The following is a 52,329-nucleotide window of genomic DNA, read 5'->3' on the forward strand; positions in this document are numbered from 1 at the left end:
ATGCATTGGCAGAGGGAGTCAGTGGGGCTGTAGTCATTTGTAGATAAGGCTAGGCAAATCTGGGTATCATCAGCATAGCTGTGATAGGCAATTTGGTTCTTTCTCATTATTTGACTTAGTGGAAGCATATACAGGCTAAACAAGAGCGGTGCAAGAATTGACCCTTGTGGGACTCCGCATGTCATGGACGTCCACTTAGACTTATGCTCTCCTAGACTCACATAACAGCCTCTCCCTTCTAAGTATGACCTGAACAATTTGAGTACCATCCCAGAAAGCCCGACCCTGTTTTCCAGTCTCTCTAGTAGTATGTTATGATCGACAGTGTCAAACGCAGCACTAAGATCTAGCAATACCAGCACCGATACTATGCCAGAGTCACAATTTAAGCGAATATAATTTATTATCTTAATGAGTGCTGTCTCTGTGCTGTGATGTGGTCAGAAACCAGATTGAGAATTGTCCAGGTATCGATTTGAGTTTAAGTATTTGTTCAGCTGATTAAAAACTACCTTTTCTATAATTTTGCCTATAAAAGGAAGATCAGATATTGGTCTAAAATTGCTCAAAATTGTGTTATCAAGATTGGTCTTTTTCAGGAGGGGCTTTACAACTGCAGTTTTTAGGGAGTTTGGAAATGTCCCAGAAAGAAGTGAGGCATTCACCACTTCTAAGAGATCTGCTTTTAAGCAGTCAAGCACACTTTTGAAAAAAGATGTGGGAAGTGTGTCAAGACAACAGGTTGATGATTTTAGTTGCTGCACTATGGCTTCCAGAATTTTGCTATCAATTGTTTCAAAAATAGACATAGTATCTTTTTGATATTTTGGCCGAATCTGTCTGACCTCTGCATTACTTGAGGATGTGCTAATCGCCTTCCTGATATTGATGATCTTCTCAGAAAAGAAAGAAGCAAACTCATTGCATTTGCTCTCTGATAGCAAATCACTGGGAATCTGACTTGGGGGGTTTGTCAGTCTCTCAACAGTGGCAAAAAGAGTACGAGTGTTATTTAAGTTACTGTTTATAAGGTTTGAGAAGAAATTCTGTCTAGCTGTGGCTAGTTTCACATTAAAAGCATGAAGGATGTCTTTATAGATGCTATAGTGAATTTCAAGTTTCGTGTTCCTCCACATCCGCTCTGCTTTTCTGCATTGTCTTTTCATAGTCTGAACTGCTGTTGATCTTCTCCAAACTGATTTCTGTCTGTTTGTTTTCTTACTGACTATTATTGGTGCAAGGAGAATATCAACAGAGTCTGCAGAAATGCTTGGTGTTAAAGATATAGCCTCCATAAATAGTACACTTGTGTTCTCGTTTATGCATCTCCTTCTGACAGAGACAGATCTAGATTCAGTTGTAGCAGAGATCAATATATCACAGAAAATACAGAAGTGATCAGATAGTGCTACGTCCTTAATAACAGTGGATGAAATGTTTAGACCCCTACTGATGATTAGATCTAGAGTGTATCCACCTTTGTGTGTGGGTCCATGCACATGCTGAATCAGGTCAAAAGTGTTTAGAACCGTTATCATTTCTTTTGTAGTTTTGTTTTCTGCATTATCTATGTGAATATTAAAATCCCCTGCAATTGCAAAACAGTCAAACTCTGAAGGAAACCTGACCAAATGACACTTGCTTGCATTGATAGACATCTTTAAATAGAGCAGCTACACCCCCACCTCTCCTAACAGTCCTGCAAACACTCATGTAAGTGAAGTTAGAAGGGGCTGCTTCATTTAGGATTGCTGCACTCCAGCTGTCTTCTAGCTGTGTTTCATTTAGAAACATAAAATCCAGATTGTTTGTGGTTATAAAGTCATTGATTAGAAATGTTTTATTTTTTAGTGAGCGAATGTTTAAAAGTGCTAACTTGATGGCAGTGCTTTTTGTCTTTACATCAATCTTAGTTTGATGCATAATAGGCCGCAGATTAGATGAGTTTGCCCTTCGGCTTGAGAAGGCCTTAGACTTTCTATCACGTGATAAAACTGAAATAGAGAAAGCTACAGGCACACTGTAGAGTAGAGTTAGTCTGGTTAGTAAGTCTCAGAACTAGCTGACTGAGTGGACTCTTTTCAGGGTTCAGTTCTTGGGTTTGTAGCGCTTTAAAATGTAGTGATTCTGTCGGCCTAATTCTGCCCTACATGCGTTATTGGGTGTTCTTCTTTGTAATTTTAGAATTATTTTGCAGAATTCTGTGTGTAGGGCTTCTGTTGGATGTCTGTCCCATCTAGTGTAGCTCTGATCACTGAGTGGACCCCAAACCTCACTTCCATACAGCGCTATGGGCTGAATCACACTATCAAAGATTTTACACCAAATTGGAATCGGTATTTCAATATTTTGGAATTTTTTCTTGATTGCATATAGAGCTCTTCGAGCTTTATCTTTGAGAGCATTCACTGCCGAACTGAAACTCCCTGATGCAGTGAGGCTCAGACCGAGGTAAGTGTACTGCATCGTGTGTTCTAGATCGGTGCTGCCTAGACTGAACTGGTGTCTGTGTTCCTGACACCTGGGCTTCTTCTGGAAGACCATAATGTTGGTCTTGTTGAGGTTTACTGCCAGGGCCCAGTTCTGGCAGTAGTTGTCCAGCAGGTCCAGCTGCTGCTGTAGTCCCTGTGGGGTGGAGGACAGCAGCACCAGATCATCTGCGCACAGCAATAGCTTGATGTTCTTGTCTTGTAGAGAGAGTCCAGGGGCTGTAGACTGTTCCAACTGCACCGCTAACTCATTGATGTAAATGTTGAACAGAGTTAGACTCAGGCTACAGCCCTGCCGCACTCCTCTTTTCTGGGTGAAGAATTCTGTATGTTTGTTGCCAATTCGGATTGCACATTTGTTGTTCGAATACATTGATTTTATATCTGAGCACTAGAATATGACAGATACAATAATCCAGAAAATCTTGACATTCAAGGTAAACACCCAGAACACCCTGTAAATTAGAAATGCAATGTATTTTCTGTAGAATTAAGATCATATAAAGATTTAAATGTACCTTTGTCCTGGAGAAAAATCTCCATCTCTGAACGTTTTCTTATCCTCCATGATTCAGGCAGTCTTCATGGAGCTGCACATGTTTAGGTCTGAAGAAACAGAAACAAAACAAAATGACATTCAAAAGATTCAAATTTATGAATCTGCCCTTTTCTGTTTTCATACTCATAGGTGCTCAAGGTCAGTGTTGTTACACAAAGCTGCATTTTTGTTGCAGTTAGATTACTAACCAAACTTACAGTAAAATGGAAAGCATGTAAGTTCTAAAACTAATTTTTCCCACATCAATTTACACCCCATACAACATAATGGTAATTCAGAAAACGTCTTTAACAATAAACTATATGACTATTAAGTTCTTACTGGAGCTGGCCTTCTGGTCAAACTGAGCAACTGATAGAGAAGGGCTTTGGTTAGTGAGGTTACCAAGAACTTAATAGTCACTCTAGTTGACCTCCATGATCATATGTGGAGATAGGAGAAATCTACAGAAGGACAAACATCACTGCAACACTCCACTGATCTGGGCTTTATGTCAGTGTGGCCAAACTCAATCCTCTCCTCAGTGAAGACACATGAAAACATGCTTGGAATTTACAAAAAGCACCTAAAGGACCCTCAGACTATGAGAAACAAGATTCTAAATAAAATCGTACATAAGCAACTAAAATAATTAGGTCAGACATTTTGATACTTTTTTTTTCTCCGATTAAATAATCTTAAACTCACAGTAGCCTAAGTGGCGCAGGTGGCCAATTCTGTTTGGAGGAAGAAAAAAAAGGTTGCATCTATTAACATTTATAACAGTAGTGTAGCCAGAAAAGCGACTCTGGGTGTGCATATGAAAATCTGGGTGTGCCACATTTATTGTCAGATTACTGTGCAAAATTATGGGATAGTATTTTTGTCACACTGCTTCCGTCAAACCATACCCCTAGTATTAATTTGCAGGTCGTGTCAAAATGTAATTAATTGTTAAATGTAATAATTTTCTTCCAAATATGATAATTTTGAACTTTAGCTATTTCATTTAGTTTATTTTTAATTACAATTTATTCGCTTTAAATAAATTATAATATATAATTAAAGGATTAAAATGAATTGTAGTTGCTCAATATAGATCTTTTTCTCTCATGTTTTTGTAATGTCTGGGAAGCCAGAATGCGCATGCATCAACAGAATCATTTATTAAATGAACCCTGTTTTTTTTTACTTGCCATTTATAGCAAGCCATATTACAGATGATATTTGAAAAATCTTCGCGATCGACGGGTTTGTGACTCCAGATATAGCGACCAACTTTTTTTGCGCAAGCATTGATTATGCGTGACACAGTCTCAATTTGTGGGAGGAATGTATTGGGCTTCAAACAATGTGCGCGCACGCGCTACGCGGGACGGGTTGTCACCCTACCTGGCACACCCGTCTAGAGTGTGTCCACCTTTGTGTGTGGGTCCATGTACATGCTGAATCGACAGGTAAAAAAAAAAAAAACTCAAGTCCAAATATTCATTCATCACCAATTAACTGTTTGACAAACACTTCCTGCTTCGATGTCCAGATCTGAATTAAAAAAAATCTCAAACATGCTATGAAGTCCCGATCTGAATCAACCGAGTCGCGAACAGGCTCCGAAATGCCGATCTGAATCAACCGAGTCGCGAACATGCTCCGAAGTGCCGATCTGAACCAACCGAGTCGCGAACAGGCTCCGAAGTGCCGATCTGAACCAACCGAGTCGCGAACATGCTCCGAAGTGCCGATCTGAATCAACCGAGTCGCGAACATGCTCCGAAGTGCCGATCTGAATCAACCGAGTCGCGAACAGGCTCCGAAATGCCGATCTGAATCAACGGAGTCGCGAACATGCTCCGAAGTGCCGATCTGAATCAACCGAGTCGCGAACATGCTCCGAAGTGCCGATCTGAATCAACCGAGTCGCGAACATGCTCCGAAGTGCCGATCTGAATCAACCGAGTCGCGAACAGGCTCCGAAATGCCGATCTGAATCAACGGAGTCGCGAACAAAAAAAAAAAACAAAAAAATGTTCTAAGTAAACAACAATAGCCCAAGTTTAGTAAACATTTTTTATTGAGACTATAAAAAAATAATTCTGCATCTATTTTTAGGTGTGCCAGCTGCCACTGTGGGTGGCAGGCACACCCGTGGCTACGCCACTGATATAATATTACCTTTTACCACGTTTAAAATTGAGCAAAGATTAAACCAGGGATATCTGCATCTTAGCTGACTCACCTGAAGACTCACCTTGAACGGAATGTGACATTACAGCTTCTCAAAAGGGTCATATGCCATCCACAAGAAATTCCTTCATAAGATATTAATTATCAAGCTACAATTAAACAAAAACATTCGGCTACTAAACGTATATTTTCTGATCTACTTCTGCCCAGGTGTAAAATGGCGTATGTAAAACTACTTTCATTTTCATGCAACGAAGTACTGTATGCTTGCCCTGCATAACTGGAATAACCTGATCTTGTACCTGCGTTTCAATGGCACAGTCTTTGACCAGCGCATTTACAAAATTATTCCATATTAGCAAAAAAAAATAATAATAAAAAAAAAATAATAATAATAAATTATTAAATATAATAAAAAGACAATAAAAATACTTATTTGATTGAGCAATTATAGTGATGTGTTTTATAAGTTGTAACTGTTTTAACTGTAACTTAATTCATGTCTGTTGGCCCAGTGACTGTTTGTAGGTCAGTGGTTAAAATAATCGATTTCCCTTCTTTTTTTAAACAAAATTATTACCCATAATCAGCAGATACATTTGTTTGCATGTCTTGTTTAATCTGGCCACCGAGGGATGCAGCTCTTGACCGGAAACATTCCGATTTCAGATGCCTCCGCACCGCCATTAACACTCAATGTCAAGATTAAAAAGTAGCCCAATGCTCGACTGTCTCGACCACTACAAGATGGAGAGACATATCCCCACCGTCAGAAACGCTTGTAGATATAGGCCTACACAGGGTACGATTTGTGATAAAACCAGAGGGGAGGATGCTTTTGAAATTATTTATGAAATGCTTTTACAGTTTTTCTCAGTCACTTTGGTGCATTTTTCAAAACAGAAATGCAATTTTCAAAACTACTTGTACAACCTCCACATCATCTAGTCATTAATACACATCATAAAACCAGTTTCTCATTCTTTTGAACAAGTTGCGATTGCTATTGTACATTCATGCAATTGATTACGCACATTTATCTGCGGTTTCCTACATTATCAGTTGCTAATGTCATGTTGCTCAAAATGTATTATACAGTTTTCTGTGCAATAGTCTTACCCCCCAAAACATCTAGTCTTTAGTTCATAGTATAAGTCATTAAATGCAAAATGGTTAATCTAGTTGTCATAAACTGCCAAGCACACTTTTTATTTGTATTTTTACACACTATTATTAGATGTTTTGTCAATTTGGCATGAATTGTGCAAGTGAATCTTTACTAATGAAGAGAATGTAGATGATAAACCAATGATAAACCATTTCTCTGAAATAGCTCAAAAGTTCATCTCATGAATCTTCAGTAGGAAAGCTTGTATAGACAAAGGACAACACAAGAGTTACAAATTCTGAAAATGGAATTATTTTCATCTTTGTTCCCATATTTCCTTTTCTATATCACAATGGCATTGTAAAAGTATTTTTTATTTTTTTATTTTTTTGGTCAGACCACTAGTAAAAGTGTAACTGGGAATTCTATCCAGTCTCTTTCAATCAACATCCCACAAACAGTAATGTGTAAATGTGTAGTTTTGAAATGGATATATGGCATACATAAGCATATGGCATACTGTTCAATACAGTAGTTTACATCAGAACATCCCTCCACTGTTAAACTGACAACATGACTAAGCAATTTGACTGTTTTATCCGTAAACTATGACACAAGGACTTGTCATTCTGATGGCACTGACATGTTCATTGACACAGATATTTATTTTTGAGAGATGAACTAAGGATTTTGAGCAAGAGACTGGCTTTTGCAGGTCATCCATTGTGTTTTGATATTTGTACGATTTGTTTTGTGAAATGCACTTACTGTTTTGCAAATCTCAAGAATGATTAGAGAAATGTACCAAAGCGACTGAGAAAAACTGTAATACGACGGAAATTTTATTTAGTGTAATCTCAGTTTAATAAAAAACATTTTAGGCCTAAGTTAGGCCTATTAATTGTAATGATTTAATGTCCACTGTTATTCAAACAACAAATTACATACAGAAAGCGAGTGAAAAACACAACAAGCCCTTTGAAACTCTGAATATCAGTTAAACCATTGCATCGCAAAATGATTCACTGTTTGGAAGTGCTCCAATCGGATCACGTATCACAAATTATTCGATTCAGATCAGGACGTGGTGTATGGCTGAAAAGCATAATCAGATTGGAAGGGTTTATTTATTTATTTTTTTTTTTTACATTTCAGTTAAAGTTATGTCGTTACAGTTTTAGCTTTTTTATTAGCTTTTTTTAATGTATATAATAATTATTTGTTAATGAATATGAAAAATTCAGTAGGATAAGGTGACAGAGCGAGCGACAGGCTTTGGTGAAGGAGTACCAAGAGAATTGACAGTACGTAACATAAGAACTTCAATCTGACAATGGCTAACATTGCATTGCAGTGCCTGTCTGTGTCTTTGCTTGGTGGACTCTAGATCGTAGACCCGAGTTGGTCTGCAGAGCAAAAAATGCACAATCCACTCCTCTGATCAAATATTTGCACTTTAAAAACACTTTAAAACAAGTGTTTTCCAGTATGGAGATTAATATGTTCTCAATATACAATAGTTGTAGTTTAAGTCACACAAATATTGTTCATATAGACCATGAATATTTGTGACTATCTAGTTGCATACATTTAATGAAATTAATCTATAAATAGTCTCTTCTTTACATGTGATTATCTCATCACAATCTCCATGGGTTGTGTGTTTAGGGGCTCAACAGAACGACTTCAGGCCTCAAAACTATACACAGAATCTTCTGGCTCTGGAGACAAACGACTACAGCGGCACTTCAGTATCGGATCAGATTACAAACAATGAGAAATGACCTGAAGTAAACAGATAAATGACATGAAATAAACAGCAGCTTGTTGTTCATTATCAACAACTACAGCTACTTTAGATTCAAATGTGTATCAACAGAATCAATGGAAGCAACACATTTGTAGGGGAAGTCGTGGCCTAATGGTTAGAGGGTTGGACTCCCAATTGAAGGGTTGTGGGTTCTAGTCTCGGGCCGGCAGGAATTGTGGGTGGAGGGAGTGCATGTACAGTTCTCTCTCCACCTTCAATACCACGACTTAGGTGTCCTTAAGCAAGGCATCGAACCCCCAACTGCTCCCCGGGTGCTGCGGCATAAATGGCTGCCCACTGCTCCGGGTGTGTGCTCACTGTGTGTGTGTGTGTGTGTGTGTGTGTGTGTGTGTTCACTGCTCTGTGTGTGTGCATTTCGGATGGGTTAAATGCAGAGCACAAATTCTGAGTATGGGTCACCATACTTGGCTGAATGTCACTTCACTTTCACTTTCATTTTGTCTATTGTGAAAAAAATCTCTGTCTATTTAACAACTATGATTATAAAAAAATAAAAAATTATTTAAAATGTTACACTGGTAATTTTTCTAATTCTTATAAAGTGAATCATATGAACAATCATTCTTTGCTCGTAACATATGAGTGTGTAACTTTGTGTCCATTTTCCCTCAGTTCAACACTGTCAAAGCTCCTGGATGGTTTCCCTCAGGTCTGTTGCTTGTACAGTTCAAGGATAAATAAACTACAAATCCATATTGAGGTCAATAAGATAAATCATCCAATTCAAAGTGCAGAATGTGTTAACACCTTTAATTAATTGCTTAAAGATTTCAATTCCATATAAAATACATTTTTTATGTTGAGTTTAAATATTTTCTAATATGAACTGACCAGACACATATTTTCACAAACAAATGGTAATATTGTAATGTAAAACTATTTATAAGAATAAATAGGTTTCAGGTTTCATTGTTTGACTGAATTAACAAAGGGATGATTCTGGAAAGTTACACAAACACGTGTGTGATGATCACTAAGGGTTTGTGTCTGTTGATTCTGTTGAATGTGATCAGTCTGTAGTGTCTCTTTATTCACCATCAGCTGATCCAGAGAAGATCAGACTAACATCTAAAACCTGAAAGTAAAACACAGACAGTCAAATGTGGGTGGCATTTCTGCATTATCCACTTTAGAACAATTAAAACAAACTTTGCTTTATTATTATGATAATATAATCCTGTGATAAATTGTGTCAAAAAGCCTATGGTGTCGAATCCAAAATGAATGCCATGTATGATGACTTTGTTCCTTTGACCCTTAAAACAATTGTGATACATATTTTAATGGACAGATGTGGGAAAATAATAATGTTATGGCTTTTTAAAAAAAGAGAAATTGAAAATATCACAACATTCAAAATATCATTAATACACTCAAACATTTATCATATTAAACATAATAATACTATTTTTATAGTACCAGGAACTATAAAACTTTAAAAGAAAAATTCAATTTCAATTAAAATATATGGCCATTTTTAGTCATCATTACTCACAGAAGCATCTGAAGTCCATAATTTGGGTCATCTTTCATATCAGAGAGCAGCTTCACATCTGAGACTCTTAGTTTATTTCCAGTCAGATACAGTTCTGTCAGGTGTGAGGGGTTTGATCTCAGAGCTGAAGCCAGAGCAGCACAACCATCATATGTCACACCACAATCCCTCAACCTGTAGAGAACAATGACACTCTTCAGTCTCTCAGTTCAGGATCTACAGCTCAGATAAACAGAGACTTCACCATCAGAAACACACAGCTTATCCATTACACAATTAACAGGTCCAGTCTAACATTCAGACCCGCTTCTACTTGTTGCATTCTGTTCAGTGCTTAATTTGTAAATGAATAATTGCTGGATGAAATGCGATTAACTTTAGATTGGCTCGTGAAAGCCTAGCCTGAAAGTCTGAAGGCTTAAAGTTTTGCACTGACTTCTACATTTATCTCATATTTCTTCCCAATTATAAAATAAGTATTATGTCCATTTGTTATCTATTTGGTAAGTAGTCATCTAATAAGTGAAAATGTACAGTCAGTCAAATTTGCATTGGGGTCATTATCTGTTTTTTTTTATTGTTTTTTTTTTATTTGTTTAACACTCTATACACCTTTTTTCTTACTTTCAGCTAAAGTAAGCCTATGGGTCAGACTTCCGGATCATTATCCACTATAGGGAAATAATGAAAGGAATAACAACGTGCAGTAGACATTAACACTGTTTTCTCTACAAACCAGTGTGCTCATAATAAAGATAATACATTCGAATAATATCTTAAGACACACCAATTTTCAATATCAAGCAGCAAAACGAGCTGTTTTGTACAGCTAAAAATAGCTGGATGCGGATGAGACCGGAAGCCATACTCATAAAATTTACAAATGGCTGCGCCCACTCTTACGGGAAGAGTTTCCCTTCAACCTGGAAATGAGGAACCCTGTTTAAAAGCAAACTCACAAAACATGCGTTTGTAAAACAGCTCATCATCAGTTTCGCAAAAAATATGGAGACTCACCTGTCTCGTTATACACATTGTCTCTTTTTACACCTGGTACTTTTCCTGACATGCTAAAATTCTACAAATGGATCCTATGAGAGCTACCATAAACATTTTGTGAATATTTCTTTGCATAGTGTGTGCAATTCTCAGATGATTTACCCCAGTATTTTCAGTTTACAATGAAGATCCTTCAGCAGATCAGAGAGCAGATTCATCGTTGATGATCTTAGTTTATTTCCAGACAGATCAAGTTCTGTCAGGTGTGAGGGGTTTGATCTCAAAGCTGAAGCCAGAGCAGCACAACCTTTATATGTCACACCACAGTCCCTCAACCTGTAGAGAACAAAGACACTCTTCAATCTCTCTGTTCAGGATCTACAGCTCAGATGAACAGCAACTTTACAATTAGAAAGAGGGACTCAATCCATGACATCATTAACAGTTCCGGTCCAGTTCCATTGAAACAATACTACAGCGAGAATAAAAGTTATGCCTTCTTTCTTTGTGTGAACATTTGGGTGGCATTATGCAAATCTTCCCACACAGTGATGTAGACATGTGGGGGCGTGTTTAAACGAGCCGTTTTAGGAGGGTGTGTACAAGTCTTAACTTTTATAAAGAATATTACTTTGGGTTTGAGAATTTAGTCTTTGCAACTTTAGGGATCGTATCTATTCACAAACAGCTTGTAACACTCCAAAGAGAAAGTAAAACTTGAAATTGCAAAGCCCTTTAAAGGGTTAGTTCAGCCAAAAATGTAAATTTTGTCATTAATTACTCAACCTCATTTGAAACCCATAAGATCTTTGTTCCTCTTCAGAACACAAATTAAGATTGGTCTCTTCAGTTTTTATGAAATTGACACTCCCATGAACAGCAATGCAACTATAATATTCCCAGGTCCAGAAACATAGTAAGGATATCGGTAAAACAGTCCATGTGACATCACTAGCTTAACTTCAATTTTGCGAAGCTAAGAGGATACTTTTGTACGCAAAAAAAAAATTCTTCCATTTTAGAGAGTTTCACAATGCATACGAATACTTTGGTTATCAAAGTGTGGGGGGTGCACAATTACTGCGAGGGGGGAGGGGGATGGGGGTTGTCATCAGCATAAAAAGAAAATACATAAAAAAAATTATGTCACACTGGCATATTGCACCTGTCAAACATAGTCTATTTTGCCGTCAATACTGTTGACGGTGTCCTTTATCAGTAGGCTTTTTATTTATGCTCAACATGAAGTATAGATATTGTTGTCGTGAAGACAAGATCCTGGTCTGTCGGCGGTCTCCCTCTATGTCACCTACAAAAGGAGCAGTGTGCCAGCGCCACGTCAGCCACGATTCTGGTGTGTAAAGACACAGAAAATGCGAAGATGCCGTCATGCAACTGACACGCAGCAGAAATGCCACGATCATACCACGCAGCCAGTGTGTTGCCGGCTTAGAATAAGCTGCAGGACGGGATTTGCGCTGAACGCGGAGACTTCCACCACTTAATATGTTCGTTTGGAAACACGAAATGTATATGTTCCGCACACAAAATATTGCATTCGGTCTTTTTGGTACACACGTGCACTGTACCAAAAGCCCTGTAACGAAACGGTCCGGTACAAATACACGTACCGTTACTCCCCTAATATTGATATTGTGAAATCTTATGGCCATAATAACCATGATATGAAAATTCTGATATTGTGCTCAACCGGGAGGCTCTCGCGGCATCCAACAGGAGATCAAGACTCATGGCATCGTAAGGGTAAGCCTCGCTGACCGTACCATGGAAAAGGTAAGGGATGGGAAGACTGTAGGATGGAAATGCAAGATTGCTGGCACAGGCTTGCAGCATCTGACGGGAATTCCATAATTGAAGTATCAGACGAGTAAGCCTCGCCGGTAGACCGAAGGCAAGGTTTGCGTGACTGGGAGGCTCTCGCAGCATTCGGCGGGAGTTTAATCTTCACAGCATCAGATGGGTAAGTCTCGCCAGTAGACGGACGGAAGAGTTTTCCATGGGGTTGTGCGACCGGGAGGGTCTCACAGCATCTGATGGGAGTTTAATACTCACGGCATCAGATGGATAAGTCTCACCAGTAGATGGACGGAAAAGTCTTCCATGGGTTATGTGACTGGGAGGCTCTTGCAGCAGGGACGGTTAAGAATCACTGGTAGTTGAAAGAAAACATTCACTCAACCAGGAAAGCTCTCATAGTATCTTACAGGAGTTCAATACTCACGTCAGTGGATAGGTAAGCATTGCCGGTAGTTGGACAGAAAAGGCATGGTTTGCTCGACTGGGTGGGCCTCGCAGCATCTGACAGGAGTTCTATAGTCACGTCATCTTATGGGTAAGCATCACTAGTAGTTAAAGGAACATATACACTCAACTGGGAAGGCTCTGGGAAGACTCTGGAAAATCTGAGTAATTTCTTTGTGTATTCTATGCCGTTTGCATCATGGTTACAAAATTACAGCAACATCCTTTTATGTCACAACTTCTATGATGTTTAACAACTTTCCGCAACAAATGACCTGGCTTTTAGCGACTTTACCTAAAAATCGAGCATCGCGTTAGTTCAGTCAGGCCATGTTAGTCACGCTTGCATCAGCTGACATGTACCAATCCAGTCTTGACACCTATCACCTGCAGTCTATTTAAATTCCCATTATTCAGTGTCTCTTCCATCGCATTGCTGCTTGCAATTAACTCCCTCCTCCAACCCCAACTCCACCAACTGAACCTGTAATCCGATCTAACTTATTCTTTCTTTACAGTGTCTTCATTGGAAGCAGTCTCTACGACATTTTGTTTACAACTCATGTAATTTTGAATTGTAATTATATATGCTTATAATGGTTCTGTTCTGTACCCCAGGGGGGTTTGTCTTACTGCTCTCCCCGCTCTGTCCAAGCATGGCTGCATGGACAGGCACTTGGAGTGTTGCTCAGAACATAACCATACCGCCAACATTAACTGTATGCAATTATAATTGTCATAAATATACTTGACGGAAGTGGTCCTGATCGAAATTAATTTGCAACATGGCCTGTGCCTCTCACGGCAGCCTCATATTAGCATCTTCTACAAGAGCTGGAGGCCCGGCTGCATACAATACTGCCACCGGAAAAGCCACAGTAAAAGGTTTAGCCAAAGCAGGAAATGAGTGAGGCTCGTCTGTGGTGAGATTTGGGGCGTGGCCCAGGCTCATTGGAGTCCTACCACTGCGACCCAGTGCCTAAGGAGAACTGGGTCTTGTGTGTGGTCAAAAGATAAGAGGATGCCAGGGAAAAAATTGGAAGTGATGCTGGTAGAGGCGAGATTAAGCCTCTGCGTCATGGAGAGCATGTGGATGGTTGAGCAGAGAGTCTGGAGCTCAGCGGCGGTGTCTGGCGGAGTTTTGTTGAAAATATATTTATCTCGCCCTGGACTGTTGGTCTGATTTTCACTCAATTTGACTTAGATCACCTTCAGACCATACTGGCAAAAAAATGATGTTTTATTAACAAGGTTCGGGAGGAGAACGCAACTTAGCCTACTTAACACAGGTGGAGCGCACTTAAGTTAATCAACACCATGGTATAAATACTGCTGACTTTTCTCTATCCATTGACGGTTTATCTGCATTCGGTTCGCACCTTTTGCCATTTTATCTCAGACTCAGCTTCTCCCATCTTAACAACGAGACCTATACTGGGGATTTTTCAGTTCTCTGGCCAATCTGCTAGCCTCAGATATGTGGATACAACTCTACAGATAATCATACATCCTTGTCAAAACTACAACAATAAACTATTTGTTAATAATTCTCAGAGAGATGATCTTACTTCAGTTTTTCCAGTTTACAGTCAGGATCATTCAGTAGATCAGAAAGCATATTCCCTCCTAATGCTCCTAGTTTATTTCCAGACAGATCCAGTTCTCTCAGGTGTTCAGGGTTTGATCTCAGAGCTGAAGCCAGAGCAATAAAACCTTCTTCTGTGACACCACAATCCCTCAAACTGTAGAGGATAAAGAACATACATAATGAACAGATACCAGCTGAAATTAAATACAAAATGTGAGAACTATAATTCAAAAAGATATTATAACATACACATCAGTAGTGTAGCCAGAAAAGAGACTCTGGGTGTGCATATGAAAATCTGGGTGTGCCACATTTATTGTCAGATTACTGTGCAAAATTATGGGATAGTATTTTTGTCACACTGCTTCCGTCAAACCATACTCCTAGTGTTAATTTGCAGGTCGTGTCAAATGTAGTTAATTGTTAAATGTCATAATTTTCTTCCAAATACGATAATTTTGAACTTTAGCTATTTCATTTTGTTTATTTTTCATTACAATTTATTCACTTTAAATAAATTATAATATATAATTATAGGATTAAAATGAATTGTAGTTGCTCAATATAGATCTTTTTTTTCATGTTTTTGTAATGTCTGGGAAGCCAGAATGCGCATGCATCAACAGAAACATTTATTAGCTGAACCCTGTTTTTTTTACGTGCCATTTATAGCAAGCCATATTACAGATGATATTACAGATGCTTTGTCAGATCTAAGTTGAAGCGCGTGCCGAACCGTGTGTGGTGAACCGAACGGTTTGGTTTTTTTTTATTTCAGCGAACCGTGCCATCCCTATTACCTCAACAATAATCAATCAATTACAGGCCTAAAACAATCATGCCCGAGCAGACGGATATTAGTACATCTCATCACACCGGCACCCGCGTCTAAATCAGTTGTATGGTCTGGTTTTCAGTCTAAAACAGTTGTGTCAAGTATAAATGTCTCGTCTGTTTCGCACCGGAGGCTCGCACCTTTTTTTCTCAGATTTTGAAAAATCGCGATCGACGGGTTGGTGACTCCAGATATAGCGACCAACTTTTTTTGAGCAAGCATTGATTATGCGTGACACAGTCTCAATTTGTGGGAGGCATGTATTGGGCTTCAAACGCTGTGCGCGCAAGCACTACACGGGACGGGTGGTCACCCTACCTGGCACACCCGTCTAGAGTACCTTTGTGTGTGGGTCCATGTACATGCTGAATCGACAGGTAAAAAAAAAAGTCTCAAACATGCTACGAATCCTGATCTGAATCAACCGAGTCGCGAACAGGCTCCGAAGTGCAGATCTGAATCAACCGAGTCGCGAACATGCTCCGAAGTGCCGATCTGAATCAACCGAGTCGCGAACATGCTCCGAAGTGCCGATCTGAATCAACCGAGTCGCGAACATGCTCCGAAGTGCCGATCTGAATCAACCGAGTCGCGAACAGGCTCCGAAGTGCCGATCTGAATCAACCGAGTCGCGAACAGGCTCCGAAGTGCCGATCTGAATCAACCGAGTCGCGAACATGCTCCGAAGTGCCGATCTGAATCAACCGAGTCGCAAACAGGCTCCGAAGTGCCGATCTGAATCAACCGAGTCGCGAACAGGCTCCGAAGTGCCGATCTGAATCAACCGAGTCGCGAACATTATCCGAAGTGCCGATCTGAATCAACCGAGTCGCGAACAGGCTCCGAAGTGCCGATCTGAATCAACGGAGTCGCGAACAGGCTCCGAAGTGCCGATCTGAATCAACCGAGTCGCGAACAGGCTCCGAAGTGCCGATCTGAATCAACGGAGTCGCGAACAGGCTCAGAAGTCCCGATCTGAATCAACCGAGTCGCGAACAGGCTCCGAAGTGCCGATCTGAATCAACCGAGTCGCGAACAGGCTCCGAAGTGCCGATCTGAATCAACCGAGTCGCGAACAATATTTATATATATATATATATATATTCTAAGTAAACAACAATAGCCCAAGTTTAGTAAACATTTTTTATTGAGACTATAAAAAATAATTCTGCATCTATTTTTAGGTGTGCCAGCTGCCACTGTGGGTGGCACAGGCACACCCTGGCACACCCGTGGCTAAGCCACTGATACACATAAAGGGCAGTAGTGCAGACAAGTGTTCAACATCAGCAAATAGTGAAGAACATTGGGAGAAAACTAAATGCTAAAATGATAAATGTGATCCTATTTTATCAGTCTAGTGAATGTTTTCAGTCTGACTTACTGAACTGATCTGGATTCTTTGACCACAGGCAGAAGCTTCTGAAGAACTTCATCTGCTGTATTTTGTTCTCCAATAAACTGTTTCAGATTAAACTCATCCATCTTCTGCTCTGATGTCAGCAACACATAAACCAGAGCTGACCACTGTGAAGATGAGAGTTTAGTTTCTTTTATTTTTCCAGATTTCAGATAATCTTGGATCTCCTGCATCAGTGAATCATCTCCCAGTTCATTCAGACAGTGAAACAGATTGATGGATCTCTCTGGAGAGCGATTCCTCTTGATCTTCTGCTTGATGTACTTAACTGTTTTCTCTTTGTTGTAAGAGCAGCTTCCTGTCTGTGTCAGTAGTTCTCTTAAGAGAGACTGATTGGACTCCAATGAGAGACCCAGAAGAAAACGCAAAAAAAGGTCCAGATGTCCATTTTTACTCTTCAAGGCCTTTTCCACAGCTCTCTGATGCAGCTTAGATAGTGAAACATTTAAAGCATTCTTCAAATGCTTCAAAGGACAAGAAGACAGAGTAATAAACACATTTCTGTTATTTTTCATAAGGGACAGATGTGCATATAGAGCCGCTAGATGTTCCTGGATGCTCAAATGGACAAAACAGAAGACTTTCCCCTGGTTCAAGCCAAACTCCTCTCTGAAGATCTGAGTGCACAATCCTGAGTACACTGCTGCTTCTTTCTCTTCAATGCCACACTCTCTCAGGTCTTCCTCATAGAAGATCAGGTTGCCTTTCACAAGCTGCTGAAAAGCCAGTTTCCCCAGTTTGAGGATCATATCTTCATCTTTGACTGTATTCTCATAGTCCTTTTCTTGCTTGATGTTGGTCTGAAGGATCAGGAAGTGTGTGTACATTTGAGTGAGAGTCTTGGGAATCTCTCCACTCTCTGCTTCACTCAACATCTTCTCCAGAACAGCGGCTGAGATCCAGCAGAACACTGGGATGTGGCACATGATGTAGAGGCTCCTTGAAGACTTCAGGTGTGAGATGATTGTATTGGCCAGACTCTGATCACTGATTCTCTTCCTGAAGTATTCCTCCTTCTGTGGATCATTGAAGCCTCGTACCTCTGTCACTCGATGGACACACTCAGAGGGGATGAGATCAGCTGCTGCTGGTCTGGAGGTGATCCAGATGAGTGCAGAGGGAAACAGATTCCCCACAATGAGGTTCATCAGCAGCACATCCACTGAAGCTGATTCAGATATATTACACAGTTTCACTTTACTCTTAAAGTCCAGAGACAGACGACACTCATCCAGACCGTCAAAGATGAACAACACTTTATATTGATCACTAGATATTTCCATATCTTTGGTTTCAGGGTAAAATACATGAAGAAGATCTGAAAGACTGAGTGTTTTGTCCTTCATCAAGTTGATTTCTCTGAAAGGAAGTGGAAATATGAGCTGGACGTCCTGATTCTCTTTCCCTTCAGCCCAGTCCAGGATCAACTTCTGCACAGAGACTGTTTTTCCAATGCCAGCGACTCCCTTTGTCAGCACAGTTCTGATGGGTTTTTCTTGTCCAGGTAAAGGTCTAAAGATGTCATTGCATTTGATTGGTGTGTCCTCTGTTGCTGCTCTCCTGGATTGTTTCTCAATCTGTCTCACCTCGTGCTCATTACTTGTCTTTCTTCTTTCACTCTCTGTGATGTAGAGCTCTGTGTAGATCTCATTCAGGAGTGTTGGGTTTCTCTGCGTCGCTGTTCCTTCATACAGACACCGAAACTTTTTCAGCAGATTTGATTTGATCAGTTGAGAGTAATGACTGCAATTAAAATAACAGATTACATATGTTCAGATTACAGAACATTATTATAAATTATATAAAAGTAAATTAAACTTAATTAAACAAATAAATGGACAACACCATATAAGTGACATTGCGGTATGTCTGAATATCAGCATGGCTGTGATTTGTTTGCACAAGCTGTGCTGATATTCAGACCAACTGAATAATTTAGTTATTATATTGCTTTAACAACATGCTTGGATACAGCACTCTGTGAACAGCCAGCTTTTTTTTTAGCAATTAATGTTTGTGGCTTACCCTCCTTGTGAAGGGTGTCAATGATTGTCAGATCAGCAGTCTTTTCATGAACCAAACTGAGAGGCTCAGGAAACCTTTGCATGTGATTAGCAGCAGTTGATTAGCGGATTGGCATGTCACCATATTCTACATTGTTGAGATTTGGTGGGTTTTTATTAAATGTGAGCCAAAATCATCACAATTAAGAGAATCAAAGACTTTAACTACTTCAGTTTGTGTGCAGTGAATTTATTTAATACAAGAGTTTCAAAATTTGAGTTTAATTTATTGAGATGCACCTGTAAATACACAGGACACCGGGGGATGACGAAGCACACCTGGAACTAATGAGCAATCAAACACATGGGAAAACTGGGTCAGGGCAGGCATATGGAGAGGGAAAAATACACAGATGGATCTTCTACGTACGTTGCTAACTCATTTGGCTGGATTTGATTGTTGATGAATTGGCATGATTTTTGATCATTTGGTTCTTCAAAGCTGTCATAGTAACAGGTCTGTGAGCTTAAACCTGCTCGGGAGCAGGCTTATTTCATATAAACATGATTAGATCACATCTTTTAAACCATAACTGATACTCAAAATATGTCCGCTGCCACCGCTACTTTATTACAAGAGTATCCTACTGAACAAGGGACAATATTTAATATAATAATCATCTGAAAATTTATTTAAAGATAATATAATAATGTCATTGTCCATAATAGCCTACTAGACACAGCCAATTTTACTCACTGAAATATTGATTTGTCATAAAATGATTACTTCATAATTGTATTTGATTCTTACACACGTCCTATACAGATAATGTAGACTAGTGCATTAATTTGAGTGATGATGGCTATTATGGGAGTGGCTTGATGGAGCGCAGGAGATGCAGATAACTTGATCTTGACCAATAAGTAACTTTCATTAATGCTGCCACGTAACAAATCTGTCCAAATATAAAATTAAATGAATAGCTAATTACTTAATTGAAATAAAAATATAAAGACTGTACAAGTATTCTAAATCGTGAATCTAAATAATTGGGAATCATGTAAAAAAAAAATATAAAAACAGTGCGCATTTCATTTATCTATTATAACATTTATGTAGTTTTGTTGACTTGGCTGTTTCCTTATAGTCCAGAAATGTGTCAAGTTTTCCATCAGGTGTCTTTTTTAATTATATGATGTCATTAAGTTGCTATCTTGCCACCAGCCAATCACTGCATTGCTGATCATGGTTTCAAGTTTCGTGAATGTGCAATTATCTCAGATAACTCAATCCAGCCATACTAATCATCAACAGCAGGTTCGTTCAAAGAACCCAATTAGCCAGATCCTGATAGGCGAGATGATATCATCTTGGATGTGACAATAGTCTTTCTTACAGGGCAGTCTTATTTTCTATTTATACATAGTTATTTATAAAAGCATAGATGCAAACACATATCCAGAATTTGGTCGGTCAAGATAGAATATTATACCGCAGATCAGTTGATGTGTCACTTCCTTTAAATCTTCCTGGACTGCCCAAATATCTGTTACCCTTCATGGACACACAGCTGGACTCTGAGGAGTTGGATTTATCTCCGTGGATTGTTCTTTAATAGAATAGAAACAAAAGAATAGAGACAATAATTCACTTTTGGTATTACAAGTAGATAAACTTCACAATCCATCCATCCATTTTTTAACATAGATTTTTATTTTGTTGTTGTTGTAAGTAATGTAGCTAAATCTAGTTTGTCCGTATGCCAGTCATTCATTGAAAAAATAGATGGCATTTTATTTCTTTATTATTTATTTACTTTATGTTAGTAAGTGATGTTAAAAATGTCTCTGTGCATAATGAACTGGTGGGTTTATGGTGGTGTGTTGTGCCACTCTGTGCAGGAAAATCCAGGGCCATTATTTAGCTCCAGTCCACCCAAATCAAGACTGAAGGACCGACTTGCTATTTCAGTGCTTTATAATAGAAGCAGAGTTTTAAATGCTTCCATCATTTTCTCATTTCTGAATTTTGATAAGTGGTTATTTGCCAAATTAAGCCCTGCATGCATATTTTTGTGTATCAATGTTCTCCCTGTCTGTCTAAAGAAAAAAGCCAAACCTCAGATCAGTTGATTTGTGTCTTTCCTTAAATTCTAATGGCCCATCCATAGACCCATCACTCTTCATGGATACACAGGTTAACTCCAATGAGTCTGATCTCTGCCTGTGAAATTATTTTCAATATAGAAACAACAGAAAAGAAAAGAGATGACAGAACAGACAATTCATTTAGTTGAGTTGTACCTGTAGATGGATCTCAAACAGATAATCAACCATATATGTATATTTTACCAATGATTTCTACACTTTTCTCAAGTTTTCCAATATGTGACATAATTGTGTCTTATTAGTGCTATAAATTGTTTGCATCTTATTAATTTGTCAGTATTGTTCTGGTCTAGACTATCAGTGTGACTGGGTCAGTAGTCAAACATCAGGAATGAAACTCCAAAATCTACAAGTCATGTAACAAATTCTTAAACCGGGTCAGCAAATTCAAAAGAACAGTTCTTGATTTGTTCACTAAGAAATCAGAGCTTTAGCACAACTGGATAAAAGGAAACAGATGAGCTTTTCTATTTTGGAGTAAAATGGAAGTTATTGGTAAAGCAGGAGATATATTTGAAGGATTATATGAAGAGGAGGATGAGGACAAGGTAAGACTCGGATAAGATCAGAGCGGGATAGAACATTTTTCCTGCCTGAATGTTTTTGGACAGCATTAACTAACACCATGCCAACCTCCATCCCAACAACATCACCCTTCTCATCACATGTCTGGACATATATGCTGACCAGAATATCTCTTGTACAGTATCACCTTAGCACTTCATGTGGCCAGAACAAGGGTCACCAAACTTTATCCTGGAGGTCTGGTGTCCTGCAGAGTTTAGCTCCAACTTGCCTCAACACATCTGCCTGGAAGTTTCTAATGCTGCGTTTCCACCGCAGGAACTTTACCCAGGAACTAGTGACTTTGGCCTGGTACTCGTTGTGTTTCCACCGCAGGAACCAGGAACTAAATAAAGTTCCGGGTAACAAAAAATGCCCCTCAGAAAGTTCCTGCAGGCGGGGTGGTACTTTTTAAAAGTTCCGGAACTCTCGGGGGCGGGACTTGAGCGCTAAACATCCTGATTGGTTGAGTTCACGTTGAAGCACGTACTTCCTGGATGTCGAGCGTACTGCACAGACTCAAACCAAGCTTGATGATGTAGATGTCACGTGAGCAAACTGTCTGACAATTGTAAGTCTTCTAATTGCTGTGCCAAGAGAAATCTGAATCACCCACCGAATCTTGCAGACGTTGTTGAATAATTTTGTCCTGTTGGTTTTATGTACTCTCTATGGGCTTCTCTCTTGACTTCATGCCTCCACGTCCCCCCGATTGCCTCATAGACAGTAAAAGATTGCCTGCGAGCTTCTGCTCCTGTCCATACGGTAAATTCTCTACTGTGTGACAGAGACTTATGACGCAATCGTTAGCCTATTTTTACAAAAACTGCTTCTACGGAACCATAACATAAGATACAAGGTAATGGAGCCTTTTATACATTTTCGTGTTTCTTTAGAAATAATGAATGGACAAATGGAGTCTTTAAACGCCTCAAAGGGAAAGTTATTCACCGTCAAAGTGACGCCAAAATGAATGGGAGTCAATGGAATGCTAACAGCAGGTGGGGGTCCGCTAGCCAATGGCAGAGCCCAAGGGTGCTTCAAAGAATATGAAACCCTGCAACCCTGGTTTCCACCGCAGTAGACCTTCTGATATGTGCTGCTTGCTCTGATGTCTCTTTAGTGGTTAAACATAAAATATAATTAGTTTTGGGTAAATCTAACAAGTTATCTTTGGTCTGTATTCAATTTATCAATATGTTAAAATGAAAATAAAAAAGGCAAATTTATATAATATTTCGTTTCATTGTAATGGCTGTATATATTACATTTAAATTAAATTAAATTTATGCATTTAGCAGACGCTTTTATCCAAAGCGACTTACAGTGCATTCAAGCTATCAATTTTGACTGATCATGTGTTCCCGGGGAATCGAACCCCCAATCTTGTTAGTGCAATGCTCTACCAAATGAGCTACAGGAACACTATATACACATTTCCCTCAACTAAGTACATTTCTGCAGCTGTTATTATGTTTAAATGAAAACGAAAGGAGGCAGTTGTTACTTGCATAATCTTCAAGGTACTTTAGGCTGTGGTGGATTCGCAGAAAGAAACAGGTCTGGGGGGAAAAAAGTTCCTGGTACAAATATTCTGGGTAGTTTCGGTGGAAACGCAGCATAATATATCTAGTAATACCTTGATTATCTGATTCAGGCATGTTTAATTAGGGCTGGAGCTAAATTCTGCAGGACATCAGCCCTCCAGGATGAGGTCTGGTGACCCCTGGATCACAAATGTTCTGAAAAACTTTAAATGGTATGATGCCACCCACCCATCTATATATTTATTGACATAGATCTGGGCTCTTGTAGTTTAGACACTCAAGGTCCTAATTACTCAAGGTCCAGCATCAGAATATGATAAAGACAAGCAATCACATGAACACATTAACTTTGACATACCTGCATCCTGTAGAAATATCTCCTTTAATGAATGTTTCATGGTCCTCCATGATTCATTCTGTTTTCATGGAGCTGTGCAAGTATAATGATATAGAAACATTTATTCAGACGCTAATTTAATTCATTCAGAAGATAATTACATTTTTTTAATTACAATACCATTTTCTCAATGTTTCTTGTTTAATAAAATACTAAATGTTTCCTATTTCTTTACCATTTATGTAAATGTTTTTTAAAATGCTTAAAAAGAAATGTAAAATGGGGTTGAGTGTTTTTAGTAGATATTTTCTCAAATCATGTTCGTATTTTTTTACTTAATATGTAGAGAGAGAGAAAAAACTCAAATGTAACTTAAGCATAGACCTATATGTACAATAAAAACACAGAGTTTATGTGATAAAATCAAGAAATCCATGCTACTTTAAATAATGTTTATTATTTTATCTTTAATTAAATAAGTTTCTCATGTTAACGAGGAAGTAACTTGAATGCAGCTCACCTGATGCTCACTCACCTTCAATATTACTGTAGTTTACCCCAGGCTCCCAACACGTTTGTTGTTCCCGTCGTGTGTTTCTCACTACCTAAATTCCCATATGGCAACTAGATACTACCAATGTTACCATTAAACACTTTGATGTACGTTTCTTCTGATTTAAAGAAACGTGTATGTCCTGGTTTAAAGTGGCATGCGGTAAAACTCTGAAAATGATTTAACCTCTTACAACAAAAGTTGCTAATCCTGTTTGAAGTGAAAAATTCAACACACCCAGTTCAGTCCAAAAACAGGTTGATTACTAGATCAGTAGACATTTAAAGATTTTAAGACCGAATGTTAGCAAATAGTAAAAAACTATTTACAAAGTCAGTAAGTGTATGGTGCTTAGTGTTTTTAAATCTGTTCAGATTTTAAAAGTCATGTATTTCAGCCTTAGATCAGTATGGGGTACATCTGAATATAGTGTTGGACAATGGAGACTGAAAATGCTGAAAACCACTGTCCAGCAGATATTTTAATTTACTGTACATACATGGATTTACTCTTGATGATGTGAACCTTTAAGGAAAATGTATTATTTTCAGTTTTCTCATTATTATTATTATTTCACTATTAATTCACATACATACAGCAGCATATTGTAAGGGGAAAAAAAATCAGTAAACAGTTTCTGTCAGCCACCTTGTTTTATGTTCATGTGTTTTCTATAAACATAAACTCTTCATTTGGCTTGGTAAGTCTCTGAACAAAATGAAATCACATCACAACATCACTATCAAAATCAGAGAAGCTCAGAGCAGCAGTAGCTGATGACACATGGGAATGCTGTTATACAACATACGGTTCCTCTGATGTCCTATATCTTAAAGGGTGGATAAGAGGATCTGGTGGGTTACAGTGTCAAAGGCAGCAAAAAGATCCAGTAGATTAAGGTGACAGAGAGAGTGACAGACTGTGGTGAAGGAGTGCTTAGAGTACATACCATCAGCACTTGCATCTGACTGTCAGTGTCTCTTTGCTCGGTGGACTCATGCAGACGTGAGTAAGTCTTCTGCTGCTGCTTCAGTACTGCTTGTTAATTAAGTACTTCCTCACTGACTGCTTCACTGCCGAGTTCACTTCCTTCATTAACAGCCCAAAGGCTAAAAAGTATCAAGTAAATCAATAGGATAGCTATAAACTAGCAAAAAGTAACTAACCTTATCTTAACAGGCTTAGAATTGCAGTTCAAAGCAGTCATAAGCCATTTTTTTAATTTATTGAACAAAACACAGCTGCTTCTCTTTTGGATTTATAAGATGAACATTTAAGACCCTGTCCACCATCACCACAGTACAAAATGTACAATTTACCATCCATCCATAAGAAGGGCCATCGCTAGTTTGGTGAAAGGTGGTGAAGATTATAGGGTCCCATGGGTGAGGGGGGCCCCTGGCGATCTCAATCGACTGGCAGAGGCCAGCCTAAAAAGACGCTCAGGACAGTTTACGGGCACCTGTGCATCATCACGAAAAGCTTATCATTTGCACGTGTTTTTAAGCCTTGCCTATTTAAACATTCAAAAGAGTAAAAAAAAAAAATCAAACATAAGACTCAGAAAAACTCAACCGAGTACCTGTCACCTCATCTAGGAATCCCCCTCTTCAGGCACCAAAGGTTGTTTTGCATTTTAAAATTCGCTTTTATTTTAATGTCGTTTTCAATTTTGCTATAAAATTAAGTTTCTTTTTTATTTTCGTTTCATTAATAATTTTCTTAATTTTAGTTTAGTTTTTTGTGAACATTTCTATTGAGTTTGTATATAGAATAGTTTCAGTTTTAGTAATTAAAGTTTGCAACACAAAAACCGTGGATAACGTAATGTCTCTGTGTATAGACACCAGAGGGCACGCTTTCTAGTTTTGTTTATTTCTTTTTGTCACAGAATGTTCTTAAACAAGAAGATCCAAGTGCAGCTTTTATTTAAAAGTCCAAAAAAACAGTAGCCTAATCCACATTGGGACAAAGGCAGAAAAACATAGAAAGGGTAATTCACAGATGGAACCTGCAAAAACTGAAAACAGAACTCAAGGTAACACTTTAGAATACTGATCCATCATTAATGAAGAACACATGAGTAAGATTTTGAGGGTTTTGTTAAATATTGGATAGTAGTGATTCAGGTTTTACTACATCCTCCTAAAATAATTAACATTTTTGGGAACACTATTCTAGTCCGTGATAACTCAAGTAATTACTGAAGTCTTTATAAATTTTTAAAGTATTTGTAAGTTCATGGTTAGTAGAGTTGCTAGATTTGGCAACACTTAAATCATTATTAATGGGTTACCATGATCTTAGAATACTGATGCAAATAATTATTAATTATTTCTTCAGAAGGATGTAGTAACACTTGAGTCATTACTATCCTACATGATAGGTAAAAAATGTTAGCATGAATGCACTGCAAGTCGCTTTGGATAAAAGCATCTGCTAAATCCATTAATTTAATTTAATTTAATTTAATTTACTATCCAAAACTTTACATATATCTCAAAAGCTAAAAAATGACATCAGTCAGTATTAGGGAGTTATGATTTAGAATGCTGATCCAAGTAATTAGTAGTTCCTTTAGAAGGATTTGGTAATATTTCAGTCCTTAAATACAATGGTCATCTTTGCTCTTAAATGGTACAAAGTTATAAGGTAAAATGTTGTACATGTAAGTAGTGGTACAAAACGGTACACTTTAGGGTACTACACCATTTGATGGCCACTTGTACCCTAAAAGGTCAAGTTTTGTACCTTTCTTTCTGAAAGTATATTTTCACAAACAACTGTTAATATTGTAATGTAATATTGTTCAATTCAATTCAAGTTTATTTGTATAGCGCTTTTTACAATACAAATCGGTAGCACTTTATTTTACAGTCCTGTTCCTCATGTACATACTATGTACTTATTATAGTAATTACAATAACTATGTAATAACTAGGTACTAACCCTGAACCTACCCCTAAACCTAACCCTACCCGCGTAGTTACCTTGTATTACAAGAACTTTCTTAGATAAATACACTGTAAGTACACTATAAGTACATGTTAGTACACGTACTGTAAAATAAAGTGCAACCTACAAATCATTACAAAGCAACTTTACAGAAAATTAAGTTTCTACAATATTTAGTAGTAGCTTATAAGTGTTTATATATTGTTTATAGGAATAAATAGGTTTCAGGTTTCATTGTTTGACTTTGAATTAACAACAGGATGATTCTTGAAAGTTACACGTGTGTGATGATCACTATGGGTTTGTGTCTGTTGATTCTGATGAATGTGATCTGTCTGTAGTGTCTCTTTATTCACCATCAGCTGATCCAGAGAAGATCAGACTAACATCTAAAACCTGAAAGTAAAACACAAGACAAAAAGTATTTGCACTATTTGTCAGAGATAACAAACAATTTTAAAACTCATTCAGATTTTGATTTTGCATCCAAACCACCGAGAATGATGACCCTTGACCCTTATCCACTATGAATGTCCTGTTTCTGTACTTGGGTAAGTTTTATAATATTGGAAATATTCACCAAAATCTGCTTTTACAATTGAGATTTTCTCAAAATACTTAATTTTGGGTATTGAAAAACATATATGTTTATATGTGCACCAATGATGGAAGGACAAGATCACAGTAAGATCTGTACAGGACATATCTTCACTCCAGTTTACATGCTGTTTTCATTATTGTGATCACTCATATGTGGTTAGTTTTACAGTATACTGGTCGCTGTTTTAATCTACTTAAGTCAAACGCTAAACTAATTTCTATATATGTACTGGATGGTTATTTGGCACTGTAATGAAACTGAAATGAGATAATGGCATTGCAAATGGGGTTTCCATTGCATTATCCATGCCAGCTCTGGATGAAGATAAGGAGCAGAGTGGCAGCAAGTTTTTGACAGAGTTTAGTGATTTGAACATGATTAAGGTGTTTACATGCCTGTTTGTTCTGGCATGTAAACATTGTACATGGTTACTACAATTATGAGCTCAATAACAAATTTGAACAAAGTATTGTTTACATGAGATACATTTTAATCACAATATTGCCTATAAACAGACTCAAACTCTTATTAAACATGTCTGTAAGTAATTATTACAGTAACTATGAGAGTAACCTAAGAAGAAACTGTATCAACTTTTAATTATAAATCACTACTCACTTAAGCGTTTCCAGTTTATAAGGTGGATTATCCTTCAGAGCAGAGAGCAGCTTTACATCAGAGTCTCTTAGTTTATTTCCAGTCAGATCCAGTTCTTTCAGGTGTGAGGGGTTTGATCTCAGAGCTGAAGCCAGAGCAGCACAACCTTCATCTGTGACTCCACAATCACTCAACCTGTAGAGAACAATTTAATTTAACCTTTATTTAACCAGGCAAGTCATTAAGAACGGGTTCTTATTTATTTGTTTATCTTATTTGTTATTATATAACAGCCTGGCAGGAGAGTACATATCTCCTGAAAGACACACTAACATACATAACAATACACATAAGGCACATAAAATAAATAAATACATTAAAAAAAACATATGTTAAAACATTTACAAGTTGAGGTAAAAACACTCACTAGTATTTTTTTAAAATGCAAAGTCTGAAATATTTGCCTCTAGTTTCAATAACTTTTGTAGCACTTTCCAGTCATTAGGAGCACCAAATTCAAAAGTAGAACGACCATAAGTAGTTTTCTTACTAGGTAAAAATAAATAAATGAAAATTATCAAATCCTTTACTCCCCAAATGCTCTCATTGGTTGAGAGGCGTCTTGACACCCATCCCAAGCCAGTACTGATCAACATCCCACCCTCCTGTGACCCATGGTTTGATTGTATGTGAATTCAGAGCGAGTGAGCAATATACTTTCAAAATAATAATAATAATTAATTCATGCATTAAAGCGATAATAACTCATTAACTTGTCCAGCCCTAGTTAAATTGTTGTTGTTGTTGTTGTTGTTAATTTAAAAATGAATCTAGTGTTCTTTAGCATTGCTGATGCCATGACATGAACCCTGCTCTCACATCAAACAGAACCAAACCAGTTATTTGATATTAACCAAACTGTGGCATTGGAATATTGCTACACCCCTAGACAGGAGATATTGTTAGTCTTGATTAGATTTGGTTTTAATTTTGTTCATTATTCATAGAAGGAAAATGAAAGAGAATGTTAACACATTACTACAATCTTACCGCAGTATCTCCAGTTTACAGATAGGATCTTTCAGTCCAGCCGTAAGCAGATTCACTCCTGAGTCTTCTAGTTCATTTCCAGACACATCCAGTTCTCTCAGGTGTGAGGGGATTGATCTCAGAGCTGAAGCCAGAGCAGCACAACCTTCATCTGTGACTCCACAATAACTCAACCTGTAGAGAACAATGACACCCTTCAGTCTCTCAGTTCAGGATCTACAGCTCAGATCAGCAGGAACTTCATCAGAAAGAGAGACCAAATCCACAACACAGGTAACAGGTCCGGTCTATTGTGATGTGATGTGTAGGTCAAGTATAGCAACCCACAGTTGGAATTTGTGCTTTTCATTTTACCCATCCAAGTGCACACACACGCACACACACACACTTGCACACGCACACACACACTGCGAGTAAGCAGTGAGTAGTGAACACAAAGACACACATATACACACACACACACACACACACACACACACACACATTACGTGACTGAATGCACAAGTGCTCTTCTTCTTGAGCATTTGAGTGCATGGCTAAAAATGAGATTAGAGTGCAATCTGCTGTTAAAAAACTATGCTAAGAATAGATTCTGTGAGAATTGCGATGCATTTGGCAAATCTCAGAATCGATCCATAAATCACAATTCATCAATTTATTGTCACAGTCCTAATAATAAATAAGTATCACATCAATCACTTTGTTTAGTATGGAGCACCGCAAGGCTCAGTACTAAGACCTTTGCGTTACACCCTATACATGTAACCCTTGGGAAATGTCATTAGGAAACATGGAGTTAGATTTCACTGTAATGGTAAAGGTGTTCAGCTCTATGTTTCATAGTGGCCGGATGAAACATACTAATTCATAAATAATGCATAGTTGATACAAAAAATGGATAAGCAGTCATTTTCTTACTACTAAATCCAGAAAGGTTTTAATTATTTGACCAAAACCCTGTACATGCAATGACCTAAAATACTCTCTAACACTTGATGGCTGCTTCTGTCCAGTTTTCTGTGTGCCAATAATATATATATATAAATATATATATATATATATATATATATATATATATATATATATATATATATATATATATATATATATATATATTAGTAGGGTTCAGATTCTTTGAAGGCATGTTAACATCACTGCTGAACAACTGAGCTACACTGCTGCCTTCAATCAATTCTTCTCTTCACAAGAACTTCAGTCAAGTTTACTTATTTTATGTATTAGAGAAATAAAATACAGTGGTGGACCACTTAAAAACTGTGCAACCAAATAAAGGAAAACAGTGAAGACCTGCTTCTACATGCTGATTGATGGAAATCATTCCAATATCATAGAAAGCAGGGATGGATCATGATTTATCGCTTCCAAAATAAAAGTTTGTTTTTGCATAATACAATTGTGCCAGCAGTGAACCATGACTCATGAACCTAGGCCTTAGAAAAGACTAACTATCAGCATAGCTTATGGTGTCCTCTTTGCTCTTTCAAAAGTCATCTTTGACAATTCAACCTCTGAAACAAGAGTCTAATCCAGCCTTAAGAGTGCTGGGACAAGTGCAACGCTTTAAAATTGTCTTTAAAATTGTCTTTAAAATTCACACACGAGTTTACGAACACTGGCTGCACAACCGACGCTGTCTGGGGATCCCAGCTGCCACTCTGGGCACTGTTCAAAATCCTAAAGAGCCACAGAGCCCCTCAGCATCACTCATATAATTTTCGTTTAAATTAAATTGTATTTTGTGCAGAAATGTATAAATGTACATGTTGTAAATCTGCCAGATATGACTCTCTAAATTGCTGCGCAAACTAACATGGCGGTATCCCTCACACATTATAGATCAATTAAAAAGATAATTATAAAGAAAATTACAAAACACATACACTTACACATATTTGAGAATCATAATATCAGACAGTTGTTGACAGTTAACAAGTTTGTTAATATTTTGCTGAAAAAAAGGAAAAACTAAAAAGTGAAATCTGTCATACATTGTTTTTGTGGTTGCAGTGTATAGTGTCAAGGGTAACATGTTGACATAGAAACAAGGTGAAATAAAAAAATATTAATCGTGATTCATCGATTTTACAGCCCTAATAGAAGTAAGAATAATTACAATTTTATGTACATACCCCCAAATCCCCAACACACATCTGTATGACATAAAGCAGTTGTTGCTGTCACATCATCCACTCATTATATTATATAGGAAAATCCTACATTGTAAAATGACTTTAAAATTTTGGAAAGAATGTAGTGAAGATTAAAACAGCATTCTCTTCAATTTTCTGAAAGGACACTTTAAGATTTAATTTTAATTTAATTCATACAGACCACAGAAATAAATGGGTGAGGCGGTTGAGACATTCAGTCAGTCTTACCGCAGTATCTCCAGAATACAGAGAGGATCTTTCAGTCCATCAGAGAGCAGATTCAGTCCTGACGCCCCTAATTTATTCATTGACAGATCCAGTTCCTTCAGGTGTGAGGGGTTTGATCTCAGAGCTGAAGTCAGAGCAGCACAACCTTCATCTGTGACTCCACAATCACTCAACCTGTAGAGAACAATGACACCCTTCAGTCTCTCAGTTCAGGATCTACAGATTATATAAGCAGGAACTTCACAATCAGAAAGAGAGACTAAATACACAGTATGGCTAACAGGTCCAGTCTAAGGTTCAGACTATCTTCTACATGGTGCTAGAGGGTGTTCAGTATTAGTCTGAATATTAAAAAAAGTACCACAGACAGGCCTTGGAGGAGAAGAGTATAAATCACGATTGGCGGTCATTCTGGCCTGCCGGCTGCCGCTGTGCAGTTGATCAGGCTGACGTGCAATAGGCTGTTATGCAACTGTGAATTAATTGATGATTTTATGAATCTACGAATCAGTAGATCACGGAGTGAAAATGACACTACCACATGACCAAACATCAGCGAAGCATTGCCTAATTGGTTATATCCAGAGGCAGGCTTTATCTTAGAAAATCGCGCAAAAAATGGAGCTATAAGTGCAAAAGAGGAGCAGAGACGGAACGAATAAAAAGGAGAAAAGCCCTGGCCACAGACACAGCAAATTGCTGCAAAATCCCAGCCATGTTCGCCAGTAAGGGGGCAGGTCGGTCAGAATTACATTTATATTTACTAGGGATGGGACGGTTCACTGAAAAATCCGAACCGCTCGGTTCACCACACTCTTAGAAAAAAGGGTTCATTGGGGTTCTATATAGAACCATAAGGTTCTTTACTCAACTCCAAAGAACCTTTTATGCTAAAAAGGTTCTATAATGACAAAAAATAACCCTTTTGGCACAAAGGTTCTTTAGGCTATTATTCATACATATATTACATTATTCTGCAACATTTTGTATTTGTAATTTAATTATTATTTGTAGTAACTTAATATCACATTATAATCATGCAGATTTTTGGAGAAAAAATTGAAATGGCACTCTTTGTGTGATATTGATTAACTACATAAAATGATATAAATATATACATTTTCTAACCCCCATATCTTGAATTTTGTGATCATTGACATGACTTCATAAATGTATTTGAATACACCGAATAATGCAGTGAAAGAATACACTCAAAATACACACGGGCACTAGTATGACTTCATCATGTAACTTTACATTAGCCTACATGCCTGCACTTTTTAGGCACGATTTATTTAGTTTTTGAATATACTTCATACTGTTAAAAGGCACATCAGTAAAACAAAAAAAACAAGTTACACTCTTGGAAAACGTAATTAGAACTAGCTACTAGTTAAAAATGCATATCCATATACAGCTATGATTTGCGAACCCCAAACTGACTCAAATGATTCGCGAACCCGATCTGAACTCCCGAATTGACTCAAATGATTCGCGGTCCCGCTACGAACTCCTGAACTGATTCAAATGATTCGCGATCCCGCTCCGAACTTCCGAACTGATTCAAATGATTCGCGATTCCCAAACTGACTCAAATGATTCGTGAACACGCTAAGAACTATCGAACTGATTCAAATGATTTGTGATCCCCAATCTGAATCAAATAATTCGCGAACCCGCTTTGAACTCCCAATCTGACTCAAATGATTCGCGAACCCGCTTTGAACTCCCAAACTGGCTCAAATGATTCGTGAAACCCGCTTTGAACTCCCGAAATGACTAAAATGATTCGCAATCCCTCTACGAACTCCAGAACTGAATCAAATGATTCGCGATTCCCAAACTGACTCAAATGATTCGAAAATAATCCCCAAACTGGCTCAAATGATTCGCGATTCCGCTACAAACTCCCAAACTGACTCAAATGATTCGCAAACCCGCTAAGAACTCCCGAACTGACTGAAATGAATCGCGAACCTGCTCCGAACTCCTGAACTGATTCAAATGATTTGATAGAATATTCTTAATAATAATAGATAATATATACTACTATATATATATATATATATATATATATATATATATATATATATATATATAAAATATTATATATTTTTGAAGTATAGTTTTTCCATAAACATAGCATATACAACGGTACTGAAACCGTGACTCTAAAACCGTGAAACAAACCGAACTGTGAAAAAGTTGAACTGTTCCACCGTAATATTTACATAATCATTTGGCAGATGGACGCTTTCATTCAAAGCGACTTACAATAGATAAAATCTAAAAAAAAAGGGGTGTACAGTTCAGCTTTTGAGTCAGAGCAGGAACCTTCAGGTACAGTTTAAGCTATTAGCGAAACTAAACATGCTAGCTATACTCTTAGAAAAATATGTGCTTTTGTGATTTATAAGGTCATCAGTAGTAGGACTGTGATCATTGGGACATACAATTGATGGCTGCATAATTAATATAGAAAAGTGCTTATTTCATATTGCAGAGAAACTCAGTGTGCAGGGTGAGAGAGAGAGGGATTCAGGGAAAGATGATAGAGACAGTGAATGCCTTCATACAGTATTGTTCAAAATAATAGCAGTACAATGTGACTAACCAGAATAATCAAGGTTTTTAGTATATTTTTTATTGCTACGTGGCAAACAAGTTACCAGTAGGTTCAGTAGATTCTCAGAAAACAAACAAGACCCAGCATTCATGATATGCACGCTCTTAAGGCTGTGCAATTGGGCAATTAGTTGAAAGGGGTGTGTTCAAAAAAATAGCAGTGTCTACCTTTGACTGTACAAACTCAAAACTATTTTGTACAAACATTTTTTTTTTTTTCTGGGATTTAGCAATCCTGTGAATCACTAAACTAATATTTAGTTGTATGACCACAGTTTTTTTAAAACTGCTTGACATCTGTGTGGCATGGAGTCAACCAACTTGTGGCACCTCTCAGCTGTTATTCCACTCCATGATTCTTTAACAACATTCCACAATTCATTCACATTTCTTGGTTTTGCTTCAGAAACAGCATTTTTGATATCACCCCACAAGTTCTCAATTGGATTAAGGTCTGGAGATTGGGCTGGCCACTCCATAACATTAATTTTGTTGGTTTGGAACCAAGACTTTGCCCGTTTACTAGTGTGTTTTGGGTCATTGTCTTGTTGAAACAACCATTTCAAGGGCATGTCCTCTTCAGCATAGGGCAACATGACCTCTTCAAGTATTTTAACATATGCAAACTGATCCATGATCCCTGGTATGCGATAAATAGGCCCAACACCATAGTAGGAGAAACATGCCCATATCATGATGCTTGCACCTCCATGCTTCACTGTCTTCACTGTGTACTGTGGCTTGAATTCAGAGTTTGGGGGTCGTCTCACAAACTGCCTGTGGCCCTTGGACCCAAAAAGAACAATTTTACTCTCATCAGTCCACAAAATGTTCCTCCATTTCTCTTTAGGCCAGTTGATGTGTTCTTTGGCAAATTGTAACCTCTTCTGCACATGCCTTTTTTTTAACAGAGGGACTTTGCGGGGGATTCTTGAAAATAGATTAGCTTCACACAGACGTCTTCTAACTGTCACAGTACTTACAGGTAACTCCAGACTGTCTTTGATCATCCTGGAGGTGATCATTGGCTGAGCCTTTGCCATTCTGGTTATTCTTCTATCCATTTTGATGGTTGTCTTCCGTTTTCTTCCACGTCTCTCTGGTTTTGCTCTCCATTTTAAGGCATTGGAGATCATTTTAGCTGAACAGCCTATCATTTTTTGCACCTCTTTATAGGTTTTCCCCTCTCTAATCAACTTTTTAATCAAAGTACGCTGTTCTTCTGAACAATGTCTTGAACGACCCATTTTCCTCAGCTTTCAAATGCATGTTCAACAAGTGTTGGCTTCATCCTTAAATAGGGGCCACCTGATTCACATCTGTTTCTTCACAAAATTGATGACCTCAGTGATTGAATGCCACACTGCTATTTTTTTGAACACACCCCTTTCAACTAATTCAACTAATTGCCCAATTGCACAGCCTTAAGAGCGTGCATATCATGAATGCTGGGTCTCATTTGTTTTCTGAGAATCTACTGAACCTACTGGTAACTTGTTTGCCATGTAGCAATAAAAAAATATACGAAAAACCTTGATTATTCTGGTTAGTCACATTGTACTGCTATTATTTTGAACAATACTGTACTTCTTGATACTTCATTTGATTATTTTGCCGTTCACAGTCTGAGGATTTTGATTTATTTTTTAAGTATAACCCAATTCAAACCACTGAAAGAGCCAAAGAGTTTAGCAGTCTGGTGGACACATGAATTGGGTGGTGTCTGCAGCAACAGAGGAGGCCTGGGATGGAGTCAAATTCCCTGATTTACTGTCCCAGTTGCCACTGGACATGGGGTTTCCTCCGTAGGTACATTGGACCAAAAAGGCATTTTAGTTTTGCCGATTGAAGGGCCGGGGCTCGAGCTCAAGTTTTATATTCTGTGAATAACGTGCCGTGCCACTTATTGTTAACACAGCCTCTTAATATGATGGTAAAGTGTTATTGCCTTAAATTTTCTCTTCAAATGACAGTTTATTATCCCAATTATCAGCATGGTTACAATTTGAAGATTGGATTTTGATCTCATACAGTTCAGTAAACTAGAATCTAATATCGCTAATTAATTACATAGACACAATTTTGGATAGGCTTCTCATAGCATTATTTATGCAACTGCAGTTGCCAGTTTATGTGTAATAACTAATGTTATTATGCAAATACCTCTTTATTATTCAGTCCTGTACATTAAAAAAATATTTTAATAGGTTTTGTTTTATTTAGCATTCAATAAAAGCTAAATGTTTTTATGCATTACTGCAAACCTGAAATGAAACCATCACGTTTGGTTCCCATAATAGGAATGAGACGCTGCAACGCTTGGTCCCTTATACCAATATAAACAGAAATGCACAAAACTGATTATAACAAAATGTCTATAATTTGGCCTACATGTCAACATTAATAATATAATAAAATCTGATAAGAATATTTTACATTTCTGGCACAATACCTCAGTTAGTGTTAATACAGTAAATCCATTGTAAATGTTGGAGATTTGTGGTTTGAAAAGTAGGCTATTCTAATTGTATATTTGTTGCAATGGTTCTTCTGTTTTCTGTTTTCATTTGTAAATTATGCTTTGTGGGCCACTTATATTTTAACAGACATGCTGCAAGCTGTTTGAAATTCATCCACGGGCCGGACTTTGGACACTCCTGTTCTACAGCAACTGATAACTCCTATGAATTAATTCACACAGGGCAGAAAGGTCTAAGCCATCACAGCCCTTGTAGAAAACAGGAAACCAGAGAGTGTTGCCCAATGGAGACACCTCCTATCATCAAATGATATAGCAGCAATCACTGCTAGATAAAATCAAGACTGGCTGGGGCCACAACTACAGAAAACTGACTCAATAGGAACTCCAGCACTGAAGCCATAGGACAGTGTAATGGATCCAAGTTGCTTTGCCCATACCACACCAGGAAACAAAGAGTCTAATGGTGCAGACCTGCTTCTACATGGTGATCATTTCAATATCATAGAAAATGCCAGAATCATTACATTTTTATGTAAATACCCCTGAATCCCCAATACATTCGTATGATTTATAGCAGTTGTCAGTTTCATATTATCCACCACCTTAAACTATCATCATAACTATAGACAATACATTATGTAATAAAGTTTAAAACAACTTCAATTATATGACAGGACACTTTACATTTTCATCTTAATTTTGTTCATACTGCCATGCGAGCAAAATGGAGGAGAATGTTTATTCATCTTACCGCAGTGTTTCCAGTCTACAGTGAGGATCCTTCAGTCCATCAGAGAGCAGATTCAGTCCCGAGTCTCCTAGTTTATTCAGTGACAGATCCAGTTCTCTCAGGTGTGAGGGGTTTGATCTCAGAGCTGAAGCCAGAGCAGCACATGCTTCATCTGTGACACCACACTTACCCAACCTGTGGAGAATAATGACACTATTCTGGGTTTGCATTCTCAGTTGGGCCCAAAAAAGGACACTTTTTCATATAAAGCACATTTCTACTGCTCAAAGAGCATAGTAATCAAGTAAACCAAACAAAACAAAAAAAATATATAGAGCCTTTCCCAGGCTCAAGGACGCTTTACAATAAATTTATTTTGGTTGAAAATTGGTAAACTGGACATTGTCAGCTACAGGTTTGGAAGAATTAGAGGGACAATGGGTAATTGTATAGATTATTCATATGTATATACACATTCAAACTCTCCAAGAAAACTTTCCACCTAATTCATAAAACGTGTGTCTTTTATAATGCCTTTTATACAGACCCATTTTACAAAGCTCCGATTAGCTGGCTGTACTTGCGCTGTTATTTAGAGAAACCTCGCAGCTCGAGCTACATTCAATAACAATACGTTTTCTTACTATTTCCTTTTAGATTAAATATTATAACTATTATCCTAAGATTAAAAACAAATATTTTGTCTTAACTAGCCTATATATTGCCTATGTGTACAGTATATGCATAGATCATATAGCTTATTAAGAACAGCCAGAGTGTGATAGCTCTGCATATGTGTACTTAGTTGTTCCTATTTTTTCTTAAACTCAGAATATATTTTATTATGAAAAGTTTAAGTGAATCATGATTCGTTCGCAAAAACGTTTGTACACAGGTTTCACTTACAAATTTCTGCATATGCATGCTTAGTGAAGGAGACCCAATAAATGCTAGGAATACTGTACATGCATATAAAACATCAATCTTACTCATAAAATAACCTGAACACTTTCTACATAACTCAGGACTGGCATTAGGAAATTAAGATATCTTGGGATTAACTACTTTTTCAAAGGTATTAAACTCAATTAACTTTAAAACAAAAAGAAAGACTAACTGACAGTAAACACTTCCGATTGGCCATTAGAGGCTGTCACAATGGAGGATCCATTTTATAAGCCGCTTCTCCATACCAAGTACGCAAGGATTTGGACTTGCATCCTTGGTAATTCAGACAAGGCAAGTTTGACTTGGGAGGAGGACACAGTTCCAGTAATTCTGCAAATCGAAGAACAGCCTACTCGCCTTGGCTACTTATCATCACTGTATTATATTTTCAATAATATGAAAAATGGTATCAAACACCACTGCCTCTTTTCAGCTCAGAACTCAAAACAGCTCAGATCACACCGTCCTCTATTCACCAGTTGTTTACTTTTGTAAATGCCACACATAAAGACATGGCTGTCAGCCGCTTCAGAGATCCAGATTCTAGTGCTAATACAACCAGTAAAACAGCCCAAGGGAGAAACTGTTTCTCTAGGGCCCATCCTGCTGACTAGCTCCTAGAATGGAGTTCCTGAGTAGAACTATGTGGTGGGAAAGCCCCTACTGACACTGAGCTGAGCTACAAATGCTGCAAACTAGAGCGTGCACACAAAAAAAACACATTAGTGTTTGAAAGAGGTTGACTGTAGAGTGTGTCAAGTCAAGTCAAGTCAAGTCTGCTTTATTGTCAATTCTTCCACATGTACAGTACGTACATACAGAGAATTGAAATTGCGTTACTCTCAGACCCCCGGTGCATACAGATAACACTTACAGCAGAGCCTTAAAATCTAGATCAAAAATAAAATTTAAGATACAGCTATAAAATAAGGGAATGTAAAAAAAAAAAAAGACTTAAAATACAATTCAAAATAAAGTTAAATAAAGCAGTGCAAGGCACATGGCAGATAGAGTGCAAACCAGTGAAGTGAACAAACAGTGCAGATAAATAGATTTTTAGTGCAAAAAAGGTTATTCAGGCTGATTAAAGTGACAAAGGGCTCAAGAGCAGTTATTTTATTTAACTGATTGATGAGGTAGTAGAATGACCATCGGTTCAATAATTCCTTACATTTATATAGCACTTTTCTAGACACTCAAAGCGCTTACATAGTCAGGGGGTATCTCCTCATCCACCACCAGTGTGCAGCATCCACCTGAATGATGCGACGGCAGCCATATTGCGCCAGAACGCCCACCACACACCAGCTTACTGATGGAGAGGAGACGGAGTGATGAAGCCAATCAGCAGATATGGGGATTGTTAGGAGGCCATGATGGTCACAGGGCAATGGGCGAATTGAGCTAGGATGCCGAGGTTTTTAATGACCACATAAGACCTCGGTTTAACGTCTCATCCGAAGGACGGTGCTTGTTGACAGTATAGTGTCCCCATCACTACACTGGGGCGCTAGGACCCACACAGACCACAGGATGAGCACCCCCTGCTGGCCTCACTAGCACCTCTTCCAGCAGCAACCTATTTTTCTTAGAGGTCTCCCAGCCAGGTACTGACCAGGCTCAGCCCTGCTTAGCTTCAGTGGGCAACCGGTCTTGGGCTCCAGGGAGCCAGCTCCTGGAGCTTTGCGTGCATTGATCCTGCTGAAAGATCTCCTCACACTGTCCGGGGTCAGCATCAATATCTGGTCGCCAGGAGGAGGTGGAGTCTTCTGTGCAGTGGTGCTGTTTTGTTGCACAAAGTGAGCGAAGAAGGTGTTCAGCTCATTCAGCAGAGAGATGTTGCTGTCACAGGTCTGCGGTGGGGGTTTGTAGTCCATAATGGTCTGTATCCCCTGCCGCAGGCTCCAAGTGTCTCTGCTGACACTGAATTGATGGGCTATCCTCCTGCAGTGCTGTCTCTTAGCATCTCTGATGCCACGGGACAGGTTTGCCCTGGCTGTCCTCAGGCTGACCTCATCTCAAGCTCAGAAGGCAGCATTCCGTGTCTTCAGGAGTCTGTAGACCTACCCTGTCATCCACGGCTTCTGGTTAGCACGGACAATGATGGTTTTTGTGACTGCTACATCATCAATACACTTGTTGATGTAGTCAGTGACAGTCTCTGAGTACTCCTGGAGGTCAGTGGTGTTATTGCATGTGGCAGCCTGCTTAAACATATTCCAGTCAGTTGTGTCAAAGCAGTCTTGAAGAGCCCCAGACAATACTTCCGGTCACACTTGAATCTGTTTTTGAACTGGTTTGGCTACTTTTATTGAGCGGTCTGTATGCAGTCATTAGCATGACAGTGATGTTGTCTGAGGTCAGAGGTGGAGGAGGGCTTTGTAAGCTCCTCTCTGTGTGGTGTAAACAAAGTCTAAAATGTTATTACCTCGTGTTGTAAAGTTAATGTATTGGTGTATTTTTGGAAACACACTCTTTAAGTCAGCATGGTTGAAATCCTCAGCAATGATGAGAAAAGCATCAGGGTGTGCTGTCTGCTGCTCACTGATGTGTTGGTACAGTTCATTTAATGCATCGTTCCTGTTGCAGTTGATGTTGTTCGGGAGAATGTAAACTGAAACGCGTTTTTTTCCTCCCGTGATGAGAGCTCTGTCCGCTCGATTGCACATTAGCTGGTTGAGCTGAATAGCGCAGTCTGGAACACTGTTTGCTGAGCCATGTTTCCGTGAATACAAAAACACAACAGTCTCTTACAGTCAGATGTAGTCCAGTTTACTGGTCAAAGAGCGTACGTTAGCCAGTACAATGGTGGGGATAGATGGCTTGTGTGGGTTAGCCATTAGCCTAGCCTGGATACCTCCACGCTTACCCCTCTTTTGCTTCCTCTCATGCCGCTTGTGGCGCCTCCCCTGTGGGCGAGATGCAGTAGTGGGGGTCATTGATGGTATAGGCCTCTGGAGCAGTCTGAGATTCCGCAGCTGTTCCACGTATGCAGAGTTCAACAGTAAAAATGCAGTTCTGTGGACATCCAGCAGAAACTCATGACTGTATGCGCACTTAAAGACAGGTAGACGCAATGACGACGTACAAAAACACCATTCTGTCGGGACAAAGAGAAGCCGCTGCGTGTGGACGCACTGCCATTACTTTCCATTCCATTCCATACTGTACTAGGGGTTGCACTGACTAATCAACTAGTCAATTTCAATGGTCTGCCATGAAACTTTAAGCTTGATGTCGACTATTCACTGGTTCTATAGAGGGTGCAACAGGATAAGAAATCTTTGAAGGACTTCCACATTTATACTCTGTTTCCAAACAGTTGAAATGACAAATAAATGTATACTCTTAAAGGCTCCACAAGACATATATGATTATATTACTGGATGCTCAAAATTGAATGGGAGCATGCACATTTTAAACAGCTTATTGTATAGGTAAGTTAACTGCCGTTCTTATCTAATGCACTGCTGCACTGTAATGCACACACATAGACTATAAACAGTACAATCATTCAGCGTGGAAATGTATAAACTCTGTTCTGTGATTTCTCAATAAAATAGCATAGAAACTGAAAAGTATATATTTCTTAATAAATAGATCCCACAGCTTTACTAGTAGAGAGACACTGCCAGGTAGAATTTATTCACATGCATATGAATGTAATCTTTACTGTGATACTTTATCTGTATCTGATTTAGAATGAGCAGAAATCTGTGAGAAATATAATGACCCTTAAAAAAAAAAAAAATCGGACGAAAATCAACCCCTAGTGTGTACAGAATTAAATGAGTAGTATTAGTACTGTAAAAAGATCCTTTGCAATAAGAAGAAAATTGAGAATTTTACCACCAGTCTTACCGCAGCTTTTCCAGTTTACAGTGAGGATCCTTCAGTCCATCAGAGAGCAGCTTCACTCCTGATGCTCCTACTTTATTTAGTGACAGATTCATATTTCTCATGTGTGAGGGGTTTGATTTTAGAGCTGAAGCCAGAGCAGCACAACCTTCATATGTAACACCACAATCCATCAACCTGCAGAGATTGAAGATGCATGGTGAACTGATACAAGCTGCGACTACAGAATAACATGTAAAATATGTTTAACAGTCCTAATCATGCAGCATCTAAAAAAAAAAAACCTGCTGTCAGTTTTCAATCTACTCAGGTGCTTAGTTTTTTTTTTTGCTTTGGTAATATGCACTCTAAAGTCAAAATCATGTCCATGGGATCATGTTTTATCATTGAAGTGATTGTTGTCCATGGAACTTACTGAACTAATTTGGATTCTTTGACCACAGGCAGCAGCTTCTGAAGAACTTCATCTGCTGTATTTTGGGATCCAATGAACAGTTTTAGTTTGAAAACATCCATCTTCTGCTCTGATGTCAGCAACACATAAACCAGAGCTGACCACTGTGAAGATGAGAGTTTGGTTTCTTTTATTTTTCCAGATTTCAGATAATCTTGAATCTCCTGAATCAGTGAATCATCACCCAGTTCATTCAGACAGTGGAACAGATTGATGGATCTCTCTGGAGAGCGATTCCTCTTGATCTTCTGCTTGATGTACTTAACCGTTTCCTCATTGTTGTAAGAGCAGCTTCCTGTCTGTGTCAGTAGTTCTCGTAAGAGAGTCTGATTGGACTCCAATGAGAGACCCAGAAGAAAACGCAAAAAAAGGTCCAGATGTCCATTTTTACTCTTCAAGGCCTTTTCCACAGCTCTCTTATGCAGCTCAGATGGTGAAACATTTAAAGCCTTCTTCAAATGCTTCAAAGGACTAGAAGAAAGAGTAATAAACACATTTCTGTTTTTTTTCATAAGGGACAGATGTGCATATAGAGCTGCTAGATGTTCCTGGATGCTCAAATGAACAAAACAGAAGACTTTCCCCTGGTTCAAGCCAAACTCCTCTCTGAAGATCTGAGTGCACAATCCTGAGTACACTGCTGCTTCTGTCTCTTCAATGCCACACTCTCTCAGGTCTTCCTCATAGAAAATCAGGTTGCCTTTCACAAGCTGCTGAAAAGCCAGTTTCCCCAGTTTGAGGATCATATCTTCATCTTTGACTGTATTCTCATAGTCCTTTTCTTGCTTGATGTTGGTCTGAAGGATCAGGAAGTGTGTGTACATTTGAGTGAGAGTCTTGGGAATCTCTCCACTCTCTGCTTCACTCAACATCTTCTCCAGAACAGCGGCTGAGATCCAGCAGAACACTGGGATGTGGCACATGATGTAGAGGCTCCTTGAAGACTTCAGGTGTGAGATGATTGTATTCGCCAGACTCTGATCACTGATTCTCTTCCTGAAGTATTCCTCCTTCTGTGGATCATTGAAGCCTCGTACCTCTGTCACTCGATGGACACACTCAGAGGGGATGAGATCAGCTGCTGCTGGTCTGGAGGTGATCCAGATGAGAGCAGAGGGAAGCAGATTCCCCACAATGAGGTTCATCAGCAGCACATCCACTGAAGCTGATTCACTTACATCACACAACCTCACATCGCTCTGAAAATCCAGAGACAGGCGACACTCATCCAGACCATCAAAGATGAACAACACTTTATATTCATCACTAGATATTTCCATATCTTTGGTTTCAGGGTAAAATACATGAAGAAGATCTGAAAGACTGAGTGTTTTGTCTTTCATCAGGTTGATTTCTCTGAAAGGAAGTGGAAATATGAGCTGGACGTCCTGATTCTCTTTCCCTTCAGCCCAGTCAAGGATCAACTTCTGCACAGAGACTGTTTTTCCAATGCCAGCGACTCCCTTTGTCAGCACAGTTCTGATGGGTTTTTCTTGTCCAGGTAAAGTTCTAAAGATGTCATTGCATTTGATTGGTGTGTCCTCTGTTGCTGCTCTCCTGGATTGTGCCTCAATCTGTCTCACTTCATGCTCATTACTGATCTCTCCTCTCTCACTCTCTGTGATGTAGAGCTCTGTGTAGATCTCATTCAGGAGTGTTGGGTTTTCCTGCTTTGCTGTTCCTTCAGATAGACGCTCAAACTTCTTCACCAGATTTGATATGATTATGCTTTGGGCCAGTTGAGAGTCACTGAGATAAAGATTAAAATAAGAAATTACTACATGAATTAAAGCGGTAAAATTTAATTTAAAGTGACACCTGCTAATCTAATGATGTCATTACAGTGTAAAGAAGCATAGATGTTATCACACATTCAGCATTTGGGCCAAGTGGAAAAATTAATAAAATTTTCTATCTATCTTAAACCTAGAAATGTTATACCTCAGATTTGATTTGTTTTCCCCATTGAAAATTACTGATGTTTTCATAGATGCTTCACTCTTTATGGCACTGTGCTTCGGTGAGTTTGATCTATGCCTGTGGAATTGATGGTAAAATAATAGAAAAGTGTCCACTTAAACAGATAATCAGTTAGTCAGAAGCACACAAGGTTGGGGGTTTGATTCCCCGGGAACACATGATAGGTAAAAATGTATAGCCTGAATGCACTTTAAGTTGCTTTGGATAAAAGCGTCTGCTAAATGCATAAATGTAATTTAATTTAATTTAATCTAGACAGAAAAGTTATACCACAGATCTGTTGATATGTCTTTTCCATCAAATGATAGAATGTTGTTTTTAGACCTGTCACTCTTCATGGACACACGTTTGGAATCCAGTGACCTTGATATCTCACTGTGGAACCAAAATAATAGAACAAACACAATGGAAAAGACATAATATTATAAAGACAAGAATTAATATCATTGATATTACATGCCATATAAACTTTACACAGAGAATTCGGTCTATACATGAGAAGCTTTAGAAATGTTGAAGAATGATAACACTGCACAAGGATGATGTCACAGAGACCACAGCATCTGAATTCATAATTAGGAATATTAGAAAACCACTCAGAATATATTATCATTAGCCTATCGCACAATACCATATTATAAGACATAAAATGTATCTTCTATAACATTATGATCATATAAGGATTTTGATGTACCTGCATTCTGAAGAAAAATCTTCATCGCTGAATGTTTCTTTGTCCTCCATGATTCATAAAGTCTGAATGAAGCTGCGTGTGTATATCTGACGAGTCAGAAACACTGACAATGTATTTAAATATCATTGTTAATTTACTTGAACTTCACACTTGAATAAGTTTTCCAGTTTGTTTACAATTTGTTTATTTAAATGTTTAATTAAAATGATTAAATGAAATTACAGGGAAATATTGTTTGTTTGTTTTCAAAATTGTGGCTTCTATAACATTTGGATGTTTAAAAGTGATGTTTCCTATTTTGTACCGATACACAAGAATATATGGCCCACATCTCTACCAGTAAGTACATTTGACATGAGAAATCTTTGTGTAAATACTTAATTTTTAAGTTTTTAAAACACCTTCTTATAATTGTTACTTTATGAGGAAGTGGACAGCAGCTCACCTGACTAATGTTCACCCACTCTGATCAAAATCAAACCGGTTCCCAACATTTTCACAGTTTCCCATGTAGTGTTTCATCATGTAAATTCCCACAAAGTCACCTACAAATTGTACTGTTTAACACAATCCTCGGTTTTTCTCTTTTTAAAGAAAGCTTGTGTCCCGCTGAAAAATGGCACACAGTAGAACTCTCAGAGTGCTTTCATTTCTGGACGCAAATGTTGCCAGACTTGTTTTGAGAGAATGCAGCTTATCCACTTCTGTCATGAGACAGAGACTAGTACAAGTTTTATTTCCTTCCCACTTGGAGAAGATTTTTGTGGTTCTCTTTTGGCAACAAAAAAATAATGTTATACAAGCCATCACACAGTATAAAAATTTCACCCCAAGCCCAAGTATTTTTGTCCTGAGACAAAACTAGTAATCACTTAATTTAGGCTATTTAATATAATAACTTCATCCACACATTTATAGCTCTGACTAACGATCAGTGTTTGAATATTTAATAAAGATGGGAATCAAGAGAAGTGCTGATGCATGTCACATGTCACTTTTTTGCTGGTCTTCTTTACTGGAAACATCTGAGGGTTAAAAAAAAAGAAAAGAAAAGTGTAATAAGGTATAAATGCCACGCTCTCACTCTGGAAAGTAGACAACAATAGTCTTTTTAAACCAATATCCAAGGAAATCCAAGGGGGAGACAGGAGCACAGGTAACACCAGGTTTGACCTTGACAGTTAGCACAGACAGCACAAACTTAAATGCAAGGGATAATTAAAAAAAACTAAATGATTAATTAAACTAAATGAGGACAGGAAAAGACCATATAAGGAACACCAGGAACAATGAAGGGGAAAAACACAACTAAAGCGGTGTTCTGAAATATTCGCTGTCTGAGAGTTTCCTGTTCATGAGTTTCCTCTTTAAGTGGCTTTAAACATTAGTGCTCCTCTGATCGCAGACAGAAGGCAAAAGGGCCAACAAGTGCTAAGCATCTCTCGGGGAACTCCTTCAAGACTGTTGGAAGACCATTTCAGGTGACTACCTCTTGAAGCTCATCAAGAGAATGCCAAGAGTGTGCAAAGCAGTAATCAAAGCAAAAGGTGGATACATATATACTGCATATAGATGTGTGTATGAATTCTATCATTTCGTTACAGCGTTGAATTTAACTTTTATATATTATGTATTATTATGCACAGCCATTTATTTATTACAGACGGAAATCCTGTTTATGGTTAGACTATGCATCAAGTAGACTAATCAAGCCCTTCGTCTTTTTGTCATATACTCTACTTCAGTTTTACATTTAAAACAGAGTGTTTTTAAAACAGTTCAATCTGATAACTTGTATAAGCTATGTTTGGTGCTGTTTTTTTCTTTACAATTTTAATTATACAAATATGAATGGCATTCATCTTATGATGCTTTGTATATTATATATAATTTAGATTGTATACAATTTCTAAAAAAAAAAAATCATATCATTTATTTATTTTTTCTCCATCCAGGTCAGCAAATGGTCAAAAAGGATAATGTCAAATACATGTTGGCTGGCATGAAAAAATGCATCATTTTTTGTAAGTTAAGTCCCTTTATAAAGAGTCTGAAATATTGTCATAACGTTCACCTTGGATATTGAAAATGTTTCTTTTTTGAGACCCCAGGAACCCAAATTCATACCCAGAACAATAAAACCCACAGTAGAGGTGGGAGTTCAAAGGAGGAATCTTTATATTACCAAACTGCAGGGAGAGGAAGAGTAGATGTAAGTCATGATCTGCAAGATTAACCACAATCTGATGTGATCCGACCACCTCAGAGAAAACCAGTGTTGAGCTGCTGCAAGAGCTTTTGAAGCACAGCAAAGAGTTCTCGTGTGTTCTGATAGGTGGATGGTGATGATGATAAAGACTAGAGCAATCAAATAGTGAGAGAGTGATCTGCTCACCTGGTTATGTTCGTGGATGTTTCGACGTGGAAAGCAGTTCGGAACGGAAATATTTATGTTTTTTTTTTGTTAACAACATACCTTTCGTACCTTAACTTCAGTAAATGTTATGAAATCAGACAACTAAGCCAATAGTAGCGCTGGCTGTGTTTGATTTGAATGGGAACTTCTGATTGTGAATCATTTGAGTCAGTTCGGGAGTTCAGAGCCTGATTCATTTGAGTCAGTTTGGGAGTTCAAAGCGGGTTTGCGACTCATTTCAGTCAGTTTGGAAGTTTGGTGCGGGTTCGCGGATCATTTGAATCAGTTCGGGAGTTCAAAGCGGGTTCGCGAATCATTTCGGGATTCGAAGCTGGTTTGCGAATCATTTGAGTCAGTTCGGGAGTTCAAAGCGGGTTCGCGAATCATTTGAGTCAGTTTGGTGCCAAAAGGGTTCTTTCTTGTCATTATTGAGTAAAGAACCCTATGGTTCTATATAGAACCCCAATGAACACTTTTTTCTAAAAGTGTATCATATGGCACAAATCAATTAGAACAGTGTGTAGACACCTGCTGAAATCCCTAGTTGCTTTTGCCTATTATGTCATGTCTCCATATACACATTTGTGATTAAATATTTATCCCCAAATAAGTTGCTCTATTTATTTTATTCATAAATGAAAAATGTCCCACGAGTGACTTTTATTTTGACATTTACAGTCAACTAACTTATTACTGTGGGGTTGATTATTTTAGTCACTTGTTTTTAAAACGTAAACTTTTGAGTTATATATTACTAATAGGACTAAAACATTCTGAAATGAAAGCATGGTTTCTAATTTCACCATGAATTAACTAATGAAAAAGAATAACATTAATAGTAACATTTATCTATGCATCTAAATGAACAGGTATAAAAAAAAGAAGAAGCTTAAGCTTAACAGTTTCTGTGATCCTAAGAGCACTATTATTGAATGCCAAACAGGAAACTCATGAATATTCATGTAAGCTCAGGCATGTCATCCAGACATACCGAACACTCACCAGAGTCCTGGGACAAAACATCATGTACATGAAACATGAGGGCACTGTTATACAACAATAAATCAGCATTACAATCGCAGAAAAGAAACAGTTTGTCAGTGGAGCCAATAGCTTAGTCATGAAATAAAATATTATATTCAAGCTTTTGGTTATTTTTTCAGTACCTTCAACTCTGTCTGAAAGAACAAAATTGTAGAAACAGACCAATGATTTCCTTGGATAGAAAGATGTGTTATAGTGAAGGTTGTTCTTAATTTAATTCCAACACGTTCTGAATTGAAGTAGCATAAACATTTAATAGTATTAAATGACTGTATTCACTACTCAGTCTCTACTGTAGCTCCAGTGTACTGAAGGTCAGGATAACAATTCAATCTGAAAGTAAAACACAGACAGTCAAATGTGTGACATTACGGCAGTATCCATGTTAAAAGAACTAAAACTAACTATTTGCATTATATGTCAAATATAACCAACAAGCATTATCTTGGATTTTTATTCGCTACTGTGATAAACACTAAAATGTCATAGCAATGCTTCAAACAGGGTTGCCTAGACTGCATTCACATTCTTCACGCTGGGCTTAACATCAGTATTGTTTACATGAGGTAAGGTTTAACCAGAATTTTGCCTCTCATTATAATCACATTATGAGGGTACAAATAAACGTAGTCAATTATTAAAGCAAAATATTGTATTGATTTGAAATAAAACAAAGCTAAAATTACTTCATACTTACAATAAACAGAATTAATATCTTATTAAACATGTTTATAGTGTGTAAATAACTACCAAGAAACTGACCTAAGACAAATAAACTATTAACTTTTAATTTAAATTAAAATATTTTTTAATCATCACTAGCTCATAGTCACCTCCAATTAATAACATTACTTTTGCCATTAACCATCCAATGATATTTTTGTTTGCACAAGGAGTCAGCCAGTGCTCCACACAGAGATTTGGGGCCTGTATTCGGCCAAACATTTTAAGACTAAAAGTAGCTCATGCCGATTTAGGAGAAAATCTTAAAAATAATGGGTCAGCATTTTTGCTCTAAGAATATTTCACAATATTAACAAGTTGGGGCAAGAAGTGCCTAACAGCTGTTATTGCATCCAGTTTGATTTTATTTTATGTTTACATGCCTTACTATCAGCCATGATTATTCTACTCTGTTAACTAAAAGGCTGCTTATATGCATATTCACTAATTGTTTACAAGGATCACACAGGCTGACAATTCTCATGTATCGATTGCAAAACTGTACAGGTATTCAAGGGCAGACTCTAAGATAGTTTAGATCATACCTGTCTGATAACTACCTCGTTGTTTGTTTTTATGGGGAGTCATCTCATCAAAATATGGAGTGCCACAAGGATCTGTCCTAGGTCCTCTGCTATTTTCATTTTACATGTTATCCCCCTTGGTAATATTATTAGAAAATTAGTTTTAGTATTAGTTTCCACTGTTATGCTGATGATATTCAACTTTATATCTAAACAAGACCAGATGAAACTTCTCAATTTTCTAAGCAAAAGAGCGCATTAAAAATGTAAAGATTGGATGAACAATAATTTTCTCTTATTAAATTCAGATAAGACAGCGATATTAATTATTGAACAAAAAAAACTGTATACGGAATCTAGTAGACAACAATTTGCAACTAGACGGATATACTGTTACTTCTCTGGGTGTTATATTAGACTGCAACTTTTCTTTTGAAAACTATATTTCCCATGTTACAAAAACAGCATTCTTCCATCTTAGGAACATTGCCAAGCTACGAAACATGTTGTCTGTTTCTGATGAAGAAAAGCTAGTTCATGCATTCATGACCTCTAGACTGGACTATTGTAATGCACTTCTAGGTGGTTGTCCTGCTTCGTCAATAAACAAGCTACAGGTAGTCCAAAATGCAGCAGCTAGAGTCCTTACCAGGTCAAGAAAATATGATCATATTACCCCAATTTTACAGTCTCTGCACTGGCTACCATTAAGCTCCGTATCAGTTACAAATTATCATTACTTACCTATAAGGCCCTAAATGGTTTAGCTCCTGCGTACCTAACTAGCCTTCTACCACGTTACAACCCATCACGCACCCTAAGGTCACAAAACGCTGGACTTTTGGTAGTTCCTAGGATAGCAAAGTCCACTAAAGAAGGTAGAGCTTTCTCACATTTGGCTCCCAAACTCTGGAATAGCCTTCCTGATAATGTTCGGGGTTCAGACACACTCTCTCTGTTTAATTCTAGATTAAAAACACATCTCTTTGGCCAAGCATTCAAGTAATACATCTCAAAATCTTAAAATGCGCATTATTATGCTTTAGTTTGGGTTAAACAAATACATTATACTTTGTTAGAACAGCAACTATGCTAATGATGTCTCCATTTATTTCTCTGTTTTGCATAACTAGGATTTACACAAACTCCAGTCTGGATCCAGAACACCTGAGAAGAGATGATGCTGACCCTCAGAGGACCTCGGATGATGCTAACCCTGAATCAACATACAGAACTTACAAATATTGCTATAAGTGTGTTTACATCATATAATAATTTCTGTAAATAGTGTTCATCATCTGTTTGATTATACAGATATTGTAGAAACTTAATTTTCTGTAAAATTGCTTTGCAACTATTTGTATCGTTCTATAATCTTTTGAAAATGTAAACTGATATTTCCTGCTAAAACACTACATTAAAGTTAGAAATAACTGGATTACAACCATTTTGTTGGCGGAAATGTTAGTGGCCTAAGACTTTTGCATAGTTATGTATATAAAAACACACATGCACATATTCACACAATACAAATAAATAGCATAGAAACACCTAATGTTGTTGGACAGAGTAATGGTCAATAAGAAACAAAGTAGAAAATGAAACGCCTTTACATTCAAGAGCCCTTTGAATTTATTTATATATAAATTATAATTACATATATAGTTTGTAACTAGCACCTGTTATATACACAGCGGCTCAATGGGGTAAATAATCAACAGCATTTATCACAATCATTCACAACTGGTTCATCTATTTTAAATATAATTTCAAAAATCGAAGTGTACAGAAAATACCTTTGATTAGGTCCTTCATGTTCCTCCTTTACTCACATTCTGTCAGTCATCGTCCGCTACATTCATGTCTGCGCTACACAACTCTACACAACTGTGGTTAAAAACAGTTCAACAGAAAGTCATGTAGTGGTTATGGATCATGAAACTACTGATATGTTACCCCCTAACCAATGAAGCAGTGATACTTCAGTCCTCTATCTGAGCTCCGTGAGTAAAGATGGCAGCTAGATTACTGATAAACAGTCTTCGGGTTTGTTAACAGAACTGTGCAAAGTATATGCATGATTTCATTTAGATTTGGCACTGCAGGTTTTAGTCCATATAAGTCTCTGATGATGACAGATTTATCATCTAGTGTCAAAGCGAGTAAGATACTGGAGAAAAACATTAGCTGAGCCCTTCTCTGCTGGTCTTCTTTACTGGAAATATCTGCAGACAGAAAAAAATAATCAATTATTGGTTACTGATGACAGCACTCTGTCTGTAGAAAAAAAATCTAACATCTGACCTGTTTTAATGTTAATCTGTGGG

General features: G+C 37.9%; 2 protein-coding genes across 2 annotated transcripts; both read right to left on the reverse strand.

The window, feature by feature from the left end:
- Positions 1 to 3,046: 3,046 nt before the first annotated feature.
- On the reverse strand, positions 3,047 to 23,429 carry LOC113120207 (NLR family CARD domain-containing protein 3-like). Its single transcript, XM_026290141.1, has 8 exons — positions 23,391 to 23,429; positions 20,872 to 20,976; positions 20,246 to 20,362; positions 16,714 to 18,492; positions 14,587 to 14,648; positions 12,887 to 12,990; positions 12,356 to 12,498; positions 3,047 to 3,095 (listed from the first exon to the last, which is right to left on the reverse strand). Exons 2-8 carry the CDS (start codon positions 20,937 to 20,939, stop codon positions 3,047 to 3,049), a joined length of 2,322 nt encoding a protein of 773 aa, XP_026145926.1. The 5' UTR covers positions 20,940 to 20,976; positions 23,391 to 23,429.
- Positions 23,430 to 27,010: 3,581 nt separating this feature from the next.
- LOC113120208 (NACHT, LRR and PYD domains-containing protein 12-like) lies at positions 27,011 to 44,588 on the reverse strand (the record flags this gene model as incomplete). The annotated part of the gene is made up of 8 exons (XM_026290142.1): positions 27,011 to 27,273; positions 28,097 to 28,270; positions 29,126 to 29,299; positions 31,525 to 31,698; positions 37,383 to 37,556; positions 42,171 to 42,344; positions 42,583 to 44,370; positions 44,563 to 44,588. Coding segments are annotated over 8 exons (2,691 nt in total), but the record flags the coding sequence as incomplete, so codon positions are not given.
- Between the last annotated feature and the right edge of the window lie 7,741 nt (positions 44,589 to 52,329).

This window comes from Carassius auratus, chromosome 19, assembly GCF_003368295.1.
Source record: "Carassius auratus strain Wakin chromosome 19, ASM336829v1, whole genome shotgun sequence".
NCBI lineage: Eukaryota > Metazoa > Chordata > Actinopteri > Cypriniformes > Cyprinidae > Carassius > Carassius auratus.

What these genes read in the sequence shown, in the direction of transcription:
- LOC113120207 (XM_026290141.1), bottom strand. Translation starts at nt 20,939, where the DNA reads ATGAAGAGTGATGGGTCTATGGATGGGCCATTAGAATTTAAGGAAAGA. An exon ending in CACAAATCAACTGATCTGAG is followed by an intron (nt 20,363 to 20,871) that starts GTTTGGCTTTTT and finishes ATTCTATTAAAG; the next exon opens with AACAATCCACGGAGATAAAT. An exon ending in ATGCTTACCTATCCACTGAC is followed by an intron (nt 12,499 to 12,886) that starts GTGAGTATTGAA and finishes AATTCCCGTCAG; the next exon opens with ATGCTGCAAGCCTGTGCCAG.